The following is a 72,089-nucleotide window of genomic DNA, read 5'->3' as shown; positions in this document are numbered from 1 at the left end:
GAAAAACATTGTGAGATAATCAAATAAGCCTTTAGCTAAATCTAAAGTATTTAATTATTGTAATAGCTAGATGGACAACAGAAGAAAATAACACATAGAACTTTGGTAACCCAATTCGGCAAATACTACCTACATCTAGGAAGCTGTGAACAGTTTAGATGAGTAATATTATTTAGATTCACAATAGTCAATATACATTCATACAGCAAGTAGTTTCTGCTCAAATATATGACTGCCTTAATATACTTAATCACTTAAGTATTCAGGCTCCCCTTGAACGTATGCGTAAATCTACTTGATGATGTCTTCATGCTCCCCCTAAGTCTAAGGTGATCTCTCGATCACTACTTCATCTTTCACATTACTCATCATTAAGTTCATCACAAATCAACATGGTGATACCATAGATAATACCTCGCACTACCTTCTTTTTGCTTGTAGCTTAAGCGACAGTAAAACTTGACTAATCTTCTGCACTTGCTAACTATATCATTAGCCGTTCCAAAACCCATATGTTTCGTAGTATATATATATATATTCCTTAAAAAATAATCTAAAAAAGAAATTGATACTTCCTAAACTAAAGGAAGATCTTTTATCTTTTTAGAATTAAATAACTTATTAATAAAAGATAATCTTATAAAATCTTTTTGACAAAATCCCAACAAGTACATACTTCATCTCTTTTATAGATGATTATTCAAGGTATGGGTATTTATATTTAATCGAGCATAAGTCTGAAGCTCTTAAAAAGTTCAAGAAGTATAAGACTGAAGTTGAAAATCTATTAAGTAGAAATATTAAAATACTTCGATCCGATCGAGGTGTATAGTACATGGATTTGGGATTCCAAGACTATATGATAGAACATGGATTTCAATCCTAACTCTTAGCAGTTAGTACACTTCAACAAAATGGTGTATCAAAAATAAGAAATAGAACCCTGTTAGACATGGTTCGTTCAATTATAAGCTATGCTCAATTGCTTAGCTCGTTTTGGAGGTATGGAGTAGATGAAGAATGGAATTTCCAAAGTGGAAGCATATGAATGCCGTGCAAGTGAAATTTAATTTGTAAAATCAATAAATTCAGAGAAAAACAAACAAAAAAACTTAAGCATGCTTCTTATGGAGGAAAAGGTGTAAGAAAATTAACCTTTGTAGAACCTTAAATAACTCTTCTTCCAAGCTTTCAAGAGCACCACAAAGTCTTCTTTGTTATTCTCCAGGTAAAGAATCACAGAGAGTTGTGGGCTTCTGTAATTTTGGTGAGGGAAATTTTTTTTTAGAGAATTATGTTTCTTTTTGGAATACAAAGAGATCGATAAGAGAGAGCACTCAAAATAATCTCTCTTTATCTTTTATATCAAATCTTAACCATTGATATTGATATGGAGGGGAAAGTTATCAAAATAACTTCCTCCCTCTTTCGCACGTAGGGAGTTATTCTACTTATTTATTTTTAAAAAAATTAATTAAAAAAACAATAATGAATTTAATATAAATTTAATTAATCTATATTATATCTCATATAATATAAACTTTATATTATATCATATATAATATAACCAATGGTTTAAATCTCTTATATAATCTATAGTTCTAATATGAATCGAATCCATATTAATTTTAACCTATAGTTTATTTATGAATCTTATTCATATTATTATTATTATTTGAATCATATTCAAATATTAACTTCTCTCATAAAAACTTTACATTATAATGTATCAAATACATTATATTAATTGTATCTGTTGGAGATTTTGTCTAAAAGATTTATGAGAATATCTTTTAAATTATTGGATTAATTAATTTTAAAAAAGATAAGATATTTAAAGGATAAAATATTCTCCATTATTTTAGGAATCTTACTAATTATCTTTAAAAAGATAAAGGAGATTTATACATATAAATATTATATGTATAAATAGGAAGTTGTGACACACTATTTAGTACTGAAAAAGATCTGAAGAGAATCATCTACGACTGAAGGCTTTTGAAGAACGATTCACAGAAGCTGCTGGAATTAAAAAGGTATTATGATCTTATGACTATAAGATCAACATGTTAATCTAAGTTGTGTTTATTGATGAGTAACATAAAAGACAAGACAGGGGTATGTGTGGTTACTGCGATCTTTAATAGAATATAAAGATATCATCGGAGATATTCACTCATACGTTCAGGGGGAGCCTGAAGTCAGACATCATGAAGAAAAGTGATTCATGTGTTCAAGGGGAGCTAGGAGTCTGAAGCCGAGACACATGCTACTAAGTCATATAATTGAACAGAGTTTATATGTTGTATTAATGTTTCTTGACTTAAGTGAATATTAATAAAGATTACTCATCAGGGTTGTGCGCAACCCCTCAGATGTAGGCAACATTGGCCGAACTGGGTTACCAAAGTTTCGTGTGTTCTTCTCTTTTCTTGTCCCTCAAGCTGTTACAAAAGTTATTAGCTTTAGTATTAACTGAAGGTTTAATTGATTATCTCTCACATTGCTTTTTCAATTGGTATCAGAGCATTGGTTGCAAGATCATGGAGATAATCAGAGAGGAACCATCAGTTTCACGTCCTCTTGTACTAGATGGAAAAAATATATTGGAAGCCTCATATGATATTCTTTATTAAAACATTAGATGGAAAAGCGTGGAGAGCCCTGGTTGCTGGTTATGAACCCCCAATAGTTACTATGGATGGAGTGTCAGTACCAAAATCTAAGGTTGGCTGGACAGATGCTGAAGAACAGGCATCGATTGGGAATGCTAGAGCCCTAAATGCTATATTCAATGGTGTGGATCTAAACGTGTTCAAACTTACAAACTCCTGTACTACAGCTAAAGAAACATGGAAAATACTGGAAGTTGCCTATGAAGGTACTTCTAAAGTTAAGTTATCCAGACTGCAGTTGATAACTTCAAAATTTGAAGCTTTAAAATGACTGAAGATGAATCAGTTTCAGAGTATAATGAGAGGGTTCTAGAGATTGCTAATGATTCACTACTGCTTGGGGAAAAGATACCTGAATCTAAAATTGTTCGCAAGGTGTTACGTTCTCTACCAAGAAAATTTGACATGAAGGTCACTGACATAGAAGAAGCTCAAGATATAACTACTTTAAAACTTGATGAGTTATTTGGGTCACTACTTACATTTGAAATGGCTATATCTAATAGAGAGAGCAAGAAAGGCAAGGGGTCGCCTTTAAATCTGCATATGAACAGAAGACTCAAGTGAATCAATTTGATAATGAAGTCAATCCAGATGAGTCTATAGCTCTCTTGACTAAACAATTCTCTAAAATTGTCAGGAAGTTCAAAAGTACGAATACTGTTGGACCAACTACTAAACCTGGAAGAAAAGATGGTGAGAACTTTACAAGAAAGGCAGATGAACTCTCAAACAGAAGAAATGGCGACTATGGAAAGAAAAATGAGGAAGTAGGGAGGTCTTTCAGATGTAGAGAATGCGAGGGTTTCAACCATTATCAAGCTGAATGTCCCACGTTTCTAAGAAGACAAAAGAAAACTATTATGCTACCTTATAGATGAAAACTCTAATGATAATGAAGTTGACCATGGCTTGAATGCCTTCACAGTATGCATTATAGAAATCAATCTTGATGATAGTGAGTGTTCTGATAAAGATGAGGATAAAGATCTAACGTTTGAGAAACTCAAGATGTTAAGAAAAGAAGACTTGGAAGCCAGAGCTATACAAAAAGAAAGAATTCAAGATTTGATGGAAGAAAATGAATGATTGATGGGTTTCATATCATCTCTAAAAAGGAAATTGAAAGAGGTTCAGAGTGAGTATGATCAGACAATTATGTCTGTAAAAATGTTGAACTTAGGAACAGAGAACTTAGACTCAATACTAAACTCAGGACAGAACAGTTCAAGTAAATATGGTCTTGGGTTTGATGCTTCCATAAGGAATGTTAAGTCTACATCTGAAGTGAAGTTTGTTCCTGCTGCAGTAAAAGCAAAAACTGAAACAACTTGTACAACTGCTATTACAAACCCATCTGCTAGATCTTTCCGATGGACCTATTATTACTGTGGTCAGAAAGGTCATATCAGATCATTTTGCTACAAGTTACAAAGGGAGAAGAGGTATCAGCAAAAGGCAGAATTTGAAAGTCATAAGAATAAGTCTAGTTTTGTTAAACGTAATAGAAGTATAAGGAAAACTCACATGGTTTGAAGAGTTAAAACATCTGAGAATTGCAAGATTGCATTTACAATTGTTCAAACCACTAATGATGCTTGGTACTTTGATAGTGGATGTTCAAGGCATATGACTGGTAATAGGTCATTCGTTTCTAAATTAAAGGAATATGCCTCAGAACATGTTACTTTTGGTGATGGTACCAAAGGAAGAATTATTGCCAAAGGAAATATTGATAAAAATAATCTACCATGTCTAAGTGATGTTAGATATATGGATGGTTTAAAAGCAAAATTGATTAGTGTAAGTCAGCTAAGCAATCAAGGCTACAGTGTAAATTTAAACAATACTGGTTGTATTGTTACAGACAAAAACAATCAAGTTTTTATGAGTGGCAGACGATAGGCAGATAACTGTTATCATTGGAGCTCGAATAACCCAAACATATGCCACCTAACTAAAGCAGATCAAACTTGGTTGTGGCATAGAAAGTTGGGGCACATTAGCTTGAGGAGCTTAGATAAAGTTATAAGAAATGAAGCTGTTGTGGGTATTCCTACTATAGATATCAATTGTAAATTCTTTTGTGGTAATTGTCAAGTTGGAAAGCAAAATAAAACTTCTCACAAAAGTCTAAAGGAATGTTACACAAATAGAGTTCTTGAACTCTTACATCTGGATCTTATGGGTCCTATACAAACTGAAAGTTTGGGTGGAAAGAAATATGTCTTAGTTGTTGTGGATGATTATTCAAGATTTACTTGGGTTCGGTTCTTGAAAGGAAAATCAGATACTGTTCAAATATGTATCAATCAACGTTTAAATTTGCAAAGAGAAAAAGGAATAAAGATAATCAGGATCCGTAGTGATCATGGTAAGGAGTTTGATAATGAAGATCTTAATAATTTCTATCAGATGGAAGGGATACATCATGAGTTTTCTGCTCCCATAACTCCTCAACAAAATGGAGTAGTTGAACGGAAAAATATAACCCTTCAAGAAATGGCTTGAGTTATTATACATGCCAAAAATTTACCTTTGCATTTTTGGACAGAAGTTGTTAACACAACGTGTCACATTAACAACAAGATTACTACTTGATCTGAAACGACTGTCACTATATATAAACTTTGGAAGGGAAGAAAGCCGAATGTAAATTATTTTCATGTTTTTGGAAGTACTTGTTATATTCTAGCTGATAGAGAATATCATCGAAAGTGGGATGTGAAATCAGAACAAGGAATCTTTCTTGGATATTCTCAGAATAGTCGAGCTTATAGTCTTTAATATTAAATCTGGTACAGTTATGGAAACGATCAATATTGTGGTAAATGATTTTGAATCAACTGTCAATCAAATTAATGATGAGGATGATGAGACTCTAAATATACCTGTGGATAATTCACCGTGTCCTGTGGAGGTACGTAAAGCTGACAATCCCGAGCTTGTTCCTTTCTGTACATGTGAAAAAGAATCATCCATCAAGTTCTATAATAGGTGATCCTTCAGCTGGAATTATCACTCGAAAGAAAGAAAAAGTAAATTACTTGAAGATGATTGGTGACTTATGTTATACGTTTGCCATTGAACCCTCAACTATTGACATTGCTCTTAAAGATGAATTTGGATTAACGCAATGCAAGAGGAACTACTCTAATTCAGGCGAAACAATGTCTGGACATTGGCTCCCAAGCCGGAAAGGAACAAATATTATAGGTACTAAATGGATCTTTAAAAATAAAACTGATGAAGTCGGATGTGTGACCAAGAATAAAGCTCGTTTAACTGCTCAAGGTTATGCTCAGGTTGAGGGGGTTGACTTGAAATGAAACATTCGCATCTGTTGCCAGGCTTGAAGCTATTCACTTGTTACTCGGAATATCTTGTATTCAAAATTTTAAATTGTATCAAATGGATGTAAAAAGTGTCTTCTTGAACTAATACTTAAATGAAGAAGTCTATGTTACTCAACCCAAGGGTTTTGTCGATTCTGAGTATTCTCAGCATGTGTATAAGCTTAATAAAGCTCTATATGGCTTAAGTAAGCTCCTAGAGCTTGGTATGAACGATTGACGATCTATTTAAGTTGTAAAGGGTATTCCAGAGGTGAAGCTAACAAAACTCTATTTATTCACAAAACAACTAATCAACTCATAGTTGCTCAAATCTATGTTGATGATATCATATTTGGGGGTTTTCCTTAAGATCTTGTTACTAACTTCATAGATATCATGAAGTCAGAATTTGAGATGAGCATGGTTGGAGAACTCTCATGTTTTCTGGGGCTTCAAATCAAGCAAAAGAGTGAAGGTATATTCGTACCACAAGAAAAGTATGCCAAGAATATAATTAAAAAGTTCGGATTAGAACAGTCTCGTCACAAAAGGACTCCAGTTGCGACACATGTCAAAGTTACTAAAGATACTGAGGGTGCAAGAGCAAATCACAAACTTTACAAAAGTATAATTTGTAGCTTGTTATATTTAACTGTCAATCGACCTGACATAGCTTATGCTGTTGGAATATGTGCCTGTTATCAGGCTGATCCTCGAACGTCACATTTAGATATTGTCAAGACGGATTCTCAAGTATGTTCATGGGACAAGTGATTTTGGAATTATGTATTCCTATGACACGACTTCTACTTTGGTTGGATGTTGTGATGTTGATTGGGCAGGTTCCTCTGATGATAGGAAAAGCACCTCTGGAGGTTGTTTCTTTCTAGGGAACAACTTTATCTTTTGGTTCAGAAAGAAACAAAATTGTGTTTCTTTGTCTACAGATAAAGCCGAGTACACAGCAGCAGGGAGTGCTCGTACACAATTGATTTGGATGAAAAATATGTTGCATGAGTATGGGTTCACACAAGATATCACGACTTTATATTATGATAATATGAGTGTCATTGATATATCAAAAAATCTGATTCAACATAGTCAAACCAAACATATTGATATTAGGCATCATTTTATCCAAGAACTTATTAAAAATAAAATTATTAAACTTGATCATATTCGTTTGAATGTACAATTAGCAGATATTTTCCCTAAGCCACTAGATGCAAATTCGTTTGAGCATTTACGTGCTGGCTTAGGAGTTTGTCGCTATTAACTCTATGACCAGCTAAAAGGAAGGCGCTTGCTTACACATTCAGAAACTTTAATGTTGTCAGCATCATTTTTGGTTTTAATGGCTATCTTTTCGGCACCTGAAGAGTTTCTTCTTTAATCATTATTAACTATTTAAGGTAGCTTTATTGAGTTCGTTTCATCTTCATCACTCTTCAGTTTCGAAAGTTTTCAGCTCTGAGTTTTGGCATAACCAGCATTATGGTGAATACTCGAAAGGGCTCGTATATGATGAATTGACCGAAGATGAACCTACAGCTTAAATTGTGTCGCCCTCTGTACAAAAAATAAGGGGCCAGAGGTTCAAAAGTACTCCTCCCCAAAGGTCGTATCGTCTCCGATCCGAAAAATCTCAGGGAGAGGTTTCAAGCAAGCTACCTACGCAAACTGTTGATTCCTCTTTTCCCGCGGCTTCAGGTATACATGCACCAAGTATCTCCACAACTCCTCTGTCTGACATGGACTCAGATGATCTGGATGATGTCCCTTTAGCTCGTTTGTTGAAGAAGACCAATGTCCCAGAGGTTACTGTTCAAATACCAGCGGCTCTTTTCGTGTCTATTCATTCTCAAGAAAGCTCGTCGATTGAGGGAGTATTTGTTCCTACTCCCGGTATTCCTCTAGCTTCTAATGTTCAACCTGGTCCATCGATGCATTCCCCTCCTTCTTTGTCACTTCCCTTTGCACCAGATGATGCCCATGCATATGTTCCTGATAATGTTCCTGGTGATGTTTCTGTTGCACCTGAAGGGAAAACCGACTTTCAAAGTGATGAGAATGAGGTAGACCCTTCAAACCCTGATGTGTGCACTGAAGAAGTTTCCACAAATGCTGATGATACTCCTGCTACTACACTCAGTTCTTCTGAAGTCCCGGTTGCACAGAAGCCAATCAAGAGGAAATCACAACAAAATCGGCGTAATATAACCACCAAAACAGGCAGAAAGAAGATTCCTCCTAATATTCCATCTGTTCCCATTGATGGAATCTCGTTTCATCACGAGGAGAATGTTCAGCGTTTGAAGTTCATGGTTCAGCAGCGATTAGCAGTTGAGGTAAATGTTTCTGACAAACATCAATCTTGCATGAGTATCATGGACCTCATTAAAAGAGCAGGTTTAACAAAAACTATTTCAAATGTCAGTCCATTTTATCCTCAGCTTATTAGAGAGTTTATAGTCAATTTGCCTGATGAATTTAATGATTCAAGTAGCCCGAATTATTAGATGGTTCATGTTAGGGGTTTCAAATTTGTAATTTCTCTTGTTGTTATTAACGGGTTTTAGGAAATGTTGTTGATATTGACTGTTCTCCATCATCTCCCTCCACTGATGTTCTGGCTTCTGTATTATCTGGTGGGACTCTGTCTACGTGGCTTGTCAATGGAATCCCTGCAGTCGCTCTTAGCATCAAATATGCCATTCTGCATAAGATTGGTATTGCTAATTGGTTCCCCTCCTCTCATGCCTCCAGTGTATCTGCAGTCTTAGGAACTTTTTTGTATCAAATCTGTAATGACAATAAGGTGAATACAGGTGCTTTAATATATAATCAGCTGTTAAGGCATGTTGGTTCGTTTGGGGTCAAGGTTCCAATTGCTCTCCGCGATTTTTCTCGAGTCTACTACTTCACTTAAATGGTGTTGTGCTAACTGCATTAGATGCTCCTGGACCTGATCCTAAAACATTATCACTCAGTTACAGACTTTGTTAGGCCAGTCATGTGCATGATATTGATCATGATGTGCATTCGTCTCGCGGCCCATGCATTTTCGATACAAGTGACTGGGATGAGTCTGTTGAAGGCTTCATTGTTCATAGCGAGTTGGCTTCTCGTATTGTTAATTCACTTAATGTCGAATCTCGAGCCTTGTTTACTTCTATCAATCTGTTGTCCGAACGACGTTTAGAAGTGGATGCTCTCATTCGTCATTTAAAATCTTTTTCCCAATCTACCAGTTGAAGGGATCATAGGTCAAAATGATGTTATTTTTTCTGGTTCAAAGGGGGAGAAGAAATGTTTAGGTGGATAATGTGGGTTGGTTGGTTTTTTTGGTTGCTTGTATTTCTTTTGAATGTATTCATTGCATTGGTCTTCTACTGATTAGTTGGAAGTTCTTCTTGTTATTTTGAGGCAGAAGTAGTTCTTACTACAACTTCTGTCTCCTGTTATGTGGAAGAACTTTCTTTTGAAATGATGAATCAATTTTGGTGTGCAAAATTTTGAATATGAGAAGGTGGATATGACCTGTTATCAATTGTTAGTCTCAACAGTTGCTTTTTTTTTTATGGAAGCTTTGTATTAAACTAGAAAAGAAAAGTTCTTTTAGACAAAAGGGGGAGTTTGTTGGAGATTTTGTCGAAAAGATTTATGAGAATATCTTTTAAATTATTGGATTAATTAATTTTAAAAAAGATAAGATATTTAAGGGATAAAAGATTCTCCATTATTTTAGGAATATTACTAATTATCTTTTTTAAAAAAATAGGACGTTGTGACACATTATTCAGTACTGAAAAAGATCTGAAGAGAATCATCTACGGCTGAAGGCTTTTGAAGAACGATTTGCAGAAGCTGCTGGAACTAAAAAGGTATTATGATCTTATGACTATAAGATCAACATGTTGATCTAAGTTGTGTTTGTTGATGAGTAACGTAAAAGATGAGAAGGTGGTATGTGTGATTATTGCGATCTTTAAAAGAATATAAAGATATCGTCGGAGATATTCACTCATGCGTTCAGGGGGAGCCTGAAGTCAGACATCATGAAGAAAAGTGATTCATGTGCTTAGAGGAAGCCTGAAGTCTGAAGCCGAGACACATGCTACTAAATTTGATTCTCATTTATCCTTATTGAGCTAACAAGGGGCCTTATGGACCTACAGATTGAAGCTTCAATTAAATTGGATTAATTAATTAAACTCTTTAATTAAATTAATCTCTATTCATTAACTATTAGTCATTCCACTAAAGACTAGTAGTTACACTCTTCTTACTGTATATATTTTTTTTTATCCATTAGATATAACCAATCAACAATGCAATGACCCTTCACAAATTGCTCGTAAGTACCGCTAGGCCAAAAATAATCGTTTTTCCCCTGTAATTACATCTAACTTCTTAAGTACCACCGATTCCTCTAATGAACAATAATTATAGTCCTACTATAACTGGGCTCCTCTCAAGCCAAGAGAGGGTGTGGCGCCACATTGTTCAAGCCCTGGAATCAGCCCTTAAGAGAGCAATTTCTCTACTTACTCTATCTATAGAAAAGGAATGAATTCCTTCTTATGTAATTGTGTTCCCAGCTCCCCAATCAGACGACTCCCTAAAATGGTAGGCATATTGAGTCGGCTACATAGGTCACTCTCACCCATGCAAATCAAAGGATCTTCTCCATGGGGAGGAGTTCACAACTCACTCAGGATTCAGGTCAAGTCATCTCTAGTCATCCTGGTGAAATATAATCTCAACTAGTAACGATTTTAATAAGAGAGACTATTCATTTCATGGTCTGGTCTTATACAAACTCTTTGTATAGAATACCCCCGCTCTAATATCTCGACATGAATGATTAGGATCAAATCATTTGTAGCACTTTAGAACAATTGTAACAACTACAAAGCAGGCCGTATTCGTAGTGTCACCAGGATAAGGTATCCAGCCTTATCCATTTACTACAAACCATTTAGGTTATCACTTAAACATGATCCACTTGTATGTCTCTACATACATGTTTAGGTTACAGAAGATAACTTTGGATGTTAGTTTATTGGTTTTGTGGATTAATGCAACTAAATGTCAAATAAAATAAAACACATTATTTTATTAGATAATTAAAAAGTTTGTATAATATATACAATTACAAACTACAAGACCACGAGATTTAGGGCATTAACCCCAACAGTAGAGACTGTAGTTCATATCTTAAACAATGTTCCCTCGAAGAGTGTTTCTGAAAAACCTTTCGAGTTATAGAGAGGACGTAAGCCTAGTTTAAGTCACTTCAAAATCTGGAGTTTTCCAGCACACGTGTAGTGACAAATTCCAAGAAGTTGAAAGCTCGTTCAAGGTTATGTCAATTTTTTGGTTACCCTAAAGAGACGATAGGTGGTCTATTCTTTGATCCACAAGAAAACAGAGTGTTTGCGTCGACAAATGCTACTTTCTTGGAAGAAGACTACATGAGAGATCATAAACCACGAAGCAAACTAATATTAAATGAAGCTACTGATGAATCAACAAGGGATGTTGATGAAGCTGGTCCGTCATCAAGATTTGATGAAACCAACATATCAGGTCATTCTCATCCTTCTCAATCGTTGAGAATGCCTCGATGTAGTGAGAGAATTGTATCACAATTTAACCGTTACTTGAATTTAATTGAAACTTAGGTTGTCATACCAGATGATGGTGTTGAGGATCCACTGTCCTATAAACAAGCAAAGAATGATGTAGACAAGGACGGGTCAAAGCCATGGACCTTGAAATGGAGCCTACGTACTTCAATTCTGTGTGTCAACTTGTAGATCTACCTAAAGGGGTAAAACGTATAGGGTGCAAGTGGATCTATAAGATAAAGAGAAATTCAACTGGAAAGGTACCTACTACCTAGGCTTGTAGCAAAAGGGTATATCCAAAGGGAAGAGGTTGACTATGAGGAAACTTTTTCCTTTATTGCTATGTTAAAATCTATAAGGATTCTCTCATCCATAGCCACATTTTATGACTATGAAAAATGGCAAATGGATGTCAAGACTGCTTTTTTGAATGGCAACCTTGAAGAAAGTATCTTTATGTCTCAGCCTAAGGTGTTTATAACCCAAGGTTAGAAGCAAAAATTCTGCAAGCTGAATCAATCCATTTATGGGTTGAAACAAAAATCTAGATCTTGGAACATTAGGTTTGTTATTGTGATCAAATCTTACAGTTTTGACTAAAACATTGATGAACCTTATGTATACAAAAAATTCAACAAAGGTAAAGTAGCTTTCTTGGTACTTTATGTGGACGATATCCTCCTCACTGGAAATGATGTGGGATACTTGACTGAGATTAAAACTTGGCGGCAGACCAATTCCAAATGAAAGATTTAGGAGAGGCACAATATGTTATTGGGATCCAAATCATAAGGGATCGCAGGAACAAAACTTCTAGCACTGTCTCAGGCAACCTATATCGAAAAAATGTTGGTTCGATATTCGATACAGAACTCTAAGAAGAATTTATTACCTTTCAGGCACGGGGTTCACTTGTCTAAGGAACAGTGTCCTAAGACACCTCAAGAAGTTGAGGATATGAGACATATCCCCTATGTCTCAGCTATAGGCAGCTTAATGTATGTTATGTTCTACATTAAGCCAGACATTTGTTATATAGTAGGAATAGTCAATAAGTATCAGTTCAACCTAGGGTTATACCACTGTACAGCGGTTAAAATTATTCTCAAGTATCTTAGGAGAACGAAAGACTACATGCTTGTGTTAGAGCTAAGTGTAGCCACCTAATTTTGTTCGACCTTATTTCAAATTAATTTAATTGCTAGATTAATTTTGTAACGCCCCAAAATTTTCGAGGTAAACTCTTACCGCCTTATTTAATTTTTAGGGGATTTTAAATTTTGGGATAAATTTCTGAAATTCTGGAAGTTATTAGTTGTAAATTATATGATAATAATATAATGGTAACTATATTATTATTATTATTGTTATTATTATAATCTTTATATATATAAATTAATATTAATATTATCTTTTGTTTATTTTATTAATCTTATTATTATTATTAATTAATTAGGTAAAAGTTAATACATATATATATATATATAATATTTTACTTGTTATTATTATTAATTAGAATTATTAAAAGTTAACATATATATATATATTTAATAATATTTTATTTATTATTATTATTATTAATTAAATGTTATTATTTTTATTAAATTCTTAATTTAATATATATATACATATATATATATATTTAAAAAAAAAAGGGAGAAGAGAAACCCTACCTCGCACGCCGCATCTCCATCACCACCCTCTCCGATTTTCTCCAGCGCCGCCACCATTTCCGTCTCCCTCTCCTTTCCGCTGCCGTTGTTTTCTTCCCTTTTCCCTTCCGTTCGTCTCTTCGCCATCCATCCTCTCCGTCTCCGTCCGTGTGGTAGTCGTCCGCCTTCGTCTCCGTCGTCGGAATCTCACCGCCGCGGCTTCCTACCATTTCGGGTCTCCTCTCGGGTTCAAACAGCCAAACGCCGCCGTGCATCCTCCGTCAGACCGTATCCGCCGTCGCCCTCCGCCGCGTGGAAGTAGGGCCAGTCGTCGGACAAGCTGCGAATCATCCCGGTCGTCGAGCGCCGAAATCCGTCGCGCGTAGTTGCTCCGGTTTCAATCGGACCCGACCCGAATCGCGAATCCCAGCCGACCCGAACCGGAGACAGAGCTGAGCCGCGCCACAAGCCGAGAACCGAGCCGAACCGAGCCGAGCCGAGCCGAGTTGAGCCGAGCTGTGAGCCGAGACCAAGCCGAGCCGAGCCGAGAGTGAGCCGAGCCGTGAGCCGAGGCCAAGCCGAGCCGAGCCTAGCCACCTAAGCCTTCATTCCTCCACTTCGGGTCACGGTGAGTCTTCGGTAAGGATTTGTTTTGATGAATTCCCTAATGTTGCCATATCCGATTCGAGTTGAATATTGGGATAAACTTGATCCTATCTTTCACCCCCTTAAAGGTAGTAAGGAATTGACGTTTAAGCCCTCGGGTCCTGCGGCAGGCTTGTTTGGAGATAGCTTTCCTTTCCTTGGGTAAGTCAACGGGTGTCGATTCGGACCTTTTAAAACGACTTCTACTAAAGTCATCAACTAAAACCTTCGTGTTTTCGTTTTAGGTTGAGCTGTTGAGCGTGGATTCGATCGAGGGGCATAACCGAGTATCAGGTAAGGGTTTTCCTACTACTGGACCTCGGGTCGAGGCCGGAAACGTAGTAATCCACAGGGGATTACACGTTAGTGATTATACTGAATAAGTGTATCTATGTTGACTGTTAAGCACTGTTATTATGTTTCTGTCTGATGTAACTGAACCGCAACCGCTAATTGTAGATTGAAATTTTAGATTGATGGACGTTGATCATGGGATTAGACGGGGAAGGACAGTGAGTTCAGTTGGTTATTTAGCTGTTTGAGTCTTGGGGCTCTTCCATAATGGTATACGAATAGTTGACGCGTATAGCAACTGAGGGTGTAATGGTTTAAGCTTATACTACCTGGCCAGTAAAGCCTTTAGGGGAATTGTAAATGATTGATGATTGTGGTATGACTGTGGTAGACGATTGAGTATAGACCGAGGGGTAACGGTTAGCTTCATCTATGGGGTAGCGTGCCTTACTTATATGTGCATCCTTCGGGAGCACTAGACTGATGTGTGCAATCCTTCGGGAGCACTAGACTGATGTGTGCATCCTCCGGGAGCACTAGACTGATATGTGCATCCTTCGGGAGCACTAGACTGATATGTGCGTCCTTCGGGAGCACTAGACTGATGTGTGCATCCTTCGGGAGCACTAGACTGATATGTGCAACCTTTGGGAGCACAAGACTGAGATGTGCATCCTTCGGGAGCACTAGACTGATATGTGCGTTCTACGGGACCACTAGACTGTTATGTAGGGTACCCCCGAATAGGAAGTTAACTGTTGTCACCTAACGGGCCCAGTAGTGGGTCCCTTACTGGGTATGTTTATACTCACCCTTTTCTCTTTTTTAAACTTTTCAGGTAAGGGCACAGCGAGGGGCAGACCGACGAGAGGCAGGAAGGACGCGTGAAGGCCATATGGACGCGTCTGTTTTCTTATCGCTTCCGCTATGTATTTTGTCAGAATATTTGACTTGTGCTTTTGGAACTGATGACTTGAGTTTTTGTTTGAGACTTTTTATGATTTAATTTAAAATAGGGCCCGAAACTGTCTTTTTGTAATGTTTCTAATGCTTTTGATGAATCGTAACTGGTCCGTTTTAAATTTTATGTTGAATGGTCGAGTTTTGGTATTTGGTAGTGACCTCAGCTTAGTCCGGAAAGTTGGGTCGTTACAAATTTTTACCTTAATTTGGCTTATTTTGAATTTTTTGATTAACTACCTTTTTCTTTTAAAAAAAAAGTGTTATTTAACTACTTTTTAAATTTTGTAGGTAGTTTGGTTAAAGTAACTACCATTTAGTTAGGGTAACTAAGGTAGGTGGATAAATACCAAAGATGGTAACTTTTTTTGAATTTGATTTTGGTTATTAAAGGCTCCATGCCATTTTGATATGAATGCTAAAGTTGGTATTATTTTCAAATGCAAAAATCCCACCATTTTGAATTTTTAGCCATTTGAAGAAATGATTTTGGCTGTAAACAAGTGAGTTTAGTGTGTTGGAATTTCAACCTTTCTTTCTTTTCTTTTTTTCCTCTTCTTCTTATTATTTTGTTTATTTTTCTTCGAAGTTTTTTGTTTGTCATTATTTTTACTATTTTCATTATTTTGTTTATCTTTCTTAAAGCATCCATAAAAAAATGCAAAACAAAAAAGAAAAAAGAAAAAGAAGAATAAATGATTAAATATTTGCTTATTATTCTTGTTTTTATTTTTCTAATTTTCTTTCTCTTATAATTATTTATTTATTATGTTGTGAGCTTCTCTTTTATAGTTTATTTATTTATTTATTGCATATTTCTTTATACCTTGTTGTTATCTCTTTTTTATTTAGTATCATGTTTTTCCTTTGTTAATTTATTCTTAAGCTTTATTCTTTATATATTGTATCTTTACTTTTATATATATATATATATATATATATATATATATATATATATATATATATATATAATTAGCATTTCTATTTATTTAATTTTTTCTTTTTATATCATTGAATATTTCTTCTTTAATATTTTTCTCATCTTTATTATTGCTTCTTTATATGTTCTTGTCTTTTATATATTATTTAATATCGTATTTTCTTCCCCTTTTTTTGTGGTCAATTTAATATGTTATTGCTAATAATTTTTTTAAAATTTGTTAATATTAAAAAAAAATTCGTTAAAAACATCCGACGATGGAATCTAGGAAATTTGGGAGTTCAATTTCTTAGAATTCTTGAGGTGAGGAAATTGATTCTTTGGAAGTGCGAGATCAATCTCCAATATGTTTTTATTAAAATCTCAATATGTTATTCTGTGTTTGCATAATTTATTATGATGCTTCTTTACTCTTGTTTCTAATTATCTAATTTCATATTAAGCCTCATTTTATTTCCTATTTAAAATTTTCAAGTTTTAAAATCATTCTAATTTAAAATTCTCCAAGTTTTAAAATCTTTCACAAAACACTTTTTTTCTTTTAAATCATTTGACTTTTGTTGACGTTGGTATCATACAACCTACACTTAAATAGCTAAACACTTCCTCCTATCGGATATTGAACGTGCAACACTTCGTCTAGAACGCCATAGAAATTGTTGTTGCCACTTCCACTGGCATTCCTTTCACCGTTTACCATCACTCCACAATTTTTTGTAGTTTTTCGGAAATCACGTTTTGACGTGTGAAATCTCACCCCACCCACAATGCATTCATTATAAAATTGAACGTCAAGTGATGATCCCATCACAAGTGAGAAGAAATCGTAAGACAGATTTTCAGTCTCACGTAATTCTATAACCTGAAATCCATGTGAAAATAATTATATACATTCACGTTCAAATATGTTAGTGCGTACATGTCAGCTATCAAATGCGTGCATGCAATATATCTAATTTCAAAATTATTCAGGGAATCTCTGTTGATGTCTTTTGTACAAATCAGTAGCGTTTTGAGCTTGCCGATATATTAACCTCAAATGTTTCTTGACGGGGATGAATATGAGTTTAATTTGTGTAGCAACAATATATAACAAATACTGAACAACTATACCTAAGAAGTTGAAGATAAGAAATGCTTACTTGCAATACTCTGATATTTCGTCTACATTGTTGAAGATGTACCAATGGAAGAGGCATTTCTCTTCCTGTGATAGAGTTCGAAGACTTGACGCACCTAATGGTTGTACTTTCTGTTGGAAAATTTCAACCTTACCAATCACCTCATCATCTAGAATGGTATCATCATTTCGCTCATCTCTAGTGGACGAGTCTCAATACCACTTTGGTAACGTGAACAAAAGGTGTCTGATTCATTCATCACATATGCTTCTGCAATAGAGCCCTCAGGATGTGCTTTGTTCCGAACATACTGTTTCAAAGTGTGTAGACTTCTTTCAATGAGATACATTCAACTGTAAGAAACTGAACCATCAACTTTGATTTCATATAGTAAGTGAACGGCAAAGTGTACCATTACACTGAAGAAGGCAGGTGGAAATATTCTTTCCAACTTACAACGTATGATTATGATATCTGCTTGCAATCTGTCTAACTCACTTACTCTTATCGTTCTGGCGCACAAGTCACAAAAAAAACTACATAGTTTGGTAATAGCAGTGTACCCGTTTTTGGTAAGAATGCTCGAATAGCAATAGGTAGCAGTCGATGTAATAAACATGACAATCGTGCATTTTGAGACCTAATATTTTCCGTCTCTTTCATTCGCACATCGTGAAATATTATAAACAAATCCATCATAAAACTTAACTGATTTCAGGAACTTGTAAAACTCAACTCGCTCAATGCTAGGCAACGTGTACCTTACATGTGGCTTGACCAATCGGTTACCAACTTCTATAAGGTGTAAATCTTTTCTTATCTTCAGATCTTGTAGATCCAATTGAGCAATCGTGGTATTCTTGGTTTTCCTTTGATATTCAATAAGGTACCAACCAAATTGTCACAAACATTCTTCTCAATATGCATGACGTCAAGTTTGTGACGTAACAGTAGTCTCGATCAGTAAGGAAGTTCGAAAAAAAATACTCCTTTTTGTCCAATTAAGAGCTCTCTTCCTTTTCTTATTTTTTACTGAAGGAAGAAAGTTCGAAAAAATAAGGAAGTTCGAAAAAAATTACTCCTTTTTGTCCAATTAAGAGCTCTCTTCCTTTTCTTATTTTTTACTAAAGGATGTTTTCTCATAACTGGAAACCCCAACTGATCTAGTTGTTCCAATATTTCATTCTCATTCATCATCACTAGAGGAGCTCTACCTCTTCCTTTCGATTGTGTTGCCTACTTCTACGCCACACGTGGTTCTCTAGAAGATAGCATCGATGTCCCATGAAGGATATTCTACCTCGTATCCCGAACGATGATTTATCATCTATGCATATAAAACATGTCTGATACCCCTTCGTACTCCACAGTGATAGGTCACCATAGTAGGGAAGTCATTAATTATCTACAATAAGGTACATGTAGCTGAAAGAACTAACCGATAAGAGAATCATACGTACGCACCCAAAAATTCCATAACTCTTTCAGTTCCTCAATCATTGGTAGAAGATACATATCGATTTTCCTACCAGGAGATCTACGATCGGGTATAAGCAATGACATTAATAAATTTATCTCTTTCATGCATTTTCAAGGTGGCAAATTGTAGGAAATTAACACAACAGGGCACCTACTTTACGAGGTACTCATATGACAAAATGAATTAGACATATTTGAAGCTAACCCCAAATGCATGTTCTATGGATCAGAAGCAAAATCAGGAAATTCACAATCAATGTGCTTCCATCCCTCTGCATCAGCTGGATGTCTCAACACATCATCTGTTTTAACACGTTTATCCCTATGCCATCTTATGTCAGCGGACCCTTCTTGAGAGACAAAAAAGCGTTGTAATCTTGGTGCCAATGGAAAGTGGCGCAATACCTATGTCGAATTTTTCCTCTATTATGATTAACCTTGTACCGAGCCTCACTACATGTAGGACGATGTTGCAAATCGAAAAACTTTTTCCAGTACAATACACAATCGTACTTGTACACATGAATAGTCTCATATCCCAAACCCAAAATACGAAGGTTTCGTTTTGTTTCATAAAATGAATTAGGGATACTACTACTACACATTGGAAACGCTGATCTTAAAAGTTCTAACAACATATCGAAGGACTTGATCCTAAATGATAATATATGACATGAATTTTCGATAATGACAATCTGAGTGTATCTAATTTGAAAAGAACGATACTTAAATTTAATACAAATAACCTACAATAGAGTATAATTGCAAAGTCGATATACTTAGGTGATTTTAAAATATATAAAATATACTACATTTCATGAACATAAGTGTAGATTTTTCCATGCAACCAAGAAAATTCAATAATAACAAAGAAGACTCTGAAGAATTAACAATTTCATAGCAAAATCCAATACTTAAAAATGATAGCTAAGAACTAAGGAAAAAGATAAAACGGGAACTTGACGTTATATGGGTTCTTTACAAGACCTACAATTGTGACCTCTTTGACCACACCTGTTGCAAAGAACAGTAGCTTTTTTTATCCGAAAAGAAAGTAAACCTCTTCTTTTTAGGCCTCCTAGCTGGACGTTTAACTTGGGGTGGAAGGAGTCCATTGTTGCCACCTTGGTACGTATTCCTAATTTGGTCTACACTACCAATAGGGTGTGTTCCCTTCTTGTACAAGTTTATCAAATTTAAAACATAGTAAAACTTATCAGTGTACATATGCAAATGAAGATTCCTTACAAAGAGTGAAATAAAAAATAAGATACTCTTAAAATTTGACTGGAGTACACGTAAATTACAGTGTATTTCTATATATTGACCAATTGTAATTTTTTCAAGAAAGCAATTATAGTGTATTTGTGATTAAGTATACCTAGGTTTTTCGGATCAGTGCATCCAAGAATGCAAACAACATGGCATATGAGACCTCTAGAGTACCCCTAATGGAATTCAAACAAGACATGGAAAGATTTGAATGGTTGCAACCATCACAATAAATGGTCAAACAAGACATGGAAAGATTTGAAGAAGGAAAAAGTTTACCTTGAATACATTCTACAAATCCTTGAAATAAGGATGAAAATGAAAAATATACCTCAACAACACGATAATCGATATACTGAGAAGATTCAATCCATCTACTATTCAAAACAGTCTTTACTAGTTGTAAAGCCATAACAAAATTTGTTTGTTATAATTCTACTTTTGTCTTCGAAAACTAATGCTAAAGGATGTACTTAAAAGATTGTAATTAATCGACAAAATATGTTAAACACCATTGTCTTTGAAACTAATGCTAAAGGATGTGTCATAAAGATTGTAATTAATCGACAAAAAATATCCACAAATAACATAAAGCTTACAAATTTTAAAAATACACATTTTCGAAATTTAGAATCTTAAAAGCAAATAACATGAATGAACATTTTCGAAAGATATTTCAAAATAATATAAAAAATGAACATTTTCGAAATATTTTTCAAAAATAGATATAAATAACATACATTTTAGAACTTGAAATTTTAAAATAATGAAGGTATTATGCAAATAGATTTTAATATATATTTTTTACTTTTTAAAAAAATATATATAACTGCCACCAAAATATAATTTTTTTAAATAAAAAGGAATAAAAAATATTAATAAACGTAAGTTGCGCTTAATTTACAGAATCTAATCTAAAATATAATTTCAAATTGTTATTGAAAATATATATTATGTATTATTTATTTATAATTACTATATTGTGAATAAAAGGTTTAAAATATAACAAACCAAGAATCTTGTAGATATATTTACCATTATTATAGGAAAAGGTTGTTGCAATCTCGTCTAGCAACAATATCCCAAATTTAGTTAGGATTTATTAAAGTTGAAGGTTGTTTGTGAAATACAGTCTTTGTGAATTTTGCGATATTCTCCCTCATGTTGGAACCATTAAAATACATTATACTTTAAATCTATGAATTATCATATAGCTAGGGGTAGATTCGAAATTAATATAATTAAATAAATGGGTGTGCCTAGCTTTTTCTATTTTTCTTATTTCTACCGCCTTTTGTCATTTTCAAGTTGCTATCTACAATTTTGTTATTTCTACGATTATCTCAAAATTATTTCCTTGATGGTTTGCCCATCAAGTAAAATTTCATTAAGTCACCTATGGGCCTTTGCTTGATGGCCATAGATTGTCAACTTAAATATATTTCTTGATGGGCTATACCCATAAAGAAAAGGGAAAGACCGTGGAAATAACAAATTTATGGATAGAAAAAAGAAAAATAGCAAACTGTTAAATTATTTTGATTTATGACAAAACTAACTTCTAGAATAATTTTTCCATTCTTTTGGCCCGAAATTATCCCTCCACGGATGACAATTGTCCATATACAAATACAATGTATTTGTTGAGATAAAAAAATCAACCAAAATCACATATCCCGAATACAATGTATTTGTAATTACACTCACTTATGATAATTATTAACTAAATCAAAAAATTATTATATTGTTCCAACAATCCCAAAAGATATGACATTAGTTTCAACATTCCAGGATACAAAATACAATGTAATAATTTTGGATTCTTAAATTGAATTCTTAAAATTATGCCAAAGATAATGGACAATCCATTAATTTCACCATTTTTATTTTTCAAATTATTTACAAAAAAATATACATAAATTAATTAATTTTAGATTCAAAATTGAATTAAAAAAATCATGTCAAAGATGGATAATCTATTAATTTCACCATTTTTTATTTTTTAAATTATTTACGAAAAAAACACACATAACATCAAGTTTAGATTCTTAATTTGAATTCCTAATGTCAAAATTTTGAGGTAAAAATTTTCAACATTATTATCATAAGTTATTAAGATTTTATTTTGTTAGGTGTTAAAGTTATATATTTAAGTTTGGAAAGGAAAAGAAAAAAATAAAATAAAAAAGAGGATATAAATTTATCTCCCTCCGTCCGTCGAAGCCGCCATCGTCACCTTAGTTCTCCGTCAAGCTTTTGTTTGTCGTTAGCCCAAGTCGTCACACCCTGAGCCGCTCCCCTCTCCGTCAGCCATCTCCTCTGCGTCACGATGTCCATCGTCACCGATGTTTGTCCGCAAAACTCTAACCGACGTCGTCGCATCTCCATGAACCTAGTCGCCGTCGTCACGATCTCCCATTCGCATGGAGCTTGTTGCATCATCCATCCTTCTCCGTAGCACGCTGCCACACCGGGGCGTGCTCTCCTCGCCGTTGAAGAAGCCTCTGTGCTCGAGCAATCATGTCCCAAGTCGCGCGTGTCGTTCGAGCAAATCTCCTAGTTACTCAAGCTGCTTGCGCCGTCTGCTCCTTACTGAGCCATCCAAGCTGCTTTCTTTGTTATCCGAGCCATGTAGGCTATTCTCTTCCAAAGTGAAGAAAGAGATGTTAGGGATTTCAATTGCTTCCAAACTCAAAATAATGAATGGGATGTGAAATGGTGGGTGCATAGTTTGTATTAATTATAGGGTATTTGTGGATTCTGTTACAAATATATTTAGAAATCACATTTGTCAATTAGGTGGGGACATTTAAGGCATTGTTCTCCCATTTATTATTTAAAAATTTTATGTTTTGCTATTTCGTAAATTTAAAAATAAAATTGTCATTTATCCAAAGTAAACATCTAATTTTGTTATTCTTCTTGTCAGCTCTAAAGAAAACTAGTGCAAAAATTTAAAATTGATAGCATGGACAATGCCCATCAAGTAATATGGTATTCTTGATATGTATTGTCCATCAAGAAAGGATTTTCTTGACGGTTTCAGATTGTCAAGAAATATAGTAATCTTGATGTTTATTTTTCATCGAGAAAGGGTTTTCTTGACTGTGTTTTTCTTTCAATGAAACCAAACTCAAGAACTCATCATTGTTTAACTTCAAACTCTTGTATATCGTGTCATAAATTACAACATTAAATGGACTCTAAGACAGTTTCGGTGTGCTTATTAAGCACCTAAAAAGCTCACTATTTGTATAATATTAAAAAGTATATATATTCATCTGATTTAGAATCCCACTTTCGATGAAATTCTCTATCATTTAGAATATAACACATACTACCAAAGACATGGAAATATTTAACATTTGGCTTGTGCCCTTTCGATAACAGATAGTTTGTATATAGAGCACCCGGTCGAAGAGAAATACGATTATGAATGTGACAGGCAGTTTTCAAATCCTCGACCTAAAAATACAAACGGAGAGACTCAACATGCAACATGACACAAGCCATTTCTTGCAATGTTCGGTTCTTTCTTTCAATAATTCCATTTTGCTGTGGAGTCAACGTAGCTGAAAATTCGTAAAAAATTCCTTCATTTTGATAGAACTCATCAAATGCAGAGTTCTCAAACTCTCTTCCATGATCATTTCGAATACGTCTTATAGCATTGTCTTGTTCTTTCTAAAGCTGAAAACACAATGATGGAAACACTTTAAACATATCTGATTTTTCTCTAATAAATCTCACCAAAGTGTATCTTGAAAAGTTATCTACAATTACAAAGGCATATTTCTTTCCCCCAAGACTTTCAACTTGCATAGGATCCATCAGATCCATGTGAAGAAGTTTAAGAACACGACTTATAGTGCATTGTCCAATAGACTTGTGGCATGCTTTAACTTGTTTTCCAGTCGGACATTCTACACAAAATATTTCAAAAAGTAGTCTTCAATAGAAGTATTCCTAAAACAGCTTCTGCCCCAATAGTTTTGCAGATAATTAAGATACTTATGTGTCCAAGACGTTTATGCCACAAATCTGCTTCATCAGACCTCAACAGATTACACAAAAGATTCTTTATATCATTGTCCTAGTGATAACAATTATCTGATAATCGTCTGCCAATCATAACTACACTTTTGTCTTGATTCAGAACTTCAAATTTGTCTTTAGAGAAACTGACAGAAAATTCTTGATCACATAGTTGACTGATACTAATTAAATTTGCTGACATCATTAAGAACAGATAGTCCATATCTATTTATGTTTCCTTTTCCTACAACTTTGCCTTTTACTCCACATGGCACTACATTCCTTAAATTCAGTGAAAACAAGGAGTTACCAATCATATGTCTAGGGTAGCCACTTCCAAAATACCAATCATCCGAATTAGAGGTATGAATAGATGGAAGCTCCGCATTACATAGGTTGTGCTTTATTTCTTTATTGACTCTCCATTCACTTTTTGCACAAAGATGAGGTCGATTTTAGTAAGACCTTTTTGCTACTTTTATCATTTAATCTTCTATGACTAAAATGATTATATCTATGAAGCTTGTAACAAAATGGTCGAATATGACCAACTTTTCCACAAAAATGACATGTCCACTTTCTTGGAGAACTTGAGCACACCCTAGGATGACCGCCTTTTAGCATGCAAAACCTCGAAGAGTTCTGCACTCTTATTCTTTCTATTAAAAGCTCTAAAAAATATTGTTGATGACATTCTAAAATATGAACTTTTTCATGAGAAACCAAGGTCTTTTTTATCTCCCTTAATCTTCCCTTCACTAAGAAGATTATTGAAACTTCGAGTTTTTGAGGTAAGTAACTTTACAGATTTAAACAAAGAGTCAAATTCACTTCGAACATCTTTTAGTTCTATTTTAAGAGTAGAGATCATTGTCATAAGTCGATGATTATCTTCCATAAGTGCTTATATTCTCTCCTTCTGAAGTTTCAAAACCTCTTGATCTTCTTCCCGTTTTGTCAACAATTCCTCATACTTGAGCTTACTAATATTGGCCTTTCTGTCATCTTTACGAATTAATTTTAGATTAGGTACACTCTCAGAAACTTCTGGTACCTTTTCAGTTGTACAACTTATTAGCGTCCTGTCGTATTCTTCTGCATCACTATCAGATGATGATTTCTTATCTGACAAAGAAACTGCAAAATTCTTCTTCTTTTTTCCTTTTTAAATAAGTAGGACATTTTACTTGGTAGTGCCTAAAACCTTCACATTCATGACATCTGAAACTTCTGTTACTTCTAAGTGATGTCGAAGTTCTATCACTTTTGTCAATATTTTTGTGCTTATGAGTCGCATACGAACTAAAGGAGCTTGATCTTGAGATACCGGAACTATTGAACTCCTTGTTCAACTGAGATCTATAGTTACCGGATCTTTTATGAAACTGACTTCTAAGTTTTGAAACCTACTTTGTCGGTAAGGTTATGGACTCAACTAAATTGTCATCCTGAGTACGCTCTTTACTCAATTGAGGAGTGTCCTCATTTATCACTTAGAGCGCAATTCCACTTTTCTTTTTAGGTTCTCTATCTTCAAGAGTCAATTCAAAAGTTCTCAGAAACCTAGACAACTCATCGAACTTCATTGTAGTAATGTCATTTGCTTCCTCAATAGTAGTGACTTTCAAACTAAAACGAGAAGGAAGAGATCTCAAAACTTTTCAAACAAGCTTAGTAGCTAAGATCTTTTCTCCTAGAGCAAAGGATTCATTTGCTAAATTAAGAACTCAAACATTAAACTCGGCTATGGATTCATCTTCGACCATCTTGAAAGCTTCAAATTTTGACGCCAAGATTTGCAACCGTGACATTTTCACTTTAGATGTACCTTCCTAAGCTATTGATTAGTTTGAACACATTTTTATCAACTTCATTAAAAATTGCATTCAACGCACGAGAATTTTCAGGAGAGGCTTCAGTACAGGAGATTTCTAGCTTCTGAGAGACTTTACCAGCAACATTTGTAACAGTGGGATATTTCCACCCGATGACAACAACCTTCATGGATTTGCTATCTATTGACTTCAAGAAAGCAATCTTTCTAGCTTTCTAGTAGGCATAGTTCGATACATCCAGAACTGGAGGTCGTGTAGTCGAACTTGCTTTACGCACAGATTCCATAAGACACACCACAAATACAAACCGCACTTCAAGCACACACCTTAGTTAATAACCAAAGAAACAACCAAAAGAACAATAAGTAGTTTCTTGCTGACTTATGAAACACTAAAAACTAATCACTAATATTTGTCATAGACATCACAAAGGAAGACCTCCCCCTTCATCAGTGATCACTTTAAGCAATTGATCAAATCGCATTTGATCTTCAACAATCTTGAGTCTCAATCTCAATTCTTAATCAAAAAAGCTTTTTCAACATACTTAACTTACCAAAACAAACACATACACTTTCAGCTTTTTTTTCTTTAAGCCATACTGTTCTCAATAACCTAATGCCCTTATTTTTTTGCACACCAAAACAATCATGAACTAGAAAGATAAACCAAAACGCCCAAAAAAACAACCAACCCGCAAATTTAGAAGCGAATCTCAAAATGCAACCAAAACAAAGATATTTTCCCAAAACCAAATAATGACTAAATAACAAGAAGTGGGACCATCAACACAACAAACTACACGATCGTGTTGACATGATTTAAATGATCACATACCATAGCTAACAGATCGTTTAGAATGATCAACACGATCGTTTGATTTGAAGTTTTTAATGATCATTTATATTAGACTATATGATCGCTTACAATCATTAACACGATCGTTTTCTATGATCAACACGATCATTTGCGATGGTTAACATGACCAGTTAGCATGGTCAAGACGATCGTTTAAATTTGAAGTCTTCTTTCCTACTATTAAAAGAAACTACACGATCGTGTATCATGATCTAAACGATAGTAGATCATTCAAGTACACGATCTACTATCATTTAGAAGAATATTACTTGCGTGCACGTGTGGCTGATAAATCACGTGTTAACTGAGTTGTTGGTATTTCCCATTATGGGCCCGTGGGGTTTTTTTCGTTTTCAGAATTATTCTATACAATGTAAATATTTTATTGGTTTATTATATTTTTTTAAAAATCCATATATTTAACTTAAAATTTCAATATCCTTTTTATTTAGGATCACTCAAAATAAGGTAATTTGAGTTTCTCAAACTTAAATTCTATTCCTTTATCCCTCGACAATATAATTTTTACTTATAATTCAAGAAATGCTTATCATCAACACAAAAAGATTGTGATGAAGACTCATGCACATATACCATGTGTTAAGAAGGTTTGATTAAAAAGTCTAAATTTTCGAATAGGGGTTTAGAATTCAACAAGTATACGTCTAAACAAATTCAATATTATTGAGAAACTTGAAAATAAACAACGGTTTAATTCACTTAAATGCAAAGCAACAGTTATAAAAGATTTCTCTTTAAAAAGTCACAAATGTCTTCCAAACCACTACTCAAGATTTTAGTTTCATTACTCACATAAATCGTTGTATGAGTTCTACAATTTGATTAGATCAAATGTAAAATCTAATATTAAATATATTTTAACAATCAATATGTAAACACATAAGTTACTTATATGATTAAAGTAGAGTACTCGTCTTCCTTGAACTTTACATTTAAAATTTGGTTATTGACACATTAAATACAAGTAAATTTAATATAATGATACTAAATGTAATTCACTCAATCTACAACAGAAATCATCAAAGTCAAGTTAATTGCAATATTACAAAATACAAAGCAAACACCGAAAACTTGAACTCAAATGTGAAGATGAGAGATTTGACAATTTTAAGGTTCAGTCTTTTATTTAATATTTTCTTTGTTTAGTCTTTTATTTATTATGTTCTTTTTCCTTTTAGTTTCAAATTGAGGCAGTGAGGGAGTTTTTTTATAAATAGGTTACTTAGTTTTCTGAATATTCTTTTGCCTCATATAAAGTAACTATGCTACGTAGCTTACTACCAAAATTGAAGTTTCGTATACCTGTTTTTCGTCCCTTGAAATATTCTGGCAATTAGATGGCCAGCGCAAATGGAAACCACATGATTGGTCCTACTTTCAGCTTCACTAATATCCATGTAGAAAATTTTCTAATATACTTTAATTTAAATAAAAAAAGACAGCTAGAATGAGAAATAGAATTATAACCGGTTTTTCTTAATAATGATAAAACCCACTCAACTAGCTGTATACTTTACCTGTTTGTCTTGCAAACTCCAAGTCAAAGTCTACTCTTTACTCCACGTGACAATGGCATTCTGGCTCCCTTCTTCCTCCAACCATTCATGGCGGCTGCCGGAAATACTCCTCTTCCTCCTCCTTGTTTCCACCGGAGTAACATCTAGAGGTAAAGCTCAGCCACTAGTTAAGTTTAACAATTTCAGAAACTGAAGAAAAGAAAAACATATGATGTATCCACCTCTTACCTTGTCTCTGTTCCTTTCTAGAATTTCTCAAGAATGCAGATTTTGAATCTCCGCCGTCAAACCTGCCCGAGAATTCAAACAAAACATCAGTGGCACTGTACAAAAACAACACAATTCCAGGATGGACATTTCAGGGGGCGGTTGAGTACATAACAGCGGACCAAACAAAAAACATTTCGTTGCCAGACAAAGGACATGCCATATTATTGGGGGAAGATGGAAAAATCAACCAGACCTTCACAGCCGATGCTGACATTTTGACTTACTTGCTCACCTTTGCGTTGGTACCAGGCGGTCACAATTGTTCACTTACTGCTCCATTACAAATCTCTGCACCAGATACTGATGCATTGTTTAGCTTTAGCCAGCATTATGGGAAGGAGCCATGGGAGGTCCATGGCGTTTATCTGGGCAGCTGGGGAGATCGAGAGTTTGTAAACCTTGAAATTCTGAGCCAATCAAATGATTCAACACCAACCTGTTGGCCTGCAGTTGACTCACTTCATATCAAGACAATGGGTATAGTGATGCCAGATGGGGGTAAGTAGATGATTTCAAGTTCCTCGTAATGTGCTAAAAAACCATCAATATTTTGCCTTCAACTAAGACATATTTGGTACTCTTGATTGGCGCAGACAACTTGGTAGTCAATGGAGGATTTGAATACGGACCAGATTTTCTTGAGAGCTCAGAGGAAGGAATTCTGCTGGATTCAGCTCCTACTCCTTTCTTTTCACCACTAATACAGTGGGCAATCCTGGGAAAAGTCAGATACATAAACTCAAAACACTTCTTTGTACCACAAGGCAATGCTGCTGTAGAATTGGTATCAGGAGTTTCATCTGGAGTACAAGCGGCAACAAAACTTCAGGCAGGTTCTTCTTATACCTTGAGTTTCACACTTGGCGACGCCAATGATTCGTGCAAAGCTACATTTCTTGTCGGTGCTCAAGCTGGATTAACATCTCGGAATTTCACACTGGAGAGTAATGGAACAGGTTCGGCCGCTAAATTCAACATGACATTCACTGCAGGTCCTGATGTTAATACAATCACTCTCCTTAGCTACACTACATCCCAAACAAAAGATGGAGACTTCTGTGGGCCAGTCATAGATGATGTCATTTTGAGGGTTTCTCATGGGCTCAGAGTTTCTGTGCCCTGGAAGAGTTTGATTCCTGTGTGTTTGATTACAATAGTCTGCTTTTTCTGAGGGCAGTACCATTCTTCTTTGAGGAAAAATTCAGAATAAAAACCAACAAACATTATATTTTGTCTCAATCGAAATATAATTTATTTATTTGTGGAGATAAAATAGAACCACAGTAATTGTTCCAGTACAGTACATTTAGATTGCTGTAACTTCATATCTATGATTGGGTATAATTTGCTACCGAACTGGAAGCAATGAATAATTATTAAACACCTTTGTGTCGATGTAAATTCTGAAAATGCTGCTTCATGTAACGATATGACTGAACTTTGCTGTGCTATGACCCGAATATCTAAGAAGCCTCCAAATAGGAAGTTCAGAACATAATCGTCAATGATGGAGAGCTTTTCGTACACTGTCCATTGTATTGGCCTTTTGGATGACCTGTAAATGATGCAAAATAATGAAACACAATGCTTAACCGTATCAGATAGTGATAATAGACATGCTTCCAGTACTATACAACTGCGAGGACTAGAAAGTGATGATTCCATCAAGGAAATACGTAACATTACCGGAAGTATTAAGCCAACCAACAAAATGAATATGATTAGATTACAAGTTTAGTCAAAACTTTCAAGTTTGTATATAAAAAGTCAATAAACTTAAAACACAGCCTATTAGGTTCTTGAACTTTTATTTGTGTATCTAGAAAGTCCTTGAACTTAAAAAATATCTAATAAGCCCTTGAACTTCCAATTTTGTGTTAAACTTTCAATTCTTTATATTGAAAATGACATTCAAGCCTATTATACACTTTAAAGTACTAGGCTCAAATAGACACAGAACCAAAAGCAGAGGACTAAACTTATAATTTAACGAATGGATATCATAACAATAGCTTTTACTTTTTGGCATGACGATGCAGTATAGTGAAAAGTATCCTTTCATGTACCAACAAATGATACCATCTTAAATTTTGAAGTAGTATACTCCAATTCCAAACAGCAGTTTCATTCTGTCATGTGCTGTTTTTCACATCTTATAGGCTTTGGACAAGATAATAATGTACTAGAGGATCGAGTATGTAATACCAAATCAAAAAAACTAACATGCTTCCACGAAAGAATGTGATACAAGTATAATCCATCATTCCATAAACAAAGCAGTACTACTGTAATGGATTAACTATTATCAATCACATTTTCTTCCATAGTTACGCAATCATTCTGATGATTTACAGTTATCAAGGTCATGGTAACATAGACTGGATTAAAAATATATATGATGAATGTAAGTCATGGTGATGTAATACTATTAATGCTTAAGTTAATCAGCACCACAGTCACTGGACTAAAGGATAAAAATAAACTCAGAATCACTTACCATATAAAAGATACAATTTCTGATCATGTACACAAGGTAGCTATGCTGCTTCAACAAAATTGATCTTTGTTCCACGTTTCAAAAGATTTTTGTATTCTTGACCTTTTGACCAGTCATCAATCTCACGTGCTCGTAAAACAGGTAGAGGATGTGAGAGTTGTCTTGTCTGAGCATTTCTGCAAACATGGTCAGTAAGATAAGAACATGGACGGAAATAACTTGATATGTTATACGCTTCACTGACTGTTCACCTTATATACCATCCTATAGGGCTTGAAGAAGCTTTGTCATAAGAGCGAGCTTGCTCCAAAAAGGCATCCACATTCAGTTGATCAGCTATAGATGGACAGCCCCCAGCTAGTTTCATCAGAACAGAGATGACCACCTCTTGTTGGAAGAAATGAGGAATCAAATAGATGAGAAAAGAAATTCAAAAATAAAATTCATCTACAGATAAGGAGAGAGAGAGAGAGACATTCAGAAGGAGTATGAGGTTTCTAGTTAAATAAATTCTGTACTTTAGAATCCTGTGCAACAAGAAGGGCAGCACGATCGCAAGTAAGCTCTGCGGCTCGAAGCCAACGGAATAACTGTTCTTCTAAGTTCCGAGCTAAAAATCCACCAAACCCTATAAAAACATAATAAATGAAAGTGGGTACGTTACTTGAATACTTTTAGCCTGAGCCCACACACCATTTTAAATACTGCATTATAATGTTTGTACATTGACATGAAACAACAACTATTTACTTTCATTCTAAAATTTTTGTGTTCACAAGAACAACGCCCTCAGTAATTTTGTCTTCTAGAATTAGAATATTATACAATTACAATAATACTTCACAGTTAGCACTCTGTCATTCTCCAAAAGGACCAACCAACAATTTTATACTAACCAAACCGTGATTTAAATGCTTACCAGGTACAGTGTAAGCTCCCACAGTAAGAATATTTGCGAATGTAAGCCACACACCATGATCACATTTTAGATGACCCAATTCATGAGCCAAAACAGCCTGGAAATTTCAAGTGATAGAAAATTACGGCAAGGGACAGATAGCATCAATAAGAAACAAAAGGATGGACAATAAATAGGCAAAAATGAAATAATAAATAACAATTACTTGAGTTCCACGTTATGGTTTGGCCATGTATTTGATCAATGATTTAAGCGCAAAGCATTCTTTTTTTTTTTATTATTTATTTACTCAAATATTACGAAAGTTGAAGATACAAATTGATAAGGTAAACTAAGAGGCTAAGACTGCATCAGCTAACCATAATTTTGGTTAGAACGGGTGCAATCAAATGAGACAACAGCATAAGATAACTGCTGACCTGCAATTCTTTTTCTGTAAGAAGCTCCACAAGGCCGGTATGAACAACAACAAACGGCTTTTTACCACTTATGGCTAAAGTGTAAGCATTTGGCACAGGATTTTGACGGACATATAGATCTGGAGCCTCAACATTCAGTACTTTGGCAGCCTCAATCATAAGTTTATGAAGATCTGAAAGCTGAAAAAGGAAGAAACATTTGCTAACCATTAGTTGTAAAATCCCCAGGTTCAATTCCATCACGTTCATATATTAAGGATCAACAAATCTCATCATCCAATTTCCATATTACAAAGAGTACTATAGTCAGATGAAGGATTTTTAGAGTAGAAAAAACCTGATTTTCAGAAACAAGAATTGATGTTCCTATGTTCTCAAGAAGCATGACTTGCTCAGCCACGGTTCCTGCAATGATAAAACAACAGTACCATTAAACAGAACAAAATAATAATAAAAATTAGCACTATGGAACCAGGCAAATTAAACCAGTATGGAAGTAACTATTGAAATATATACTGTGTCAAAGGAATAGCCTATGTAGGTTGGCGTAATGGATAATAAGACCAATGTAAATCATAAACGGCTCAAGAGAAAATGAATTCAAGTCGTGGTGGTTAACAGCTATCTACAATTTAATTTCCCACGCGCTTTCTTAGTAATTACATGTAGTAGGATTCGACAGTTTTTTCTCAGAAATTGAGGTACGTGCTAGCTAGTTCAAACATTCACGGATATAAAAAAGATAATTTTTGCTCACATGACCATATATATAAAATAAGTTTACGTTGAAAGGTTGATACACTGTCTTTAATAATTTAATCATCTTGACAAAAACACCACCAACCAAGTTGCAAATCAGATTTCTTAAAGCTCTTTGTAGTTCATTCACTAGAACAGATTCACAAGATTAACCCAAATTGTAACAACTGACAACTCAGCCATGCCCCAACAATTATGGATACTCAAGCTAGATATTCAGCAAAAGCAAGAAAATTGTTTCTAATATGTATATCCAACTCAATTGGATGCACAGTAATCATTCTTCAGTTCTTCAGTTCTCAGTCTTACCCAATAAAACCTTCCCCAGCTCACTCAACCCTGGAATTGCCCGCAAAATCATTGTGTTCTGCATGAAAGAACAATGCTTGACTTAGTAACAAAATATCTGGCTCGGAATGATATTAACATAATTATTTTTTATTAAAAAGAAGGAAATTGCCATAAGTTACTTCTATCTTCTAACATCGGAGAGTACACCACTGATCTTATTTTCAAGTTGTCTATGAATTCTTTTATTAAACAATTTTACAATCCTGAAGATTTTAAAGAGACTTGAATATAAGGTATTCATTGTTGAAGTCCAGAAAACAGATGACTCCATTATTGGTTCTGAGAAATTCTTCCGTGCTGAAATAAATTCTTTTTCTTTTTTTTTTTTTTTTGATATATGTGAGTTTGGGCCAGCTTACCATCATGGATTGAATCCAAAATCTCTTAATTAGTTATTGAGACTATGTCTCCCTTTTTACCATTAGTCCAATCCATGATGGTTTTGCTGAAATAACAAATTGAAAGATTAATTCAATCTAGTGTAATTCAAAAGCTTAAACATCTTGGTTTAAAGCAATATAAACGGTGTCACAACAAAGATCCAAGTAATGTGTCAGTCTCTTCTCATTTTATATTCCCAGCTTAGGCATCATTCCTCGAAAACCAAAAGTAATTTTCAAGTCAGTATTAGCTCTTCTCACGAGAATTGGAATAGACATCCATTCTCATCAATAGAGAACAAACATTGCAAATAAGTTCTAGGAACACTCACAATAAATATGAAGAGAAAATAATTGGTTTAATTGTTTGAAAAATGAAATTTGACTGGCTTTTTTCAAAACACGGTTTTCAAGCCTTTTTGCATCACAAAGCCTTTTAGGATTTTCTTTTCTGGTTCTACCTAGCTGGCTTTCTTGCTCCATTCTAGTTCTAGCAAGCTTTCTCGTCGCTTCATTCTAGTTCTAGGTTTTGCTTTCATTTATAGTCACTTTCTTGATTTCAACTGTACACTAGGTTTATTTGGCACCTTGGAAAGCTCCATTGGTCGCCACTAACCATCGCGCAGTGCCAAAAACAGGAAAAAAAAAAAAAAAAAAAAAAAAAAAAGAAACTCTGCCTGTCGTCGCCATTGCCTTCGTCATAGATGAAATACAAGGAAGCGAGCAATGTTTTTGGTGGAGATGAAATATAGAGAAGGGAAGTAGTGAAAGTTTCCAAAACAAGAAGAGAGGGAAGGAGAATTAGAGAGAGAGAAGAAGAAGAAGGAATATTAAAAAGTTGTTAGAAAAGAATCATAAGAACTTATTTTGATAGTTAAATACATCAAATGACCCAAAACTAATGTGTCTCATAGCAGTCAGAGGCAAAGTTAAAAGAACGTGGCCTCCATAGCAAACAAGAAACTTCACCAATCTCCAAAAAGACGTAATCATGAAGTGAGTTTAAAAAAACGAGAAAAACTATTAACCTGCTTATCGAGAGGATGGCGGAAATCGTCGGCATCAAGGTCGCGAAAGGCGAGGGAGGCAGCTACGCAAACGGAGGACCTAATTCTCTTAGTGACCGACGACTGGATTCCGAATCCTTTTCCAAAGGTAGTGGAACTGAATCTGTAGGAGGATGAAGATCCGATTCCGCGAGGAACAGGATTTGTGGTGAGGCAGAGAGAAGAAAAGGGAATTGAAGCCATGGAAGCAGAGAGAGGAAGGGGTGGTTAGAGAAGGAAATGAAGATTAGTGGTTTAATTGGTGTATCGTATTGTGCGAAAATGAAGCTGATGATAGTTTTTTTTTATTGGGGATTACGTTTTGGATTTATGGCCACTGACCGTACTTATGGTTAACACTTGGCGCCATTTCGTTTTCCTTTCACCATTGGTCGCCCCATCAACCTACCTTAAAACCCAACCATGAATTTCAACATATGAATTGAGTTGAGATTGGTTTCAACATATGTTTACATTGACATAAATACTTTTAACGTTAAGGAAAAGAGCATCATACCTCTGCATCCTTCCTCTTGCTCCTTCAAGGTGAATATGTTGCTTTCATCAATGGTGCCATGGGTTTTGAAGGTGTTGTTAAGTGATTTAGTTATATGAAAAGTTACAAAACTTGCTAAGATCATTGATTTTCATAAAGCCATTTTTTGAAACTCTTTAAGCTAACATATTTTCTCTTTTGATCAGAACATGTATCCTTAGCATTTGAAAGCTCCTGATAGGTAAAGATATAAATGGTAATAAGGTCCAGACTTTTGTTTGATCCTTGCCTTTATTTTACTCTTTGTTACTGTTTCTCTTTTTTTTTTCTTTTTTCTTTTTTTTTTCTTTTTTTTTTTTCTTATTTTTTTTTGACATATTGTTACTGTTTTACTTAAATAATAATCATAACCATAATTATAATCTTAAGAAAAGGCCTTATTGGTCAATCATACAAATTGCTCAAATGGAGGTCATCCATACAAATCACCCAAAAGTTAGTTATCAAAAATAACATTGCACAAATAAATCTAAATAAATAGTCATTCTATGATTTTTTTTTTTTTCTGCCTACTAGGAATTCTCAAACGTGAGTTGAATTATAAATTATAAAAACTAAAAAATGTAAAATTTTAGAAGTTTTTCTTTTAATGTAGGTAAAGACTAAATATTAAGGGAGAAGTGAAGCATTTTCAAAATCGTTAATAATCAAGGCTAGCTAAAACTTACAAAAATTTATTTTCATGTTTTTAAATTTGACCATGAATTTACATCTTTCATTCGAAATGCTGACACACATTAACGGAGACTAAATTTAAAATAACAGTACAATGTCCAAATCACTTAATTTTTCATTAGTTTTTTTTTTTTCTTTCAAACCAATAATAGAAAGAAGATAACAGTGCCTGTTGTGTTGCACCAACTCATAAAAGTCTTTAATAAGAAAGAAACACACAAGCCTAAAATATGGCTGCATTTTTTTATCCATATATCCTCTATCATTCACTATTACATTATCTACTCACCTTTGTCTGATGATACAATACAATAATACAAGAAGATACAAATATTTTTTTTTCCCTTACTTATTTCGGCCCGAGCCTCCACTCGCCAAACTCACTACTCTCCCTGCTTGATCAGCAGACTCATCATAAGCTTGCGCTCTTTGAAAAATCTGTGTCTTAGACTTAGCTGACAGGAACCATTGAGCCCTCTTCATTCACCATTTTGTTTGCTGCATAAGCTTCCATTGTTGATTAGCTTATGATGCTGAACCTGCTTGCTCACACAGGTCTAGAAGATCCAATGTCTGCACCACCACCAAACAAACTTATACAGAATAAGTATTCGAAACATACAAGGGTAGAGGGAAAGAAACTTAACAACTGGAGAGAAGAATGATTGCGGTACCTCAGGGATTGATAGTTCAAGACGGAATTTTGGACCGTCGTAGTGGTGCAAGACTGGCCGGAAGGAATCTTCTTCTAGTGCCCTGCAGAGTTTCCTGATGCGGATCCTTACCTATTTTTTTCGGAAAAAAAAGACTTCTATTAGCAAATTATAAGCCTCCTACAAACAGCAGCACAAGAAAATGGAATACTGCATACAAGACTCTACCTGAGCCGGAAACCTGGATTCACCTTTACATTTCTTGTCTTCCCAGGCAGTCGGATCAATGTTGGAGCCCCCAAAACTTGATGCCTGCAGTAACCAATAGTGAACCAAAATAAGTAGCAGAATTCAAATCAGGTTTCCTAACAGTTACCTTTAAGGAAAAAGGAACTTCGATAAAGATTTCACTTTTCCCTTATGTGAGTTTCAATGTCCAAAACTATTAACAATTAAAGATTCTACAGTAACAAATGACATATAACATCTACCATCTTATTGGCATGGCATCTATGATACTGTAAATATGAGGAATATAAAGAGAATTTTCCAGAACTAAGCCATTTTGACATGATTATCAGACCACGTCATAAGGGCCACTTGTATGTTCTTTATCAGTAATCACATATTATTGTAATCACAAATATGATATACAAACCTAGACTTGACAAGATGTTTGACATGATAAAAGTAACTGGAGAAGTATGCAAATATAAAGATAACAGACCTCAAAAATCCCATGTAACTGATGGGTGGTGTAGTTATAGAGAAACAGAGGCAAGCCTGGAGTTATTGCACGCACCGAGTCCCGATACCTTGGAGGCAAACCTGCAAAACAAACAAAGAATAAAGCATATGAGATTGTGCCACTAACTATTTCCCATAATCTAGCCACTGTATTACAGGTTCACACATAGAGTTCTAATCATTCATTTGATGAGTGAAACGCAAGCATATTAGTTTAAAAAAATCCAGCAGTTCATCTTGATAAGTACACAAAATGCAAATCTGAGATATGCAGCATGATAAACATACAGTTACTCGTACATGCTATCTACAAGGTCAGAAAAAAAATATAGGGGAAAAGCACAATTACCAAAAAGTTGCCTCTTTAAGTCTTCTTGCATGGTATCATTGTTACAGACAAAGATGTATCCACCAAGAACTTCATTTCTGGGCAGTGTCTCTGTTGCTGGCAATGTCTTGAATCTTTTATCAATTGCATTGATGGAGTTAGCATTTTCACCAACGTTATTGTTGGTACTACTGTAATTGGTAAGATCTTTGTTGATATAATCATTGCTACTGAACTTGGCACCAGGCAGATTTCCGGCAACATTCGTATTGTTTTTTCCATAAACTGCATTCATGTTGTAAATTCCATTCCTCAATGAACTTTTGTTAACAGGGTCGGTCATTTTTGAATCCAAGCTCAACATGTTAAAGTTGAAACTCTCAAATTTGTTATCTTCCTGAAAACCAAACTTTTCCCTTGGCCTTGCATCAAGAGAGCTCTTTGAAAAATCAAGGTTATTCATGCGCTCCCCCTTTGATCTTGTCTGCTCAGCCAGTTTAGATGCAGCCCATAACCATTTATGATCCTCAGAGACTTTTGTCTGACCTCGCAGCTCATCACCCAATTGCCAAAAGCTATATGAACCATCCATATTGCAGCACTTGATTGTGATAACGATGAATGAATGGAGATCCCTTTACACTATAAGGAGGAAAATAGAAATAAGTTAAATGTAATTATCAACAGAGAGATAGAGAGATGAGTAAAAATTTGAACGATTAAATAATCACTTATATAGAACAATGATTAAAACAATCTAGCAGTAGCAATACAGATGTAGAACCACTATTGTATTTATTTATTGGGGAATGAGAAAGATGAATTTGATTCAGAAAAAAATATTTTTATAATAGGGGAAAACAGACAAAAGAAATCCTTGCGGATCAAAATGAAACTTCATAGCTGCATAAAACACAAGGGAGCAATGGAAAATTCCCATTGCACTACTTAACAGCCTAGCATAATGTTAGAAACAGCTCTCAAAAGTTAATTTCCTGGACCACTAAGGAAGACACAAATTACCCCAACAAAAGGCACAAATTTCAACGATTAGTATGAAGTTGAAAACAGTTATAGAAACCCAGATCAAAACCTCTCTATTTCAGTGAAAGGAAATGAAAATAATAACAATAATACTAATCAAAGCTAACCAAATTCAAAAATCCATTTCCAATACACAATTCAATCCCATGGCACAAAGTCAAACATGACCTCAAGAAGATATAAGAACATTTCCACCACTCATTTCAATACATTTCTGATTCCTTTACACATTCCCCGGTCCCCTTCAAACAAATAACACAGTCAAGAAATCCGAAATCTTCCTCCATGCAATACACAACTGCAAATCTGGGGAATCAAGAATTCACCACAAACACAACATAGCTTCCAAACTCCAAAGACAAATCCACAAGATACAAACGTCTGAGTTCAAAAGATAAACAAAGAAAAAAGACCCAGAAAATAAAAAGTATATATAGAAAAAAAAAACGAGATTGGGAAATGACAATTAAAGAGATGATTGAATGCGAAATTAGCAAAAGTGGAGTTAAAGAGTAAGAGGAAATCAACGAGTACGAACAGATAAGGGAAGAAATTAGGAAAAATAATCTGGAAGGAAAAGAAATCGAGAGTTGTATGGATTTGAAGAGTTACCTGAGAGTAAGAAGCCCTAGATTTAGGGATCCAGAAATTGTGAGAGAGAAAGAAGGGGGGTTTTATATGAAGCCGAGCGACAGGGGAGACAGAGGAGTAAAGAGGAAGGATCTTTTGGGTTTTTAAAGAAACGCTTTCACCAAATTGACCTCCAACAGTTTTCATAATTTCAATCTTTGCCACTATATTATATTCAATTTTTTTTTGAATTTCAGTTTAAATTTTGAAATCCAAAACCACACCCACTTTTTCTATGGTTATATTTAAAAACTTTATTCCCAAACTTTCAACACACATTTTAACACTCTTTTCAAATACTTGTGTTAAAACATTCCACTAATGAGGAGGGAAGGAATATCACAAGGAAACTCGTTTCAAATGAAGATGGATTCGCGAAGCTTTTCAAAAGGATTATATAAGAAATATAAAAATTGTAAAATATTAAAATTCTATCATCAATTTTAATATACTTTTAAATTTTGAATTCATGTTTTTTTGTATCAAATTCTTACAAAAGTAAATCAATTCAGAAAATGAAAGACAACTCGAAAAATAATTATTTGAACCTTAACCCTTCATTATTTTATCTCCCAATTTAAGATTTAACATTTAATTAAAAATATTCTTTTATTGCATACCAAGACTATAAGTTTTTCTTTTATTGCATACCAAGAGTATTAATTTGTGGGTCATATTGTACCTACTGCAATTTATGTATGACATGAGAGTTTATTTTATACGTGGTCTCTTTTTAACTTTAATAATTATTTGAGGATCGATTAAATTATCAACTTTTGAAATAGTAAATTAATAAGGAGTATCGTACTCTTTAATGTTGGAATTACTACTAAATGTATATTGTTAGCCAATAAAAAATTAACTCAAATGACATTTAACTTCAAATTTGTTTTTAAAATTTTCCAATTACTGAGTTGTTATAGAAATTTAAAGAGGAGAATATTCTCTAGAATATTATGGATAGGTTTGAATGCTTCTTAGTTGTTGAGTTGGTTTTATACATAGTTTTTAGTTTTCAACGAAAGGTTGGTTGGTATATTTTTATAACCATTTGGATTTTTATAGATAATATTTTGGATGCATAGTATGATTAATGATGCGTCAATTCCATTCTCATTATTCATATTAAATAAATAATTAAAATATTGGTTTAACCCCTATTTTGTTCTTAAGCTTTCGGTTTATCATATTACTTAAATCGACAAATAACCGAGAAATCTTACTAATTTATTCTATAAAATATTTTATGCCAACATCGAAATATAATCAACACATTTATCAAATAACCAAAACTAAATTTTCTTCTCATTGTCATTATGAAAAATGACCATCGAAAGCTTAACCATGATGACAAAATATTGAGATAATCATTGGTTACCTTTTGTAACGCCCCAAAAATTTAGATAATTTTGGAGTCAGTTATCTTAATTTTGTTTATCTAGATTTAATTTATTGGGCGTTATTTTGAATCCATTTAATGAGAATTATTTGATTTATGTGGGAATTAAAATTAATTAAATATTTCTTGGATGAATATTTAATTAATTAGAGGTTTTGACACGTGGTGTTTGTTGAGTTTTTATTAAATGGTAGGTTAAGAGGATTAAGTAAAGTTGTGGATTTTTAGTGTTGTTGAACTTGAATTTAATTAAATAATTATGGATGTTATTTAATTAAATTGTCGGGTGAAAAATTTGTTGGAGATTTGATAATTATAAGTATATGTGGAAATATATATATAATTATTATGTTAATGGAAAAGATAATTATATTTGTTGAAATATAATTACTTAAGGAAAAGATAGTTGTATTTTGGGGAAAGGATATTTATTAAAGGAGAAGAAGTAAAATAATTATATTTTGGGAAAATATAATTATTTGTAAAAGGATAATTAATTACTTTGGAGAAAGATAAACAATAATTAATTATTGTGGAAGATAATTAATTGTTTTGAAGAAAGATAAATAATAATTAGTTATTGTGGAAGATAATTAATTATTATGTAGGAAGATAAATATTGTTTATGGAGTGAAGTTGTTATGGTTGAGTTAAGATAATTCATGTTGGAAGTTATAAGTGATTTATTGGAAAAGATTTGATTGATTAAATTAATTGAGGACTTAAGTTAATTTGAGATTTTGGAGGGAAAAGTTAGTTTTGGTGGAATTTTAATTAATTGAGTATATATATATAGATATATATATTTAATTAATAATTTGGAAAAGTGTAGTTAATTATATTATGGAATATAATTATATTTATTTGGAAAAGAAAATAATCCATGAAGAGAGAGATTGGTTGATTTTGATTGGACGAAAAAGATATATATTTATAAGAGAGAATAATGGTTTAAATAAATATATATTTATTGTAGATTTTGGTGAGAGAAAAATAATAATAATAAAGAAGTATTATTATTATTACTAATGGTTATAAATGCCTAAGATTAAGGCATTGATTTAGGAAAGATAATGGGAATAAAGATATATGTATATTTTTTGGTATTATATATATATATATCCTAAAAGGAAAAGGAAAAGGAAATAATAATAATAATTATTATTATTGTTATTATTTGGGTCTATAAATAGCATTGGAATGCTTAAGATGGAATTAAAGGAAAAAGAAAAAGGTTCTTTATCTTCTTCTCTAAGATAACCCTCTCCTGTCGCCGCCTCAGTTGAAGTTAAGATTGGTCTCTTTGGAAGCTTGAGGATTTAAAGTGATGAATTTTTCATCAAGGATAAGAGGATTTTCCAACCTCCATCTGAGTAACCTTGGTAAGCCAATAAAATTAAATTAATGTTTTATTAATTTAATTTTGGATCTATTTGGGTTTTCTGTAAAAGGTTCAATTGGCTAAACTTTTTAAGATCTAAATCTTGGATTTTTCCCAATCAAGGTTGAATTGGTTTCAACCCCAATTTTTAGAAAGTTAATTAATTTGGGAGGATTTTTGGATGTTAGCCAATTGCTAATTTCATTAATTAAGATACTAAGTGTTCCTTTTATGATTAGGATCAAGTTAATTGGAGAATTTTACTGTCAACTAGGGAGTACCTTTGTTTGGCTAAAATCTCCAGGTAAGAGATTCTCCTACTAGACCTTCGAACTGAATTCAAGAGACCGCATGTAATTATGATTATGCATTGATGGTAGCTAAAATGCATAATTTGATGATAATGATTATACTGAGATTATGATGATAGTTGATGTTGATGATGATGACTGAGATTATTATGTTGATGATTGATGATGATGACTGATGTTATGTTAATGACCGGTAGTATGTTGTTGATGACTGTTGATGATTGTTAATGCATGATATATTAATCACATGATTAAGGACGTTAAGATTAATACTCATGCCATGTTATGATGTTATGTTATGCTACATGCTATGGATAGGGTGTTCTGTTAACTTTGTCTATTAGAGTCGTACCTGCATGGGTGTCCTTCGGGATCACCACCTATTTAGGACTGTGTGGTCCGACGGGACGCCAGTCTAGCATGGATATAGATATGATTCGAGTGATTCGACGGGGTCCTCGCATCCCGATCGTCTTAGTGTTACCCCCGGGTTCACTACAGACCAGCATGTCCTAGGTGCTCCCCCGGGACACCGAAGACCAGATTTTCGTTCCTACGGGAGCGCATGTTGCACGTGTTCGGGAACGTGCCAGAGATTGGGTACCATTTTCAGGACTCTAATGGGAAGTTAACAGACACCTAGCGGGACTAGTAGTAGGTCCCTTACTGAGTATATGTTTATACTCACTCTTTCTATGTTTAATATTTCAGGCGAAGGTAAAGGTAGAGGAAAGCTGGCGAGCGACAGAGAAGGATCCGTGACATGCCATATGGGGACTCAATTTTGCTTCCGCGTTTATGTTTCAGTGTTTTAATATTCCATTTTTAATGAAAATTTATTCTTCCCTCGTTTCAAAAAGTGTCTCTTGTCATTGTTCCTTTTAGTAACGACCTCAGCTTAGTATAAAGAGTTGGGTCGTTACAGTTGGTATCAGAGCGTCAGCTTTTAGGTTCTGTAGACTAACTTACGATGTGAGTCTCTGATTTTGTCTCTATATATGGCTACTACGGTCCTTCGTCACTCGCCAGGTATGTATTTTATGATACATGATTATGAATATGCACGTGACCTTGCCTGTATTAAACTAGAACTGCATGAATGTTATGATTTAATGGTGATGGCTTTGGTGGTAAAGTTTTAAGAAAAATGTTGGCACGTAAAGATGCTCAAAGGGGTGATTGAGTAGGCAAAAGAGTTGGACGTGTTCAGCGTGATGAACTGTTTTGTGATTGGATATCTAAGAAATAAGTTATGTTGGTGGTTTTAAAGGGAACTAAAGGCATGGTTAAGTTCAAGTATATCAAGCACATTTGATTGTGTTTAGAATTGAGTTGCTGGAGAAGGAACAAAGCAAACTTTAGTGCATAGTTATTTTGGTGAGACTTCAAGAAACTGTTTTTGAGTTTACCATGAAGGATAAGTTACAGCTAGTTTAAAGTACAAGTGATGAATTAACGAACTCCTTTAGAATAACTAGCTAAGTTAATGTCATTAAAGAAAGTCAATAGTTGGACATGAGTTGGAACTTTATCAAACAAGAAAAGAGAAATTAGTGAGTTCTAAATATTGCTAAATGGTGGAGAATGCCTTACTAAGGGTGGAAGTCCGAAGTTGGAAAATAGAATGTAGTTTTTGAAGAGTTATGAATTAAGTTTTACTTGGATAAGTGTAAAGAGAAGAAAAGTATTTGAGAAAAGTAATATTTTGTCAAGTAAGGTAGAGCATTGCGCAACATGAGTGTTGCACTTAAGAAAATTTTATGGCAGAGTTACCAAGTTGAAAAGGCTACTTAGGAACAAGAGTATGACAAGGGAGCTCGATACTCGAAATTGTTCAAGGACTAAAACTTTCGAGGACGAAAGTTTCTTAGCGAGGGAAGATTGTAACACCCAATAAATTTAAGGAACTTATTATGGGTATTACATTAAGTGGACTTCAAAGTTAAGGAATATATTCGGTTGTTTTGTGTTGGATTAATTAAATATATATACATGGGTGTGTATATTTAATTAAAGATTTTGGAATTCGGTAGAATTTGTTATTAATTAAGACGTGAGAGCTAAGTATCCCAAGTTGTTCAAAGATTAGAACTTTCGAGGACGAAAGTTGTTAAAGGAGGGAAGATTGTAACGCCCCAAAAATTTAGATAATTTTGGAGTCAGTTATCTTAATTTTGTTTATCTAGATTTAATTTATTGGGCGTTATTTTGAATCCATTTAATGAGAATTATTTGATTTATGTGGGAATTAAAATTAATTAAATATTTCTTGGATGAATATTTAATTAATTAGAGGTTTTGACACGTGGTGTTTGTTGAGTTTTTATTAAATGGTAGGTTAAGAGGATTAAGTAAAGTTGTGGATTTTTAGTGTTGTTGAACTTGAATTTAATTAAATAATTATGGATGTTATTTAATTAAATTGTCGGGTGAAAAATTTGTTGGAGATTTGATAATTATAAGTATATGTGGAAATATATATATAATTATTATGTTAATGGAAAAGATAATTATATTTGTTGAAATATAATTACTTAAGGAAAAGATAGTTGTATTTTGGGGAAAGGATATTTATTAAAGGAGAAGAAGTAAAATAATTATATTTTGGGAAAATATAATTATTTGTAAAAGGATAATTAATTACTTTGGAGAAAGATAAACAATAATTAATTATTGTGGAAGATAATTAATTGTTTTGAAGAAAGATAAATAATAATTAGTTATTGTGGAAGATAATTAATTATTATGTAGGAAGATAAATATTGTTTATGGAGTGAAGTTGTTATGGTTGAGTTAAGATAATTCATGTTGGAAGTTATAAGTGATTTATTGGAAAAGATTTGATTGATTAAATTAATTGAGGACTTAAGTTAATTTGAGATTTTGGAGGGAAAAGTTAGTTTTGGTGGAATTTTAATTAATTGAGTATATATATATAGATATATATATTTAATTAATAATTTGGAAAAGTGTAGTTAATTATATTATGGAATATAATTATATTTATTTGGAAAAGAAAATAATCCATGAAGAGAGAGATTGGTTGATTTTGATTGGACGAAAAAGATATATATTTATAAGAGAGAATAATGGTTTAAATAAATATATATTTATTGTAGATTTTGGTGAGAGAAAAATAATAATAATAAAGAAGTATTATTATTATTACTAATGGTTATAAATGCCTAAGATTAAGGCATTGATTTAGGAAAGATAATGGGAATAAAGATATATGTATATTTTTTGGTATTATATATATATATATCCTAAAAGGAAAAGGAAAAGGAAATAATAATAATAATTATTATTATTGTTATTATTTGGGTCTATAAATAGCATTGGAATGCTTAAGATGGAATTAAAGGAAAAAGAAAAAGGTTCTTTATCTTCTTCTCTAAGATAACCCTCTCCTGTCGCCGCCTCAGTTGAAGTTAAGATTGGTCTCTTTGGAAGCTTGAGGATTTAAAGTGATGAATTTTTCATCAAGGATAAGAGGATTTTCCAACCTCCATCTGAGTAACCTTGGTAAGCCAATAAAATTAAATTAATGTTTTATTAATTTAATTTTGGATCTATTTGGGTTTTCTGTAAAAGGTTCAATTGGCTAAACTTTTTAAGATCTAAATCTTGGATTTTTCCCAATCAAGGTTGAATTGGTTTCAACCCCAATTTTTAGAAAGTTAATTAATTTGGGAGGATTTTTGGATGTTAGCCAATTGCTAATTTCATTAATTAAGATACTAAGTGTTCCTTTTATGATTAGGATCAAGTTAATTGGAGAATTTTACTGTCAACTAGGGAGTACCTTTGTTTGGCTAAAATCTCCAGGTAAGAGATTCTCCTACTAGACCTTCGAACTGAATTCAAGAGACCGCATGTAATTATGATTATGCATTGATGGTAGCTAAAATGCATAATTTGATGATAATGATTATACTGAGATTATGATGATAGTTGATGTTGATGATGATGACTGAGATTATTATGTTGATGATTGATGATGATGACTGATGTTATGTTAATGACCGGTAGTATGTTGTTGATGACTGTTGATGATTGTTAATGCATGATATATTAATCACATGATTAAGGACGTTAAGATTAATACTCATGCCATGTTATGATGTTATGTTATGCTACATGCTATGGATAGGGTGTTCTGTTAACTTTGTCTATTAGAGTCGTACCTGCATGGGTGTCCTTCGGGATCACCACCTATTTAGGACTGTGTGGTCCGACGGGACGCCAGTCTAGCATGGATATAGATATGATTCGAGTGATTCGACGGGGTCCTCGCATCCCGATCGTCTTAGTGTTACCCCCGGGTTCACTACAGACCAGCATGTCCTAGGTGCTCCCCCGGGACACCGAAGACCAGATTTTCGTTCCTACGGGAGCGCATGTTGCACGTGTTCGGGAACGTGCCAGAGATTGGGTACCATTTTCAGGACTCTAATGGGAAGTTAACAGACACCTAGCGGGACTAGTAGTAGGTCCCTTACTGAGTATATGTTTATACTCACTCTTTCTATGTTTAATATTTCAGGCGAAGGTAAAGGTAGAGGAAAGCTGGCGAGCGACAGAGAAGGATCCGTGACATGCCATATGGGGACTCAATTTTGCTTCCGCGTTTATGTTTCAGTGTTTTAATATTCCATTTTTAATGAAAATTTATTCTTCCCTCGTTTCAAAAAGTGTCTCTTGTCATTGTTCCTTTTAGTAACGACCTCAGCTTAGTATAAAGAGTTGGGTCGTTACACCTTTTAATTGTTATTTGCTACCTTTTACTTTTCAATTTTAGTTAGCTTTCTGATATACACATTATAATGTCTGATTGTTACATTCTACTTTTTATTTTTTCCCATTTTAGTTGGCCTTTTGAAATAATCATTTAATTTGATTGCCTTATAATTGTCATCTAATTACTTTCTGATTGTCACGAAATTTTCTAGTCCAATAAAATGAATCAGAGCTCCATGAGATACATGATTCTCTTTTTCCTCATTTGTATTCTAAAGGCAGCAAAATCCGATTAAAAATTCCCTCCTCCACCACCGTTACCACTACTCTGTCAATATGAGTGGAGTAACTGAGGAGAAATCAGGATCTTGACGTCTCAGAGAACTGGTAGAGAAGAGGTTCAGAGATTCCAATCTCAATTATGCTCTCAAGTACGCCAAGCGAGCCCATCGTCTTGATCCAAACCTTGACGATGCCACCAAAATCCTCACTTTCTTTCATATTATTCGAGTCGTCGCGGACTCTTCAGACGATTGGATCAGATTGTTCAGGTGAGTCATTTGCTCACTTCAACAGTACAATCAAAAAGCAATACAAGAAGCTCGCTATACTGTTGCATTGAGATAAAAATCCCTTTTTCGATTTCGAGGAGGCGTTCAAGCACATCGACGAGGCATTTCATTTTTTTATCTAATAAGGTTTGGAGGAATGAAAGGGGTAACTTTGGTATTTATAAAAATAAATTAACATCATTTTTTATTTGTCTAATTTTATTAATAATTTTTGTCATATTTACAATATACTAAATAGAGGTGATAGGAGCTTAATTTTATTAAAAAAATATTGCCAAATTCACTTTGAAAATAAAATGTCTTAAACATACTTTTTCCTATACATTTATTTAGGTTATGTCATCAACTTAATTACACTTGTTTTTATGTACTTTTAAAGTTTTCCTAAGAATTCTTATCATTTATGAAACATGAAGATATAATTGTAAAGGATGAGAAATTAAAACTTGTATGGAGTAGAAATAGAATTTATAAGCACATAATAATAAACAAAACCGTCAATTCTATTATGTTTTTAGTTATAGTAAATTGAGCTAATTATTTATGAATATAGAAACATTTCACTTTTAATTTTTCACAACATTTTGGTAACATCTATCATTTTTTTTAATTATTTGAATTTATCACTGATAAATTCTTTTTTTATATGTATAAGTTTTTTTTAACAATTTTATCATTTAAAACAATTTTGGACATCCACAAAATTCTAACTATAAAAATTACAACTTCCATTCCATTCAAAGCTTATGATTTCTTTTAATCAGATTTACTCAATCATGTTTGGTAGATTTACTTCTCAATAACATTTTAATAGAAATTAAGATTATCTTCTTTGTCTATTATAATTTGAAATTTGAAAGTTGCAAATGCATAAATGAAAAATACATACAAATTTGAGTAAAATAATTACACCATATAAAATCATTCATTTCTAATAGTCTTAAATGATAAAAGTGTTAATAATATTTATAACTATAACAAAATTTTATAGTCCAAGAGTGATAGACACCAAAATACTAATAGTGATCCTCTATCAATATCTTTCATCATCTATAAATTATAGATAATGATAGTCTATCAACATCTAATCTAATCAATATCTATCAATGGTGTTTTGCTATATTTAAAAAACTTTTATTTTTTTATTAAATAATGTCTATATATTGTTTATAAATTACATAGTCGTGAAGTAATTATAATTATGCAAAATTTATGTTATATGTTCAAAAATTAATTAAAAGTATATACAATTGTCCCTTGTTTTCTAAAATAAATTACATAGATTTCATTTTAACTCTTTTTAGTTTAACGAGCAGCAGTGTTCAAAAAAACCCATTGTGAATTTTATTGAATAAATCATAATAATTTAGAGTACATAATGTAAAAAAATATATAGACCTCAAATAAAACATGGAAGGAAAATTCATAAAAGAAAAATAATAATGGAAAATACTAACCTAATTTTCCTTCTAACATCGATAGCTTAAGTTCGGTCTACCAAATCCAATCCGTGCAGTTTGGGTTGGATTATTAACTCATTTGAATTGAATTGGATTAAAAAAAATGAAAACCTTATAAGCTGGGTTGGTCTATGGGATCACCATAAACAACCCAAACCAACCCAAACTTACTATTAATTATAAACAAGTATGTTTTTTCTGTGCATATGATACTATTAAATATACATATATTTATAAAAAATTATTTTAAATGACAAAACTTCTTAAAATACTTACTAATATAACAAAGTATCATAATCGATCTGTGTGATAGACCATGATAGATCAAGATAGAGTACTTACTATATGTGTCTATCATAATACATATAGACACAAATACTAGTCTATATGAGTCTATTGCAGTTCGTTAAAGATAAATTGTGATATTTTTCTATATTTTATAAATATTTTGATCTATTTTATTAGATTTGAAAATAACTTTACTGTAACGACCCAACTCTTTATACTAAGCTGAGGTCGTTACTAAAAAGGAGGAACAATGACAAGAGACACTTTTTTGAAACGAGGGAAGAATAAATTTTCATTAAAAACGGAATATTAAAACACTGAAACATAAACGCGGAAGCAAAACTGAGTCCCCATATGGCATGTCACGGATCCTTCTCTGTCGCTCGCCAGCTTTCCTCTACCTTTACCTTCGCCTGAAATGTTAAACATAGAAAGAGTGAGTATAAACATATACTCAGTAAGGGACCTACTACTAGTCCCGCTAGGTGTCTGTTAACTTCCCATTAGAGTCCTGAAAATGGTACCCAATCTCTGGCACGTTCCCGAACACGTGCAACATGCGCTCCCGTAGGAACGAAAATCTGGTCTTCGGTGTCCCGGGGGAGCACCTAGGACATGCTGGTCTGTAGTGAACCCGGGGGTAACACTAAGACAATCGGGATGCGAGGACCCCGTCGAATCACTCGAATCATATCTATATACATGCTAGACTGGCGTCCCGTCGAACCACACAGTCCTAAATAGGTGGTGATCCCGAAGGACACCCATGCAGGTACGACTCTAATAGACAAAGTTAACAGAACACCCTATCCATAGCATGTAGCATAACATAACATCATAACATGGCATGAGTATTAATCTTAACGTCCTTAATCATGTGATTAATATATCATGCATTAACAATCATCAACATCAATCTATCAGTCCTTAACATAACATCAGTCATCATCATCAACCATCAACATAATAATCTCAGTCATCATCATCAACATCAACTATCATCATCAATCATCAACATAATAATCTCAGTCATCATCATCAACATCAACTGTCATCATAAATCATCAACATAATAATCTCAGTCATCATCATCAACATCAACTATCATCATCAATCACCAACATAATAATCTCAGTCATCATCACCAACATCAATACAATGACAGTCATTATCAGTAGCATCAAGTTATGCATTTTAGCTACCATCAATGCATAATCATAATTACATGCGGTCTCTTGAATTCAGTTCGAAGGTCTAGTAGGAGAATCTCTTACCTGGAGATTTTAGCCAAACAAAGGTAGTTCCTAGTTGACAGTAAAAATTCTCCAATTAACTTGATCCTAATCATAAAAGGAAAACTTAGTATCTTAATTAAATGAAATTGGCAATTGACTAACACCCAAAAATTCTCCCAAATTAACTTTCTAAAAATTGGGTTGAAACCAATTCAACCTTGATTGGGAAAAATCCAAGATTTAGATCTTAAAAAGTTTAGCCAATTGAACCTTTAAAGAAACCTCAAATAGATCCAAAATTAAATTAATAAAATATTAATTTAATTTCATTAGCTTACCAAGGTTACTCAGATGGAGGTTGGAAAATCCTCTTATCCTTGATGAAAAATTCATCACTTTAAATCCTCAAGCTTCCAAAGAGACCAATCTTAACTTTAACTGAGGCGGCGACAACAGAGGGTTATCTTAGAGAAGAAGATAAAGAACCTTTTTCTTTTTCCTTTATTTCCATCTTAAGCATTCTAATGCTATTTATAGACTCACATAATAACAATAATAATAATAATTATTATTTCCTTTTCCTTTTCCTTTTAGGATATATATAATAACAATAATATTTATTATTATTATTTTCTTTTCCTTTTCCTTTTAGGATATATATATAATACCAAAAAATATACATATATCTTTATTCCCATTATCTTTCCTAAATCAATGCCTTAATCTTAGGCATTTACAACTATTAGTAATAATAATAATACTTCTTTATTATTATTATTTTTCTCTCACCAAAATCTACAATAAATATATATTTATTTAAACCATTATTCTCTCTTGCAAATAAATATATATCTTTTTTGTCCAATCAAATCAACCATCTCTCTCCTTATGGATTATCTTCTTTTCCAAACAAATATAATTATATTCCATCATATAATTAACTTCACTTTTCCATATTATTAATTAAATATATATATCCATATATATATACTCAATTAATTACAATTCCACAAAAACTAACTTTTCCCTCCAAAATCTCAAATTAACTTAAGTCCTCAATTAATTTAATCAATCAAATCTTTTCCAATAAATCACTTATAACTTCCAACATGAATTATCTTAAACCAACCATAACAACTTCACTCCATAATCAAGATTTATCTTTCTGCAGAATAATTAATTATCATCCACAATAATTAATTATTATTTACCTTTCTTCCAAAATAATTAATTATCTTCTACAATAATTAATTATTATTTATCTTTCTCAAAAATAATTAATTATCTTCCACAATAATTAATTATTGTTTACCTTTCTCCAAAGTAATTATCCTTTTACAAATAATTAATTATTGTTTATCTTTCTCCAAAGTAATTATCCTTTTACAAATAATTAATTATTGTTTATCTTTCTCCAAAGTAATTATCCTTTTACAAATAATTAATTATTGTTTATCTTTCTCCAAAGTAATTAATTATCCTTTTACAAATAATTATATTTTCCCAAAATATAATTATTTTACTTTTTCTCCTTTAATAAATATCCTTTCTCCAAAACACAACTATTTTTTCCTTAAATAATTATATTTCAACAAATATAATTATCGTTTCCTTTAACATAATAATTATATATATATTTCCACATATACATATAATTATTCAATCTCCAACAAACTTTCCACCCCACAATTTAATTAAATAACATCCATAATTATTTAATTAAATTCAACTTCAACAACACTAAAAATCCACAACTTTACTTAATTCTCTTAACCTACCATTTAAACAAAAACTTAACAAACACCACGTGCCAAAACCTCTAATTAATTAAATATTCATCCAAGAAATATTTAATTAATTTCAATTCCCACATAAATCAAATAATTCTCATTAAATGGATTCAAAATAACGCCCAATAAATTATCTTAATTTTTGGGGCGTTACAATCTTCCCTCCTTTAACAACTTTCGTCCTCGAAAGTTCTAATCTTTGAACAGCTTGGGATACTTGGCTCTCACAAATTCTACCAAATTCCAAAATCTTTAATTAAATATACACACCCATGTATATATATTTAATTAATCTAACACAAAACACCAAATACATTCCTTAACTTCTAATTCCACTTAATGTAATACCCATAATAAGTTCCTTAAATTTATGGGGTGTTACAATCTTCCCTCGCTAAGAAACTTTCGTCCTCGAAAGTTTTAGTTCTTGAACAATTTCGAGTATCGAGCTCTCTTGTCATACTCTTGTTCCTAAGTAGCATTGTCAACTTGGTAACTTTGCCATAATATTTTCCTAAGTGCAACTCTCATGTTGCGCAATGCTTTACTTCACTTGACAAAATATTACTTTTCTCAAACACTTTTCTTTCCTTTACACTTATCCAAGTAAAACTTAATTCATAAACCTTCAAAAACTACGTTCTATTTTCCAACTTCAAACTTCGACCAAAAAGGTATTCTCCACCATTTAGCAATCTTTAGAAGTCACTAATTTCTCTTTTCTTGTTTGATAAAGTTCAAACTCATGTCCAACTATTGCTTTCTTTAATGACATCAACTTAACTAGTTATTCTAAAGAAATTCGTTATTTCATCACTTGTACTTTAAACTAGATGTAACTTATCCTTCATGGTAAACTCAAAACAATTTCTTGAAATCTCACCAAAATAACTATGCACTAAAGTTTACTTTGTTCCTTCTCCAGCAACTCAATTCTAAACACCGTCAAATGTGTTTGATATACTTGAACTTAACCATGCCTTTAGTTTCCTTTAAAACCACCAACATAACTAATGTCTTAGATATCCAGTCACAAAGCAGTTCATCAGGCTGAACACGTTCTACTCTTTTGCCTACTCAACCACCTCATTGAGCACCTCTACGTGGCAACATTTTTCTTAAACTTCAACACCAAAACCATCACCATTTAAATCATAACATTCATGCAGTTCTAGTTTAATACAGGCAAGGTCACGTGCATATTCATAATCATGTATCATAAAATACATACCTGGCGAGTGACGAAGGACCGTAATAGCCATATATAGAGACAAAATCAGAGACTCACATCGTAAGTTAGTCTACAGAACCTAAAAGCTGACGCTCTGATACCAACTGTAACGACCCAACTCTTTATACTAAGCTGAGGTCGTTACTAAAACGGAACGACAATGACAAGAGACACTTTTTTGAAACGAGGGAAGAATAAATTTTCATTAAAAACGGAATATTAAAACACTGAAACATAAACGCGGAAGCAAAACTGAGTCCCCATATGGCATGTCACGGATCCTTCTCTGTCGCTCGCCAGCTTTCCTCTACCTTTACCTTCGCCTGAAATGTTAAACATAGAAAGAGTGAGTATAAACATATACTCAGTAAGGGACCTACTACTAGTCCCGCTAGGTGTCTGTTAACTTCCCATTAGAGTCCTGAAAATGGTACCCAATCTCTGGCACGTTCCCGAACACGTGCAACATGCGCTCCCGTAGGAACGAAAATCTGGTCTTCGGTGTCCCGGGGGAGCACCTAGGACATGCTGGTCTGTAGTGAACCCGGGGGTAACACTAAGACAATCGGGATGCGAGGACCCCGTCGAATCACTCGAATCATATCTATATACATGCTAGACTGGCGTCCCGTCGAACCACACAGTCCTAAATAGGTGGTGATCCCGAAGGACACCCATGCAGGTACGACTCTAATAGACAAAGTTAACAGAACACCCTATCCATAGCATGTAGCATAACATAACATCATAACATGGCATGAGTATTAATCTTAACGTCCTTAATCATGTGATTAATATATCATGCATTAACAATCATCAACATCAATCTATCAGTCCTTAACATAACATCAGTCATCATCATCAACCATCAACATAATAATCTCAGTCATCATCATCAACATCAACTATCATCATCAATCATCAACATAATAATCTCAGTCATCATCATCAACATCAACTGTCATCATAAATCATCAACATAATAATCTCAGTCATCATCATCAACATCAACTATCATCATCAATCACCAACATAATAATCTCAGTCATCATCACCAACATCAATACAATGACAGTCATTATCAGTAGCATCAAGTTATGCATTTTAGCTACCATCAATGCATAATCATAATTACATGCGGTCTCTTGAATTCAGTTCGAAGGTCTAGTAGGAGAATCTCTTACCTGGAGATTTTAGCCAAACAAAGGTAGTTCCTAGTTGACAGTAAAAATTCTCCAATTAACTTGATCCTAATCATAAAAGGAAAACTTAGTATCTTAATTAAATGAAATTGGCAATTGACTAACACCCAAAAATTCTCCCAAATTAACTTTCTAAAAATTGGGTTGAAACCAATTCAACCTTGATTGGGAAAAATCCAAGATTTAGATCTTAAAAAGTTTAGCCAATTGAACCTTTAAAGAAACCTCAAATAGATCCAAAATTAAATTAATAAAATATTAATTTAATTTCATTAGCTTACCAAGGTTACTCAGATGGAGGTTGGAAAATCCTCTTATCCTTGATGAAAAATTCATCACTTTAAATCCTCAAGCTTCCAAAGAGACCAATCTTAACTTTAACTGAGGCGGCGACAACAGAGGGTTATCTTAGAGAAGAAGATAAAGAACCTTTTTCTTTTTCCTTTATTTCCATCTTAAGCATTCTAATGCTATTTATAGACTCACATAATAACAATAATAATAATAATTATTATTTCCTTTTCCTTTTCCTTTTAGGATATATATAATAACAATAATATTTATTATTATTATTTTCTTTTCCTTTTCCTTTTAGGATATATATATAATACCAAAAAATATACATATATCTTTATTCCCATTATCTTTCCTAAATCAATGCCTTAATCTTAGGCATTTACAACTATTAGTAATAATAATAATACTTCTTTATTATTATTATTTTTCTCTCACCAAAATCTACAATAAATATATATTTATTTAAACCATTATTCTCTCTTGCAAATAAATATATATCTTTTTTGTCCAATCAAATCAACCATCTCTCTCCTTATGGATTATCTTCTTTTCCAAACAAATATAATTATATTCCATCATATAATTAACTTCACTTTTCCATATTATTAATTAAATATATATATCCATATATATATACTCAATTAATTACAATTCCACAAAAACTAACTTTTCCCTCCAAAATCTCAAATTAACTTAAGTCCTCAATTAATTTAATCAATCAAATCTTTTCCAATAAATCACTTATAACTTCCAACATGAATTATCTTAAACCAACCATAACAACTTCACTCCATAATCAAGATTTATCTTTCTGCAGAATAATTAATTATCATCCACAATAATTAATTATTATTTACCTTTCTTCCAAAATAATTAATTATCTTCTACAATAATTAATTATTATTTATCTTTCTCAAAAATAATTAATTATCTTCCACAATAATTAATTATTGTTTACCTTTCTCCAAAGTAATTATCCTTTTACAAATAATTAATTATTGTTTATCTTTCTCCAAAGTAATTATCCTTTTACAAATAATTAATTATTGTTTATCTTTCTCCAAAGTAATTATCCTTTTACAAATAATTAATTATTGTTTATCTTTCTCCAAAGTAATTAATTATCCTTTTACAAATAATTATATTTTCCCAAAATATAATTATTTTACTTTTTCTCCTTTAATAAATATCCTTTCTCCAAAACACAACTATTTTTTCCTTAAATAATTATATTTCAACAAATATAATTATCGTTTCCTTTAACATAATAATTATATATATATTTCCACATATACATATAATTATTCAATCTCCAACAAACTTTCCACCCCACAATTTAATTAAATAACATCCATAATTATTTAATTAAATTCAACTTCAACAACACTAAAAATCCACAACTTTACTTAATTCTCTTAACCTACCATTTAAACAAAAACTTAACAAACACCACGTGCCAAAACCTCTAATTAATTAAATATTCATCCAAGAAATATTTAATTAATTTCAATTCCCACATAAATCAAATAATTCTCATTAAATGGATTCAAAATAACGCCCAATAAATTATCTTAATTTTTGGGGCGTTACAATCTTCCCTCCTTTAACAACTTTCGTCCTCGAAAGTTCTAATCTTTGAACAGCTTGGGATACTTGGCTCTCACAAATTCTACCAAATTCCAAAATCTTTAATTAAATATACACACCCATGTATATATATTTAATTAATCTAACACAAAACACCAAATACATTCCTTAACTTCTAATTCCACTTAATGTAATACCCATAATAAGTTCCTTAAATTTATCTCAATTTTATGAGTTCTTTTGGATAATTTATTCTCCAACAACTCCCAAAGTGTTTTCTAGACTTTGAAAAGAATTTTTTTTCATATGTAAATTGAGATTGAGTTGTTAATTATCTTAATTCAATATATAAAAATAATTAAATAAAAATTTTATATGTTAACATTTTGCTTAATTTTAGGACAATAGTTTAAATAAATGATCCAAGTAATCCAAACCAACCCAACTAAAATGTTTGTGTTTGGGTTAGGTTAAGCTCATTTATTCAACAAGAGTTATTTGGATTGAATAAACGTTGGTCTAAAAGATGCTCGAATTCAGTCTAACCCAACCAACGAACACCTTTATTAACGAGTTAAAGATTTCATCGTTAAAAATATGCATTTATATTAATTTAATTAGATTAGTTTTAACATATTCGATTTGAAATATGATATCAAACTAATGGTGCCAAAATACAAGAATATAATCCTTATCGAATCAAATCATCCCAACACAAATTTGACAATTAGAAAAATCTAAGAGAAATAACTATTTATATTCCTAAACTTTAATTTTTCTATCGATTAAATTGTATAAATAAAACTCTACACTTTTGTAAGTATTGTATACCCTCCAATTCTATAATGTTATGCTTAAATGAGTATTTGTGTGAGATTTATACTTCATAAACAAACTAATTTAGACATTTAGTTAGATTTGTTTTCTTTTTTGAAAATTTTCGCCTATATATTAACTACAACGGTTCATTTTATTAATTTAACATTTGAAAAAGTACGCACGTGTGTAAGAATTGATGCATTAACAATTTTTAAAAGTAATTTAAAAAATAATAAAAATTAAGAATTTAATAATCAATTACAAGTTTGACACAATAATTTTGGAACAAAATCTAAGGATGATAGTAAATTGATATACTTAGGATTAAATTCAATGTTGAAATTAGTAGAAAAATACAAATGTTGAACCTCTTTAAACTACAAATGTTGAATCGAAAAATTACATTTTAAAACAAAATATAACTTTATATATAATTTATGTATATTTTGTTTTTATGATTGAAAGGACGTATGGTTAAAGTTAGCGGCCAAATATTAGAAATTGGCATAAATAACAATTAAAGTGTGATATTTCAAAATTTGTGGAGGGGATGCAAAGGGCAAAGAAAAATGGGGGCAAAATTGTAAAATAGAAATATTTAAATGGAAAAGATAAGAAATAGAGAGAAAATAAAATTAGGTGGGAAATCGCTTTGTGTAGGCTATAAGGTCCATATCCATTGTTTCGCGAACAAATTATAACGACATCTGCATCTATGCTACGCTTTTAAATTACCAAATACCTTATAATATCTTTTTCTTTTTTTAGGTGCTGACAAATTGTCCTTTTGTCTTCATCATATTTGGTAAAATTATATTAAAAGTTTGATCCTTATGTATAGATATGTCAATTTTAAGCCGTGTAAGATAGATTTCCGGAATACTAATCAATTCATATTTTTTTATCCTAAAAAATGGGACATTTCACACCAGATTTAAATTTCATATAGAAAAATTAAGTTTAATAATTTTTTTCTTTTAATGTTTTTGTTTGATAGAGATAAGTTATCGATTTTTTCTATTTTGAATGAACTCTTATCGTTTTGTATTTTAACATGTCCAACTTTTTTATTTTAAGAAAATCAGACTTATTCTAAAAAAGCTTGGTGTTTTGTTAATTGATTTAGTAATTTAAAACCTATTAGACATCATTTGATTTTTTTTTCCCTTGTGTAAAGCAGTTATTTGACAAAAGACACTACCATAAAAGCAATTAATTAAACATGTAATTTAACCTAATAATAATGATTTTCTTTATATATATACATATATTTATTTATCCAAGATTTTATAATGTTGTTCCTTTGGTATTTGAGTTTTAAATTTGATTTGAATTTAGTATATATGTTTTAAAATATTACAATTTTACCATAAGGTTCGAGTATTGTTTCAATTTAGCTTTTAAGTTTTCAAATTTTACATGTTTAATTTTGATTTTTCATTAAATACTTATTTTTAGTCTTTAATTTAGGGTCTGTTTGATAACGTTCACGGTTCTTGATTATTATTCTCTGTTTCTTGTTCCTTATTTCTTCTTTTTCTGAGAAAAAGAAACAGGATTATGTTTGATAACTATTCCCAGTTCTTATTTTTTGAAAAATTGAAACAGAAACATAAAATTTATTTGATAATCATTTCTTGTTTCTTGTGTTATTTTTCATAACATTTTTGCTTATATTTTAGTTTAAATATAATTTAATTATGTAAAAAATAAAATGTATATAGAATTAAAAATAACTATAAAACATTAACATTATCAAATATACATAAATCCCATTACAAAATTAATAGTAAATTACAATAGATTTTATTAAACATATGTTATTAAATTTTGATTTGAAAATATTATTTTTCATTCAATTCATTTGTCTTAAACGATTTTTTATTCTAATTCAACTCAATTTTATGTAAATATCATGATGGTAAGATATTAAAGATAACAAAAATAAATATCTTAATAAAGCATTTAAACAAGGTAAGATTTTAACTAATTTAAAAGGAACTAAAAATAATAAATTTAAAATTAAAATAACATATAAACATATCTATTACAAAGTTAAAATTTTAAAATTAAAAAATATTTAAATAAACATATTAAATATATAAATTTGAAAGATCAAAATAATATATAAATTTAAATTTTCAACAACTTAAAATTTAAAATTAAATTAAAGATGTAAATATGGAGAAAAAAAAGACAAAAAGTAAATGTAACTAAATTGACAATTAAATATGAAAATTGAAAATCAAATAATATATAAATCTAAATAGCAAAAAGTTTAAACTTCGAAATTGGAAATTAAATATGAAATTTGAAAATAAATAATATATAAATCTATAGGATCTTTTAAAAAATATAAAAAAACGGCAAAGTATTTACATTAAAAAGTCCATAGGCCTACTAGATTTGGCTATCCCAAATCTAAACCATTTTTTTTTTCAAAATTTGCCAAATTTGATTTTTTTCTTCAAAATTTGGTATAAACGATTTATAGCCTTTGTAAAAGAATAGAAAATTATCACGGTTAGAAGTTGAACCCAAGACTTAGAAGACAAAAATGATTTTATGCATATCCCTCGCAAATGAGCCAACTATAAATTATGAAAAACTAGATAATTGAAATCAAATAAAATGAAAAAAGAACTAGAAGAAACTATTCCCACGGTTTCTCAATTTCCCTATTTTGAGAAAACGTTTCTTAAAATTTGAGAACGAGAATTGGAATGATTATTAAACACATCCGTTTCTTAAAAAATGAGAAAAAAAAACACAAAAAACAAGAACGTTATCAAAAGAGCCCTTAAGATCTATAATTTAAAAAGAATCCAAAGAATTATAATTAATTAAGTTGCCATTAATTTTTTTATCACTAATAAAATTTAATGTTTGAACGAGAAATTTTGGACCAATCACAAATTTCCATGTCAATTACAAAATTATTGACGACAATACAAATAATTGAACTTGGCAATAATTAAAACTTAACATGTGTTCCAAATTGAAATTGAAAACATAAATTGGCAAACACTGATAATGTCATGTGTTTTCATCATGACCATTCGATCAAATTAATTATTTTGATCTAATTAAATATTATTTATTTGAGTTAAAGTTGAAATGAACAAAAAAAAAAAAAAAAAAAAAGCTTTGTTTAGCCTAAACGTAAATAATGCCTAAATTCATATGATTGCATCGGACCACCCAAGTCCATAAAGTCCACCAAATAACTCTATAAATAGAGAAGTTCTTTCGTCCTTGGGGATGTTTAGAACCTTTTACTCTAGAGAACCTAGAGAGAATTCTCCTAACAACAAGAAGACTCGGCTTTTCTAAAGATTGAATCACTCCTTGAAACTCAAGTTCCTTGGAGATACAAATATTCTTCCAAGACTATGACGTTAAGAATCCCACATATCTACTTTCATACAAGCATACGTATTCGACCGAGAGAAAACCAGAGGATCAAGCTGTAACAACCCAACTTTTCAAACTAAACTGAGGTCATTACTTTACTACTAAAACATTTTTTCAAAACATAAAATTCATAAAAAACCTATTTGAAATTAGTAAACATCCAAAAATAAAGAAAACTGTCTTCGGGCCCTATTTCAAACAAATTCAAAAATTCACAGCACCGTTTATAAAATCATCAAAATCAAATCAAAATAAATAGATATTCTAAACATGACTTATTTTCAATCCTCAAAGTTTAAGATGTAAAAACATAAAATGGAAGCATTTAGAAAGAAAAACGTTCCCATATGGCGATCATGAGTCTTTCTTATCCCTCAGCGGTCTACCTCTCGCATTACTTTTGCTTGAAAAAGTTAAACATAAAAGGGTGAGCATATCACATATCCAGTAAAAGACCTATTACTGGTCCCGTTAGGGGTAAAATTGGTTAGCTTCCTATTAGGGGTACCTTGTAACATAACAGTCTAGTGATACACACATCAGTCTAGTAATCTCTTTGGATAAATATATCAGGCTAGTGAGCCCGTAGGATATACATATCAGTCTTTGATCCTGTAGGATACACATATCAGTCTAGTGATCCCGTAGGATACACATCTCAGTCTAGTGATCCCGAAAGATGCATAATATGTGGTGATCTCATAGGACATCGTGTCTACAAGGTACACTACCCCATTGATGAAGATAACAGTTATCCCTCAGTCCATTTTAAACAGTCCATGACAGTCACATCAAAACACATTTAAAACTAACAATTCAATCTCTACGCATAACCAATCAAACAATCTAAGTTCAATTAACAGTATCGTCCATCAATATATATCTAAGCTGCATATCACAATCAAGCTATCTAAATCTAGTCAATAGTACAATCCATCAATATATAAACTACACCTGATAGTCAAATCATCTAAACTCAGTCAATAGCACAATCCATTAATATCTAAACTATACATGACAATTAACTCATTTAAACTTAGTCAATAGTACAGTCTATCAATATCTAAACTACACATGATAATCAAATCATCTAAACTCAGTCAATAGTACAATTCATCAATATCTAAACTACACATGAAAATCAAATCTTCTAAACTCAGTCAATAGTGCAAACTATCTCTATGTTCTAACTACACATAACAGTTGAACTAACTCAGTCAATATAAACTAACTTCCTTCTCAGTCAACACAATCTAACTTCAATATAAGTCCAGTAATAGAAATCCCTTACCTTACCCTTAGCTAAGATCCTTGATCAAATTGAAGTCTAATGAACCAACCTAACATAAAAATGAAGGACTCAAACAAAAAATCAAATACTTTCATAAATGAAACCCACATTCAAATTACTCCAAAGCAACGTCCACAAACTCACCCAAGTAATTGGAGGATCGAACTCCAATTCAACTTGTTGTATATTCCAAGAACTCGAGCTTCTGGCCTTCAAGGATCTAATAATAACCCCAAATTAATTAATCCAACGCTAGCAACTTAGAATAGTCATGAAAACAACTACAAGCTCAAAATCTACATCCTTACCACAAAATGACTCAAGAAAAACCCACTAGAGACTCAACTTGGAAGAAAACGACTTACATGGCTCAGGTAACAAAGAAATCAGCTCAAATACGGCTCAGGCGAGGGAAATAGCTCGGGTGAAGAGGGAAGTTGCTGACACGTAAGTGGCTCATGGCTAAAAGGTGGAGGGGATGGCTAAAGTGGGGCGTGACATAGAGAAACGTGACGGCGGTGGCTGGGCTTCATGTGAACGCGACAGAGGAAGGGCGGGGAGGGAGTGACGGCGAGCGACTGGGCTTCAACGACAGGGAGATGCAACGTGAATCAAACTCCACAACGCGCGACTGTCGGACTTATGAGAAGAACGACACTACAGCTTGGCTAACAACAGATGGAGGCTTCGACGATCGACGATCTGAACGGAGGTGGCAGAGGGATTGAAGGGAAGAGAAGAGGGAAGATAAACCTTGGGCGGCAATTGTGGAGAGGAGAAACGAAGGAGAAGGAGATGGGTGAGGGTTTGGCATGCAAAACATGGTTCTTTTAATATATATATATATATATATATTATATTCTTTTCTTTTCTTTTCCCTTTTCAAAAATTCTCTTTTCTTCAGAAAGAAAACTTCAACAATAATACACCTACAAATTTTAAAACTTAATAAAAGACAATGTAAGTTGGAGAATTATTTCAAAATTTTAGGGGTGTTACACAAGCACTAGAGAGATTAAACCTGTCACACCCTGCCCCGCACGCAACCCAACTCGCCATGCGAGACGCGGTTTGATTTTGAGTATCTTTGATGCGTTAAACACCAAAACACTCAATTTGAGGTCCTTAAGTTTTGCTTAATCACCTAGTAGCTTATTTGACTTAACTTATAACTTATAAATAAACTTTAGGCGATATACAAACTTAACACAATAGAAGTAACCAAAACTTAAACTTTTATCCACTTCAAACATGCATTCTATAACATCTTTAACACAGTTTACAACATTTAAGCTTTTAAAGCAAAACGCCTGGCAGATCTTCTCGCCTAGCAAGCTCCTCACCTTTCCTTACTTGGCCTTAATGCCTGGTTCCTGGAAGGTAAAACTTAAAAACATAAGTCAAAAGACATAGTGAGATTTTAAGAAATCATTTTCGCGAAATACCTTTCGTAACCATCATTTTTTTTCCAATTCAAATCACTTAAACACATCTTTTAACATAAACATGTCGTTTTGCATAAACATACATTTCACATAAATACACATTAATCATAAATACATTCATTTCACCAAGAACTTGAATCATGTCGCAAAGGTTCATCATCTCGTGTTTAGACTACTAAGATGGCCTTTTCATCAACAACATCCAAAAATGTTTTGATTCATTCTTTGTTCTTAGGTCGAAGTGCAACCATCTTTTATGCATTGTCCTGCCTCGTCCCACCATGCACATCTTTTATACATGGTTGCCTTTATTCTTTATGTGCATCTAACAATTAGCTCATCGATAGAAAGAAGACTAACGGTTTGAACACCATTTCACAATCATTGAAATCACATAAAACATGCTTTAAACTTAACATAAGCTTTTGATTTGAAATACCCTTTGAAATTTTCGTATATCAAATATTATTTCAAATCAATAAGAACTTAAAAGAAAACCTTTAAACATAAACAAATCATATTAAGAAAAATACCCAAATCATTAATGAGTGAGATGGTGGTGGCGATGGTTATTCGAAAAAGAAAGGAGAAGAGTGAGATGAAATTGAGAGGAGAAGAAGAAATTGGGAGAAAAAATCATGCACATTAAGAAAGAGTAATGTATGAGAGAGAAAGAATTATTTTTTTACAAAATTAAAAAGAAGCATCAATGTCGGTTTTGAAAAGGGAGGACGTTTAATGTCGATTTTAAACCGACAATCACAGACGATTTGTCATTTCTCTTTCTTCTTCTTCTTTGTGATTTATTCATCTTCTATTCTCAGATTTTCTTTCTTATATTTTTAAACGATTTATTCTTCTGTTTAAATCTCTTAATCTTCACCGTTTTTAGCAAGATTCTTCGAAGCTACTTCATCTTTCTCATATTCGAGAATATCAAGATAGTCTAAATAACATTTTGACATAATCTAAACATCATTTTGACATAATCTAAACATTCGTTTACCATTGTTAACATGGTTAACACGATCGTTTAAATTTGAAGTCTTTTTTTCGAACGATCGTGTTGACATGATATAAACGAATATTTACCATTGTCAACACGATCGTTTACAATTGTCAACACGATCATTTAAATTTGAAGCTTTTTTCCCCATTGTTTAAAAATATCTAAACGATCGTGTTACATGATTTAAAAATATCTAAACGATCGTGCTAACCATAGTCAACACGATCGTTTAACATGGTCAACACGATCATTTTGATTTGAGGTTCTTTTTGAAGGTATGAGAGCCCTTGCACAACGAAAAACTAACAAAGACCATAAACCCAATTTATTTGGGATTTAGAAATATCAATACAATGGCAGAAAATACATAAAGTAAATTCTAAATAAGGTCAAGCATGTTTTCGAAATTAAAATACAGAGAGGAGGAAGAAACTTACTCATGTTGACGACTCTAAATCTACCAAAGACCAAATTTAGAGACACTACCACTTGGAAACCTCCCTATTCTCCGAGCGAGATTTTGGTTGGTGGAAACCAAAATTAAAGAAGGGAAATTCTAAGAGAAAGTTTTTCTTCTGGGAGAATTATAGAGTACGCACTTTTTCCAGAACTCTTCTATATTTCACCTTGGGTACCTTACCTCTCGAAGAAGAGGAAAGTTGAGAGAAAATGGGAACGTGAGAGAACCACCCACGTTCCCTATTAATTTAATAAATTAATATAAATATTAAAATAGTTAATTAAATTAAGGAAAATTTTCATGAAGGTAATAAAACACCAAACAATTTACGAGCCCGTGTAACAAAGCCCATAAAATTAGTCATTTTTTAAATATTCCAAGTTTGCCCTTCCGTCTTTCTTCTCCTCCTCACTGCGATTTCTTTTGTCGTCTTTCTTCTTTTCCTCTTCTTTTTTTTCGCTGCGATTTCTTTCCATCGCCTTTCTTCTTTTCTTTTTTTTTTTCATTGTGATTTCTTTCCATTGTCTTTCTTTTTTCCTCTTCTTTTTATACGTCGTTTAATTTTTCCATCGTCTTTCTTCTTTTCCTCTTCTTTTCTTCTTCTTCTTTACGTCGTTTAAATTTGGGTAATCAAATCTAAACTATCGTGTAAAAAAAAATAGCAGGGTCTAAAAGATCGTGTATAAAGAATCTTGAAAAAAAATAATTTAGATTGAAGTAGTCAAATGTAAATGATTATGTAAAAAAGTTAAACGATCGTGTAAAAAAGAAAATCATTGTGTAGATAAATCTAAACGATCGCGTACCAAAATAATTAAAGAAATTATTTATCCAAATCTAAATGATCGTGTACTAAAGAATCTTGAAAAAATAAATGATCGTGTAGACAAATCTAAACGATCGTGTAAAAAAATAATATAAACGATTGTGTAAAAAAACGTAAATGATCGTGTACAATTTTTTTAAAAAAAAATCGTTTAACCAAATCTAAACGATCGTGTAGCAAAAGAAAAATGATTTGCCTACCCTAATCTAAACGATCGTGTAACCAATTTTAAACGTAACCAAATTAAACAATCGTATAACCAAATTAAACGATAGAATTAAAAAAAATAATTACCAAATTAAATGACCAAATCTAAACGATCGTGTACCAAATATATTACGCGTGCGTTTTGTATCAAATATATTACGCACGTTGTTGACGTGGTATTTTTGGTATTTTACACGGTGGGCTAGTGGGCTTTTTCCGTTTTCGAAATTGTTTTATATAGCGTAAACATTTTGCTACTTTGTTTTATTTGTAAAAAGATCCCTTAAATTAAATTAAATTAAATTATCAAATTAATTAAATTAAATAATTAGTTAAATTAATAATTAATTAAATCATATTTAATTAATATTTCATTTAAATCATATTTAATTGAATATCTCTCACATAACCTATAGTTTTAATTTAATTAAATTAAATTAAACTAAACTATTGGTTAACTCTTCAATTAATTAATTGTTAAATTAAATATCTTATATTTAATTTAATCCAAATTAGAATCATATTGAAATATAAATTTCTCGCATAACATATAGTTTTAAGGGAAATTTTCATGGATATAACAAAATCGTAAACTATTTACGGTCCGTATAATAACCCTATTAAGGTAAATTATTTTTTCAGAATTCCATATTTGCTCTTACTGTTTTATAACGATTTTTCAAATCTAATAGTTCTTTTTCTTCCTGACTTTTTTACGATTGTTTCTGAGTTATTCATCTCGTCTTTTATATATATTTCATCTTGATTATTCTTTTTCTTGTTCATAATTTTTGACAGCATTCTTTCTCATATTCATCATCTTCCATAACATCGTTTCTCTTCTTATCATCTTGGACAATCAAGATCGTCTATATTGCTCTGTCAATATCGTCTCAGTGATTTTGGTTTCGATGTATTTTAAATATTGTTTTTATTTGAACTCCTTAGTTGATTATAAAATTTCGGTTCAAAATTATATATTTCTATATCAAGATAAAATGTTTAGAATATTTAGGTATTAATGTAAGACATCCTGTATTTCGTTATAAAGATTGTTAGTTTGAAGATTTAGATGATCATTTTCGTTGAACTAAGAATTTATATTTCGGTATGAGTGTCGTTTTTTTTTGTTTCTAAGAATTTCAAAGTTTTTTTCATTTAGAACTTTTAAGAACTAGTGCAAGAATTATGTATTTCATTATGAAGATCAATAGTTTGAAGTTTTTCACGACAATTTTCATTGAATTACTTGATCATTTAGCTCTATTAACATCATTTTTCATTTATATGGAGACGATTGTTTTGCTATGTGAACACGATCGTTCATCTTTATGAACACGAACATTTTCAATATTTTATATGATCAATGTCTTTAAACGATCGTGTATCTAAGTCAACACTATCATTTAGTTTATTCTATATGATGATTTACTTTATTTTATACGATCGTCTATTGTTGTCAAATGATCGTTTAGTATTTATGATCTTTTTTGCACGATTGTCTATTTATTTTTTGCATATTGTTTATTTTTATATTTTAGTACATTTTATTCTCTTATTCTGTGATAGATATCTATATAATTCTTCCTTTCACCATTAAATACTTAATTATATTTTATTTTTTCTAGATTACAATGTCTATTCCTATTGTTGTTTTTTATGGAGGTCAATGGAATGGCTGCAATGTTTACGAGATATCAATGAAATTTTTGTAGATATCCGAGTCAGCTTTAATTCTTTGGTTGCTTTGACATGTGAACAAATTGAATTGGATGAATCAGTAGAATTATTTGTTTTACTTGATTTTGGTAAAACCAATTTTTTAACTGTGGTGCCAATAAAGAAAGACAATGATGTTGCTTGATATTTAGCTTTTACTAAAGATGCAACTAGTAGACATGCATTAGTTGCCCATGTACGTGTTAATTGTTTGGAAATGTCTTCTTCATCTAGTAGTGTACGGGAGAATGTTGATATGTCACTGAATATAGGTTCTTCTTCTTTTGTTTCAAATGATGAAGTTATAAAAGACATCTCTTATTATTCTGATTTGAAGGAAAAAAAGTTTATTTGAAAGTAAAGAAGTACTTTCAAAGTGTTTTAGCATTATAGCAGTGAAGATCAACTTTCAATTTAGGACTACAGTATCAAATTTGAGGTCTCTTGAATTTAGATGTCTACAAGAAGGCTGCAAATGACTGTTGGAATTTGTGTCCTAAAACTCGTACTTTGTTATTTGATTCAATAAAATTTATTATTGAATGTTATAATCTTAAAACCAATAAATTAAGGTCCCGAGGCTATTTTAATGAGTTTTTTAAATACACTTGAACTTTATGTAGAGACATAAACATGGATTAAGTTCAAGTTAATAACCCAAATAGTCTATAGTGTATGAATGAGGTTGGGTGCCTTATTTTGGATAAACACTATGGATGCGGCTCACTCCGTAGTTAGTACAAATGATGTAATCTTGAATCGTTCATGTAGAGACATGGGAGTAGGGGCGTCCTATGTAAATGGTTTACTTAGACTGGAACCACGAAGTAGTCACTTTTAGTTATAACACCGTAATCTACAAATCGACTATTTCAATTATGATGACCTAGGTAACTTGATCTTAATCCTGAGCTAACTATGAACTTCTGTTCATTCGGTAGTATCCTTAGATCTGCATAGGTGAGGGCAGCTCAACATCGCTAGCCTAATAAGCCTCCCATTTCAGGGGTAAGACCGAGTGGATAGCTAGGGACATAGGGTGCAAGATGGAATTCACTCCTACCCACTTCTGGGATAGTAGATAGGTTGTTCCCTTAAGGACTGAATCCAAGTCTTGAACAAGGGGCCACACCTTCTCGTTGGCACGAGAAGGATTCTGGTTTATAGGTTGGACCTTCAACCAATTGTTCAACAATGGATCAGTGGGTCTTAAGGAGCAAGATGTAATCTTAGAGGTAAAACGGTATTTTGACCCAACCAAGATTATGAACAACTTGTGAAGGATCGACTTACCCATTATGGTTATATCAGGTGGACAAAAATATATCTATAGTGAGGGGAGTGCAACTAAGAGTCTTTAGTGGAATGGCTCTTTAGTTAACGAATGTTGATTAAGCTTGGTCTAAAAGAGTTTAGCCAGTCAATCTTTGATCGTTGGAGCCCATGATCTATAGGTACATTAGGTTCCCCTACTAGCTCATATAGACTCAACTAAGAACAAGTATATTGAAGTAATTCGAATAGTTCGAACTAAAAATAAAGAGAGAAAAACCGACAAATATATAAGATACAAGTCGGTAGAAATAAACTTTAAGCTTTGTGTTTAAATATGATTTAAATAAATATGAATATAGATTCATATTTAAAAGCTTGAAAAGTTTTGAAACAGTCAAAGTTGTAAAAGTCAATATGTTGGTTTTTTAACTTTGAACTTTGACCAAATTTATATTCAATTATGATTTGAATTTTAGAAAAATGAATGCGGATTCATACTCGGGAGGTTAGAATTAGTCAAGACGGGAAAATTGGTAAAAAATCAAAAAGTTGACTTTTGACTATGAAAAGTCAAAGTTTGACTTTGACTATGAAAAGTCAAAGTTTGACTTTGACTTAATTGGTCAAATGACCAAAATACCCATTTGCCTAATTATTTTATTAATTAACGGTTAATGGGAAATGTGGCAAATTATTATGAATTTGAAGCCACTAATTTATTAAGAATTAATGGAACAATGAGGTGTTGAACATATATGAAATATTTTGCATGTGATTTGCACGAAGATTTCATATAAAACATTTCTCATTACAGAATGAGAGGAGATGATGTTCTACGAAAAAACCACCTAAATGATACACAACCTCTTCTCTCTCAAAAGTTCTACTTTACATAACCGAGTCCCACAACTCAGTTCTTGGTCATGAGCATAGTAGGTTAGCTTGGTGGTTGTCCTTGTTTGTGATTTCTGGCAAAGAAGGAAAAGAATTCGAAGAAGAAGCACAAAACTATAAAAGGTAAGTTCTTTGTTTACCTTTTTGGCTTCTTTCCTAGGACCATCGCATGGCATGTGCATGTTAGCTTCTAAATCGTTTAGATGCATATAGAGTAAAGCATGATCCTTTAATTTCCGCTGCAGCATGTTTTTCCATCAATGACATGTTAAGGCATCTTGTTATAAGAAGAGTGATTTGTGGATGTTACGGAAATACACTTCTGACCATGATTATTCATTGGTACTATCCAAAGTTCTCACATGCAACTTTTTTCAACAGTAATTGGACGTTGTTTGATAGATGATTTTAGATTCATGTCTACTGATCATTCCATTTCTAAAGAGATTGTGCATAAGGCTCGTACAAATCTTGGAGTTAATATAAGTTACCAAAAAGCTTGGAAGGTGAAAGAACATATGGTAAAGATATTACAAGGTGACACAGTTGAATCATATGCATTGATTCCAAGCTTCTTTGATAAATTGGTTGAATCTAACCCAGATATGATCAATTTTGTATATAAAATTAAATTCATTTACAGATAGATGTGGATAGACTAATATCACAGTCTATATAGATAGACAAACATTAACATCAATCACATGCTTTCTGTTCTTTTTTGTTTGTACTAATAGAAATGTGTTTGTAATTATTATAGGTACATGCACTGCTTTAGAAATGGACGATAGTGGTCATTTCAAGTTTTGCTTTATGCCTTTTGGTGCATCAATTGAGGGGTGAAAATATTATAGACCTATTATTTCTGTTGATGAGACATTTTTGAAGTGTAAGTTTGGTGACATCCTATTAACAATCTCATTACAAGATGGTAGCAATCAAATCTTTCCTCTTGCTTTTGCGATTGTAGATTATGAAAATGATGTATCATGGACATGGTTTTTTGAGAAGATACGAGATAGTTTTTCTAAGTGGGCTAATTTAGTCATTGTTTATGATAAGCATCTTAGCATTTCTAAAGGAGTTTTAAGAGTATTTCCTGATGTTCAGTATTATGTGTGCACAACACATTTTTTAAGTAACTCGAGACTCCATTTTAAGGATCCACTACTTGATAAATATTTCTTTAGCTATGCTTATACCTATAATGTTGCTGAATTTGAGTACCACAAAAGATGCATAGAGTCCGTTTGTCCAAATATCAGAGATTATCTTCGTAGTGTTAGTTTTGAGAAGTGGTCTCAGACATATTCACGTAGACGAAGGTATAGAATGATGACATCAAATTGTGTAGAAAGTATAAATTCATTGTTTAAAGATCTTAGAGAACTACCTGTGGCTCCGATGCTTGGTTCAATTAGTGATGTATTGCAAAAGTGGTTTTATGAACGAAGTAAAGTTGCTTCTACAATGAAGAGTCATTTGACTTCTTGGGCTAGAAACATTCTGCATTTAAAACATAAAAAGTCAAGAAGATTATTGGTAAGATTTTTTTTATCTTGGACAATTAGAGATGGACTGCTATCTTTGTCTATCTGATAGATAACGATAGCAATTTATCTATTCCTGTCTTAGATAGACACAAATAGATTGCTATCTGTATGTATATGATGTATACAGAGATTGAAATC

General features: G+C 32.4%; 4 protein-coding genes and 3 long non-coding RNA genes across 9 annotated transcripts; 2 read left to right on the top strand and 5 right to left on the bottom strand.

Annotated features, from left to right (window-relative positions):
- The first annotated feature begins 7,761 nt into the window (after nt 1–7,761).
- Nucleotides 7,762–8,939, top strand: LOC103491875 (uncharacterized). The gene is made up of 2 exons (XM_008451992.2): nt 7,762–8,419; nt 8,590–8,939. Exons 1-2 carry the CDS (start codon nt 7,762–7,764, stop codon nt 8,937–8,939), a joined length of 1,008 nt encoding a protein of 335 aa, XP_008450214.2.
- Nucleotides 8,940–22,471: 13,532 nt separating this feature from the next.
- LOC103491790 (uncharacterized) lies at nt 22,472–28,637 on the bottom strand. The gene is made up of 4 exons (XR_007822018.1): nt 28,501–28,637; nt 28,273–28,415; nt 28,058–28,141; nt 22,472–22,649 (listed from the first exon to the last, which is right to left on the bottom strand). It is a non-coding gene; the product is annotated as an uncharacterized LOC103491790 (long non-coding RNA).
- LOC103491788 (uncharacterized) lies at nt 28,287–30,139 on the top strand. The gene is made up of 3 exons (XM_008451879.3): nt 28,287–28,421; nt 28,522–29,040; nt 29,136–30,139. Exons 1-3 carry the CDS (start codon nt 28,325–28,327, stop codon nt 29,711–29,713), a joined length of 1,194 nt encoding a protein of 397 aa, XP_008450101.3. The 5' UTR covers nt 28,287–28,324; the 3' UTR covers nt 29,714–30,139.
- On the bottom strand, nt 29,771–35,227 carry LOC103491787 (plastoglobule-localized metallopeptidase 48, chloroplastic). 3 transcript variants are annotated; one of them, XR_007822015.1, is made up of 9 exons: nt 34,896–35,222; nt 33,446–33,503; nt 32,715–32,782; nt 32,378–32,557; nt 31,959–32,055; nt 31,558–31,667; nt 31,291–31,424; nt 31,040–31,205; nt 29,771–30,097 (listed from the first exon to the last, which is right to left on the bottom strand). XR_007822015.1 is itself a non-coding variant. In XM_008451878.3 (9 exons), exons 1-8 carry the CDS (start codon nt 35,115–35,117, stop codon nt 31,080–31,082), a joined length of 1,005 nt encoding a protein of 334 aa, XP_008450100.2. In that variant the 5' UTR covers nt 35,118–35,227; the 3' UTR covers nt 29,771–30,097; nt 31,040–31,079. The 3 variants fall into 3 exon arrangements, 1 of the variants encoding a protein (XP_008450100.2); XM_008451878.3 differs by having other exon boundaries at nt 31,040–31,215; nt 34,896–35,227; XR_007822016.1 differs by lacking the exon at nt 29,771–30,097 and having other exon boundaries at nt 31,036–31,205; nt 31,291–31,426; nt 34,896–35,226.
- Nucleotides 35,228–36,241: 1,014 nt separating this feature from the next.
- On the bottom strand, nt 36,242–39,673 carry LOC103491791 (B2 protein). The gene is made up of 6 exons (XM_008451880.3): nt 39,529–39,673; nt 37,894–38,514; nt 37,525–37,625; nt 37,026–37,109; nt 36,819–36,929; nt 36,242–36,717 (listed from the first exon to the last, which is right to left on the bottom strand). Exons 2-6 carry the CDS (start codon nt 38,462–38,464, stop codon nt 36,670–36,672), a joined length of 915 nt encoding a protein of 304 aa, XP_008450102.1. The 5' UTR covers nt 38,465–38,514; nt 39,529–39,673; the 3' UTR covers nt 36,242–36,669.
- A 10,304-nt stretch (nt 39,674–49,977) lies between these two features.
- Nucleotides 49,978–51,533, bottom strand: LOC127149879 (uncharacterized). The gene is made up of 3 exons (XR_007821713.1): nt 51,271–51,533; nt 50,972–51,037; nt 49,978–50,110 (listed from the first exon to the last, which is right to left on the bottom strand). It is a non-coding gene; the product is annotated as an uncharacterized LOC127149879 (long non-coding RNA).
- A 2,608-nt stretch (nt 51,534–54,141) lies between these two features.
- Nucleotides 54,142–55,559, bottom strand: LOC127149880 (uncharacterized). Its single transcript, XR_007821714.1, has 3 exons — nt 55,437–55,559; nt 55,138–55,203; nt 54,142–54,276 (listed from the first exon to the last, which is right to left on the bottom strand). It is a non-coding gene; the product is annotated as an uncharacterized LOC127149880 (long non-coding RNA).
- Between the last annotated feature and the right edge of the window lie 16,530 nt (nt 55,560–72,089).

The sequence above is a fragment of the Cucumis melo genome, chromosome 6 (genome assembly GCF_025177605.1).
Source record: "Cucumis melo cultivar AY chromosome 6, USDA_Cmelo_AY_1.0, whole genome shotgun sequence".
NCBI classification, from domain to species: domain Eukaryota; kingdom Viridiplantae; phylum Streptophyta; class Magnoliopsida; order Cucurbitales; family Cucurbitaceae; genus Cucumis; species Cucumis melo.
This window is presented reverse-complemented; position numbering and strand designations above follow the sequence as displayed.

Coding starts and splice junctions, on each gene's coding strand:
- LOC103491875 (XM_008451992.2), top strand. CDS start 7,762: ATGGACTCAGATGATCTGGATGATGTCCCTTTAGCTCGTTTGTTGAAG. Junction 8,420..8,589: donor GGACCTCATTAAAAGAGCAG/GTTTAACAAAAA, acceptor AACGGGTTTTAG/GAAATGTTGTTGATATTGAC.
- LOC103491788 (XM_008451879.3), top strand. CDS start 28,325: ATGGCATTCTGGCTCCCTTCTTCCTCCAACCATTCATGGCGGCTGCCG. Junction 28,422..28,521: donor CACCGGAGTAACATCTAGAG/GTAAAGCTCAGC, acceptor GTTCCTTTCTAG/AATTTCTCAAGAATGCAGAT. Junction 29,041..29,135: donor TATAGTGATGCCAGATGGGG/GTAAGTAGATGA, acceptor TGATTGGCGCAG/ACAACTTGGTAGTCAATGGA.
- LOC103491787 (XM_008451878.3), bottom strand. CDS start 35,117: ATGGCTTCAATTCCCTTTTCTTCTCTCTGCCTCACCACAAATCCTGTT. Junction 33,504..34,895: donor GCCATCCTCTCGATAAGCAG/GTTAATAGTTTT, acceptor TCTTTCATGCAG/AACACAATGATTTTGCGGGC. Junction 31,668..31,958: donor GGGAGCTTACACTGTACCTG/GTAAGCATTTAA, acceptor ATGTTTTTATAG/GGTTTGGTGGATTTTTAGCT.
- LOC103491791 (XM_008451880.3), bottom strand. CDS start 38,464: ATGGATGGTTCATATAGCTTTTGGCAATTGGGTGATGAGCTGCGAGGT. Junction 37,626..37,893: donor CTTAAAGAGGCAACTTTTTG/GTAATTGTGCTT, acceptor TTTGTTTTGCAG/GTTTGCCTCCAAGGTATCGG. Junction 37,110..37,524: donor AGTTACATGGGATTTTTGAG/GTCTGTTATCTT, acceptor TGGTTACTGCAG/GCATCAAGTTTTGGGGGCTC.